The sequence below is a fragment of the Schistocerca americana genome, chromosome 1 (genome assembly GCF_021461395.2).
Source record: "Schistocerca americana isolate TAMUIC-IGC-003095 chromosome 1, iqSchAmer2.1, whole genome shotgun sequence".
NCBI lineage: Eukaryota > Metazoa > Arthropoda > Insecta > Orthoptera > Acrididae > Schistocerca > Schistocerca americana.
The window spans coordinates 1,144,374,933-1,144,447,021 of NC_060119.1; positions in this window are offsets into that span (position 1 = coordinate 1,144,374,933).

The window sequence follows — 72,089 nt, forward strand, 5'->3', positions numbered from 1 at the left end:
ACCCGTCGATTCCTTTGCCTTAAGAGCGGCTTGTTTACTTTTGTCTGCAAGGAAGTAATGCATTCAGTCACAAATCTGGTTCAGTACTTTGTAAGCTCGTTTTCTCTGCACTAAATGGCAATGCGGAACTTTAGTTAACAGTACATCACACCTAATAACCATTATAAGTAAGGAAATCGTTGAGGAGTTGTTTGTTTAACTTCCTTATTACGCAGTTAACAGTTTTTCTTATATTTCTTCTAGTGATACAGTAAGAGGATTACGTAACTTGGGATTTAATCCTCACAATTTTGAAAATATTTATTTCAATTTATTAGCAATAATATTTAAACGAATATTTATAAATATCTGGAATCACGTGGTAAATTGTTTTAGCTGTATCTTCAAGTACTGTGATATCCTAACTGTTTCATTATAAGCAGATGTGCACAGTAACACCATGTAAGTTATTGCAGAATGTATATTTGTAAGAAACGTTAACGAAAGTAAACAGTGTCGTATAATATATGCAATATTTTAATGCAGCCTAATTTTTTATGATTTTTTTTGTGGATTACGTAAGCTGTTCAGACACAATTAGACGCATTGCTCTTCTGTCAGGAAAATTCATATGGAATGAAATCTCAGGTCACGGACTCAGCCAGGTAGGAAAACCTGTGTACGGTGGTCGACCCTGTGATAGCTCTGCGTCGTGAGCATATGCCGGAATGAGCAGAGTATGCAATCATGACCTGCAAATGTAAATCATGCGTGAAGCAAATTAATGAGGAATTAATATTGGTAGCCATTATGCAGAGTAGCTTACCAAACAAACATCCATAAATACATGGACCAATTGTTTTGTCTCGGATAATCTCATTCGTGCAACGTGATTAGGCACTCTTTCGCATCATTAATTATTCATAGCTTCCAGTTCCAGAATATATCAACTGCTTACGCGTCGCCTGTTTCTGAATCTGTTCTTTCGTTAGGAACTGATATTCTGCACCCGGATTGGCGGATGCGGATTTGATTGGATTCTGAAATACCTCTAAAACAAATGCACTTTATTAATTTCACGGTTACTGAAGAGTAATATTGGCTTCAACATGCTCCAGCTCTCTCTCTCTCTCTCTCTCTCTCTCTCTCTCTCTCTCTCTCTCTCAGTATGTTCCTGTCTCTTTTCCAATCTCATCCGTTTCTTCCATCTAACTTCCGTATTGACGTTTCCAGCTGTTGTAAGTGATTTAGGTAGATGTTCATACAACATTTGCAGCTTCTATTGATCACGTATGAAGCTAAATTGAGAGTGTCACGTCTTCTTTACGACAGAGTAGCATACAATATACGATCAAAAGTCTCAGTATGGGACGATTCGACATATATGACGGCTTGTTCTCTCCTTGGGACACTTTCAGTTGAATGTCTAATAGTTTGTGGAGGAATGGCAGCCCATTCTTCCTCATGAGCCGAAATTACAGAAGGTAGATGTGTTGAACACTTGAATCTGCAGCAAAGTCGACGCACGAGCTCACCTGACAGATCTTCCATTGGGTTTGGGTCGGGAGACTGTGCATGCCAGTTCAATGTAGGGACGTTATTGTCCGCATACCACGGCCTCACATATGTCGATTTACGACAGGTTCCATTGTCACGCTTATACAGTCAATAATTTTTTCATAATGCGGGGCCACAGTCACAACATATTTCTTTAAAGTCAGTACCGCCATTACACTGTTGTTTATTTGCAGTGTTACATTTACAATTACACAATCACGATTTCGGCTTCAAAGTGCCATTATCAAGTGTTTTAAGTGCTATACAGTGCCTAAGATGGCATATTCTCGTATTTAAAATACACTATTGGACACATTGTTTAAGGGTTGATATTTCTGGTGAAGCCTACTGCTTTGTTTCATCACTGAGTATATCATCTTGAAAGCACGAAGTGGAGCATGCTGATTTCATGTGATTTTTGCAACCACTCTCCGATAGTGCTCGACGGTCCCTATCCGTCACTATAGGCGTCTACTTGACGTAGGTTTATCTGTGGGTGTCTCTTCGCGTTTCCATTTCGCAGTAATACCACCACCAGTCGACTGGGGCAGCTTTGGAATAAATGGGATGTTCCTGATGAATTTATTACTCATGTGACATCCAATTACCAGTCCACGTTCGAAGTCAGTGAGCTGTTGTCTCCGACCCATTCTGATGATACTGCTTCGCTACTGACAACATAATACTTAAGTCCTGCTTTTACACTGGCTATTCCGCCTCCTGTGACACCTGGCGGTCAATTTCGCATTACAAGTGGCCATCTGGATACAACTGATCAGATGGTGTTCTTGAATGACGAGCTGGCCTTAAGCGTGTTACTACAAGTAGGTTCAGATGTGTAATTCAGTTGCTGCATGATATCTCCCGTTTCCAGTTACGTAAGGTCTGAAGAACTACAAGGCGGAGTATTACGCAGTGGAGGCAAAGCAGCCCACACTTTAGATCGCAAAAGAACGTGGAGAGAATGTACACTCTGGTGGTTAATCAGACCATTGTGTCTCGCATTCCTCAAGAATTAGCTCGATAAAATACGAAACAGGCAACTCGGCGAATATGTCTTCACCGCGCAAAAGAGTACGACAAAAATAAGTGTAAATTCTTTATTAAACCGGTAAAAATATGACAAGAAGGGTATTATTTAACAACCCGTAACGACCACACAGCGCTAATATGTATGCAAGGGTAAGATTCAATAAAGGTTCGTCCAGAACCACCATTGTTTTGAGTAAACGTCTAGCGAAAGCGACATGCGCAAAGCAGGACTGTCCAATACAGGATACAGTGTCGACGACACAGAACTGAGAGATAATGAAAGTTATGAAGTTACATGTGTTTTTAATTGCATGGTTACCAATAATCGTATACCAGATGGACTCAGACGTATCTTTCAAACTGAGCCGGAATTAAATGAAGAACCAGGAGCCTGCCAGACACCCGCGTGAAATTCTACATTCCTGAGTTTAATTAAATATCGTAGTTGTTTGATGACTTGATGGAAGGACAGAATCGAGATGCTGAGTTAAACAGCAACCTGAGGAAGATCGACAGATATTATGGTATTCTATTAACAAAGGTCTTTTCTATTGCCGCACACACTATGACGGCAAATTGAAGATTTGTTCTCCCGAAGAACTAGTTCCAGCTGTCATTAAGTATTTTCATCGATCATCATGCGGGGACCATTCAGGCGCGTACAAAGCAGTCATGAAAATTGCGGAGCATCTAGCTTGAGACGTTTTGAAATGCGATGTAAGGAAATTTGTCATTCTTTGTCAGAACTGCAGCATGTTTAAGCCTAATCCAAACAGCGGGCGAAGTTTCTTGCATTCCAGGGAATTCTGGGCATAAGCGTTTTGTCGATTATTTGAGGCCTCTTCCCAGTGCAAAAATTTTTAATAGGCATATATTTGTTGAGGTTGACGCCTTTGCTAATTTTACATGTATCCTCTCCTGTTTTTTGACCTCTTTTTCCGCAGTTGCATATATACAAGTTGTATATGTAAATTGCCGTCTTTAGCAACTGTAATGAAAGCCATGTTCAGACCATTGCCATTTAGCTTTATTGGTCAGTTTTTGTTGTTGTTAATTCCATTCATCTTCGTCTTCCATGTGTATGTGCTGAGTATTTACATTTTCACACAGCAGTTTCACTGCACTTAACGCATTTACACTTCCATTCACTGCCCTCTCGTTATTTTGCGTGTCTGTTTACAGTTGCTAAAGACGGCAGCTATCCTATACAAATAGTTTACTCGTTTTGTTTATCTCTTTCTGAGTAAAGCAATGACACCCGAGTTACCGTCCAGCACCTGCCAAAGCCTTTCCTGTTTTTCGGCCGTCCACATTTCTCATGACCATTTAAGATATCTTTGCCACAATAATAGAGTTTCTCATATCACGACCACACGTTATTAAACACAGCCGACTTTTACCTAACGAATCCCAGCGTAATTTGAAATCCTCTCTTATTATTTTTTTTATCTTCAATCTCAGGTAAGGAGTGGCGCTTCTGTCAGCTGCTTATATTATGCTTTTAATACAGGAATTCATGAAGCACTTGGGCAACACGTAGCCGAGCGGTTCGACGCGTCATGACACGGATTTCGCGGCCACTCCCGCCGGACGTTCGAGTCCTCCCTTGGGCATCGGTGTTTGTGTTGTTCTTAGCATAAGTCAGATGAAGTTAGTTGAAGTAGTGTGTAAGTGTAGGGACCGATGACCTCAGCAGTTTGGTCACATAGGAATTCACACACATTTGAACATTTGCGCAACACCTTCTCTGTTGATGTTTACGTATCATATTAATTCGTCTGTATCTATTTTATGAGCAATAAATGACATCCTTCCTGAAAATAGTGAAGGCCACCAGAAAACTGGCAAGCTTCAGAGAGTAATATTCTTCTCACTCAACAGAGGGAGCCTGCATGATATGATGAAGGAGGTGCCCTACTTCGTTAAAAGTAAGTGATGTAGTCTTTTTGCCCATATTGTACGATGCACGGAGTACAGCGTCATCTGTTAAAGCTTTTCGAAATGTTGCGGTACTACTGTATAACTTCTGCATAAAATTATTAAACCTTTCACAATGAATATACCTTTTTTGCAATCGTCTATAGATCTTAGTTTTTGAGAAATTTAATTTTGAGATTAGGCGTTCCATCACTGGAGAACTTGCATTTTCGAACTAGACGCTGCTCTGCTGTTATTCAGTATTTTTATGAGTGAGCTTTCCCTTCTTCAGCCATGAGAATTGTTTTGTGACAGATAAGACACTGCTTCGCATGGCTCTTTCCTCAGTTTAAATATTTTGCGTTGACTTTGCAAACTGTCAGAAAATATAAATTTTCTCTCCAACCTAGGTAAATTTGAAAGGAAATATTACTATAAAACACCATAAAGGGTTTAAGACGAGTTAGCAAATTGTATCAGTCCATTTTTAGGTTATGTTAGAGTTGAACAATAGCAGGTAATAATCACAATCTGATACTAGAACAAAGAAAATTACAAACAGCATCTTACCAAAATTTAGGTGTACTGTTTAATGACAAAACGAATGATCTCATGTAAGAAAAGCACGTTCTACGCTCTCGTAGTGCTGGCGCAGCGTGGGATAACTCTCGCTGCACTTGTGTGTCTCAACACGGATAGGAAAGACTTCCGAACGTGTCAGGATGCATCGGCTGATCGACAAGATCTGCTTTACCTCACCCGATCTGCATGTAGCGTGGTTGTGACGTGTGTGTGTGTGTGTATGTGTGTGTGTGTGTGATAGCCTAGTTGTGCCGGCAAAAGGAAACAGAACACTGACATAAGAATAGCATATCGTCATCGTTATAGCGCGGAAACGCTGTAATAAATATGTCTGACAAGGCGGCACACACAATCGCTGTTTGCGCGGGTCTTGGTGCTCGGTTCCTATTTCAGCTAGGAGCGTAAGGTACGAAGTTTTCGGTTTAACACGTATCAGCGGCCATTTGCATAGACTTTCGATAACCTGTGTCATTGTAGTTATGATTCACTATACTAAGTAAGGTCTGAAAGACGAACTGGAGTTGGCACCCACGAAAATTTTGCGGATCGATTAATTACTTTGGAAAAAGATTTTAACTGAACTGAAATTAAAACTCAGCAAATGACACCATTTACATGTGCACCGTTCGGATTTTACGTGCGTTTCCTGGGAGGCTTTTAAAGCACACCACTTCTTTAATTTCGGCTTCTACGTATCGTGTACAGTTTTACACGAAGGCAGGTAAATGGATAAAGGGAAAACGAAATTTTTGGATCCAATTACCTTTATCCGTTATGTAAATACGATGGTTTAAATTCGAGCTACATTTAGGACAAAAATTCGTTCTTACTTTAACTGAATGATCGGAAACGATTTCCAGTGAATCAAACAGTAAAAAAATTCATTCTTATGATAAAATTGAGAACTTGCTTTCAAAAAATACTGCTTCATTGGAGTTTTACTGGCTAAGAACACGTGTTTTGTGAGGTGTTTTATGTGCGCCACTTCTGTGTCACAAATGCGTGCCTCTCGGTTCAAATTTTTACTACAAGGCGCACAGATACATACAGTTAATGGTTGTCAATTTGTTTTCTGAAAAGACACATCGGTTGCCTGATAAGGCGGTCTAATGTCAAAATTATGATCGAAAAAAGGTTGGGAAGTAGAACGAAAAGTGCTCCTCTCGCAGCACAATAAGGCGATTATGTCGTGGGTGGAGATAGGGATTACAGGAAAGGAACCACCCTTTCGACTTGTCTGGTAACTTCAAAGAAATTTACATAAAAATGTCTTCACATAGCTGGCCGGTGTGGCCGTGTGGTTCTGGGCGCTTCAGTCTGGAACCGCGCGACAGCTACGGTCGCAGGTTCAATCCTGCCTTGGGCATGGATGTGTGTGATGTCCTTAGGATAGTTAGGTTTAAGTAGTTCTAAGTTCTAGGGGACTGATGACCTCAGATGTCAAGTCCCATAGTGCTCAGAGCCATTTGAACCATTTTTGTCTTCACATGTTCGCGGTCTTTTAGGAGTTAACGCTACTTCCGCAGCACAGTGAGCTCTTTTACATCCAGACTTCCTGATTTCAGACACGCAGGTTGGTACGAAAAGTTGTATGTTGTTAGAGTATCCACCAAAAGTCCGATTTACTTAGTATTATGTGCTGTCATCTAGCAGAACGGGCATAAATATTAGTTAAAAGAAACACCAGAACTACGGAGCACACCGAAAGTATAACCGTGAGAATAACTGTCAGCACGTAACAGATGTTGCTTTTGTGGAGAAATTGGTAGAGCGTTAGTTCCGCGTACCGAAGATCCCTGGCTCGAACCCCAACCACGACAAATTCTTTTACTGTATTTTATGATTGAAAGTGTCATTTGGGACAACGTATTTATGACGTGTAAAAGGGCTGTTTAGAGTTTCTTTGAAAGTAGTAGACCTAATGTGTACATTTGTACTTTCATAGAATATATAATGAGAACAGAAAAATAAAGAAACAATTTGCGTCACACGGTTAGAAGTAATATTATTAATAACAATAAACAAAATAATAATATCATCAATAATTACATAACGTTCAACTAACGAAGGAAAAGCAGACTGCCAAAACAACTCCGAAAAGTCCTTTTACATCTCAATAAAATGTACTCCCACATAACAGTTTCACGAGTAGACAGTTAAAAAGAAATTGTCATCATTGAGGTTTGAATGTGGGACCTTTGGTACAGGACCCAACGCTCTACCTTCTTACCTTCTCACCCAGGGGAGATCTACAATACAATCTCTCACAGACACGCTTTTCCTGTGCTCCGTAGTTCTGGTGATACTCATAATTACTGTTTTCTCGTGTTCAACTCGACAACAGCACGCAGCACGAACTAAATCGGTGTTTTGGTTGATATTCTAACGACATACAGCATTTGGTACCGATCTGACTGTCTGACAACTGGAGGTTTGGGTGTCACACCCACCCATAGTTACGATTATGGTGAGGGATGCAAGAACAAACGGACACAAACTTATGTTCTACACCTACATTAGGAAGTATCCGAGAGCAGTGTTGCATATACGATAAGAAGTATCCCAGAGTACGGACGTATGCATATCAAATTTTAATAACAGTTTGTGTCATATCGCAGGAAATGCCATCATGTCATCCAACTTACACGACATGACATCATGTACCATATTCCTTTACTTAACACGATTCATTATATTACATAACATACCAACAAGTAAGAAAGTGCGAATATGTGAAGATGTTTTGATTAAAATGTCTATTAAGCTGCCAGATAAGTCGAAAAGCTCGTTCAACTCTTTTCATCCCTAAATCTGCCCAGGAAATATTTACTTTTTTTTGTGCTTCGATAGGAGCATTTACGTTCTGGCACACTTATGATTCATTCCTTTATTCTTATTGACATTTATTTCTTATGCTCAGGTTGCTAGCTTGGACTAAGCATTAGTCGTATGTTCGCTACTTCATCGATAAAAGGCACAACAGGAACCGGACAAAACGCCGGTCATATCGGCTAAAGGCAGGCACCTACCAGCCATATTTATGGATTATCCACATTGGGGGTGACAAAAGCCATGGGACACCTCCTAATATCGTGTGGGACATCCTTTTGCCCATTTTAGTGCAGGAACACGAAGTGGCTGAGTTGTTGAAAGTCCACTGCATAAATACGAGCCGTATTGCCTCTATAGCCGTCCATTATACCGAAAGTGTTGCCAGTGCAGGATTTTGTTCACGAACTGATTTCTCGATTATGTCACGTAAGTGTTTGATGGGGTTCATGTCAGACGATCTGGGTAGCCCAATCATTCTCTCAGATAGTCCAGAATTTTCAAACCAAGGGCGAACAATTGTGTGTCCACAGCTCGTGGTCGCGTGGTAGCGTTCTCGCTTCCCGCGCCCGGGTTCCCGGGTTCGATTCCCGGCGGGGTCAGGGATTTTCTCTGCCTCGTGATGACTGGGTGTTTTGTGATGTCCTTAGGTTAGTTAGGTTAAAGTAGTTCTAAGTTCTAGGGGACTGATGACCATAGATGTTAAGTCCCATAGTGCTCAGAGCCATTTGAACCAATCGAACAATTGTGGCCCGGTGACATAGCACACAGTCATACACAAAAATTCCATCGATATTTGGGAACATAAAGACCATGAACAGTTGCAGATGGCCTTCAGGTAGCCAAAAATAACCATTTTCAATCAATTATGGATTCAGTTTGACCAGAGGACCTAGTCCAGCCTACACCATTATGGAGTTACCACCAGCTTGCGTGGTGGCTTGTTGACAATATGGGCCCATGGCTTCGTGGGGTCTGCGCCACACTCGAACCCTACCATCTGCTCATACCAACTGAAGTCGAGAGTCACGTGACCCGGTCGCGGTTTTCCAGACGTCTGGGGCCAATCCCAGGAGAGGCGCTGCAGGCGATGCCGTGCTGCAAGCAATCTCTTCCGTCGTCTGCTGCCATAGCCCATTGACGCTAAACTTCGCACACTGTCCGGTTGAATACGTTCGTCGTACGTAGCTAATTGGTTTCTGCGGTGTTGCTTGTCTGTTAGCACTGACAACTCTAAGCAAACGACGACTCTCTCGGTCATAATGCGAAGGCCATCACCACTGCATTGTCCCTGGTGACAAGTAATGCCTGAAATGTGATATTTTCGGCACGCTCTTCACACTCTGGGTCTCGGAATATTGAATCCCCTAACGGTTTCCGTAACAGGACGTTCAATGCTTCTAGCTCCGAATACCATCCGCCTTTCAAAGTCTGTTAATTCCCATAGAGCGTCCATAATCACGTCTAAATCCTTTACCTGAGTACAAATGACAGTTCCGCCAATGCAATGCCTTTTATAGCTTGTGTACGCGGAACTACCACCATTGGTATATGCGAATATCGCTATCCCATTACTTTTGCCACCTCAGTGTATGGTGAGGGTGTCAGGACAAAGGGAGATAAATGTATGTGCTAAATGCGAATTTAGACATTCTGGGCGAATCTCGATGATGATATCGCCTCGGGTTAGCAGTCAAGGTGTTGTTCTGAGACAACGCTTCAAAAAAATGGTTCAAATGGCTCTGAGCACTATGGGACTTTAGCTGCTGTGGTCATCAGTCCCCTAGAACTTAGAACTACTTAAACCTAACTAACCTAAGGACATCACACACATCCATGCCCGAGGCAGGATTCGAACCTGCGACCGTAGCAGCCACGCGGTTCCAGACTGTAGCGCCTAGAACCGCACGGCCACTCCGGCCGGCTGACAACGCTTTAACAAGTTCCCTACTTGTCATATTCGCCTGAAGATGACAAGTAGGAAACGTGTTGAAATCTTGCCGCCGAAGGACGTCTTGACTCGACTGATAACCCCAGAAGACTTCATCATAAACTTACGTGCTTCTAGAGTGTCTGATATACCTACAATAGGAAATATCTGAGAATGGGGGTGCATCTATAATAGGAAGTATACCACAGAGACGATGCTCGCTTCCTAAACTTTAATGACGCAATGTGTCACATAGCAAGACATGACAAATACCGTGTCGGAGGCCACGATGGCATGTGTCGTGTCATACGATATGACATCATGGATCATGTTAGTTTACTTGACACGATGCATTCAGAAAGGTCGTAAGACAGATCCACAGAAGTATAGAAATGTGGTTTATTGTTGACGTCAATCTGTTGCAGAATTATGGAACATGTTTTATCCTCAACGATTATGACGTTTATGGAAAATGAACATCTTCTCTCTAAAATTAATCATGAATTCAGCAAACAGAGATCCTGCGAAACTCAGCTTGCTCTGTTCCTCCACGAGATCCACAGAGCAGTGGACAACGGCGCTCAGGTTGATGCCATTTTTCCTTGATTTCAATAAGGCATTTGACACCGTCCCGCCCTGCCGTTTACTGAAAACAATACGAGCTCAAGGAGTATTGGATTCAAGACTTTCTTTCAGATACAACTCAACACGTCGCTCTTAATGGAACTAAACCGACGTTTGTAAAGGTAATATCCGGAGCAGCACAGAGAAGTGTGCTAGGGCTGTTGCTGTTTACAATATATATATACATATATATATATATATATATATATATATATATATATATATATATATATATATATATGATCTAATAGAAAGCGTCGGATGCTCTTTAAGGCTGTTCGCAGATGATGCACTTGTCTGTACCAAAGTAGCAACGCCAGAAGATTGTAAGAATTTGCAGAACGACCTGCTGAGAATTGATGAAAGGTGCAGGCTCTGGCAGTTGACAGTGAACGTAAATAAATGTAACATATTGCGCATATATTGGAAAAGAAATCCACTACTGTACAGCTACTCTATTGATGATAAACAGCTGGAGACAGCGTCTGCCGTAAAATATCTAGGAGTAACTAGCCAGAGCGACCTTAAGCGGAATGACAGTACAAGACAGACAGTGTGAAAAGCAGACACCAGACTCAGAATCAACGAAAGAGTCTTAAGGAAATGTACCTCATCCACGATATAAGTGGCTTATAAGGCGGTTGTTCGCTCGATTCTTGAGTACTGTTCTTCTATCTGGGATCCCTATCAGGTAGGACACAGAAGAGACAGAGAAGATCCAACGAAGAGCGGCACGTTTCGTCACGGGATCGTTTAGTTGTCGAGAGAGCGTTACCGAGATGCTAAACAAACGCTGCTGGCAGACGTTACAAGAGAGGCGTTGTGCATCACGGAGAGATTTCGGGACAGCACATTTCAGCAGGAGTCGGACAACATATTACTTCCCCCCCCCCTCCCCCCACATACATCTCGTGTATTGACCACGAGGAGGAAATTCGAGAAATTAGAGCCAGTACAGAGGCTTATCGACGGTCATTTTTCCCATGCACTATTCACGAGTTGAACAGGGTTGGAGGGAGCAGATAGTGGTATCGAAAGTACCCTCCGCCACACATCATTAGGTGGCTTGCCGAGTATGATGTAGATGTAGGTTATACTAAATGACATGGTAACTAATACTAAGAGCGGTCTAAGCCGACTTGTCCCGGTCCGCGCGGCTCCCACCGTCAAAGTTTCGAGTCCTCCATCTGGCAAGGGTATGTATGTTGTCCTTAGCGTGAGTTAGTTTAGGTTAGATTAACTAGTGTGTAAGCTTAGGGACCGATGACCTCAGCATTCTGGTCCCATAAGACCTTACCACAAATTTACAAATTTGCTAATACTAATAAATAAACAATGTGCCAATACGTCAAGATGTTTTGATTTAAACGTCTTTGAAGCTGCTGGATGAGCGGAAAACTAGTTTGCTTAATTTACATCTCCAGCTCTGTCTGCGTCACCTTAGCCTTATGTTTGTGCTACGATACAAGTATTTTGTATTCTGAGCCCCTCACTGTTTGACCGTTTATTCCTCCCAATATACAGGGTGGTCCATTGATAGTGACCAGGCCAAATATCTCACGAAATAAGCATCAAAGAACGAAACGCTGTCGCTGTGGTTGGCCCCCCAGATGGCGCTGCCGTAGGTCAAACGGATATCAACTGCGTTTTTGATTAGGAACCCCCATTCTTTATTACATATTCGTGTAGTACGTAAAGAAATATGAATGTTTTACTTGGACCACTTTTTTCTCTTTGTGATACATGGCGCTGTAATAGTCACAAACGTATAAGTACCTGAACATTCCGCCAGTTCTGACGGTATTTGCTTCGTGATACAATACCCGTGTTAAAATGGACCATTTACAAATTGCGGAAAAGGTCGATATCGTGTTGATGTATGGCTATTGTGATTAAAATGCCCAACGGCCGTGCGCTATGTATGCTGCTCGGTATCCTGGACGACATCGTCCAAGTGTCAGGACCGTTCGCTGGATAGTTACGTTATTTAAGGAAACAGGAAGCGTTCAGCCAAATGCGAAACGTCAACCACGTCCTGCAACAAATGATGATGCCCAAGTAGGTGTTTGAGCTGCTGGCGCTGCTAATCCGCACCTCAATAGCAGACAAACTGCGAGAGAATCGGGAATCAGGAATCTCGCTGTTGAGATTCCTACATCAACATCGATTGCACCCGTACCATATTTCAATGCCCCAGGAAATGCATAGCGACGACTTTGAACGTCGTGTACAGTTCTGGCACTGGGTACAAGAGAAATTACGGGACAATGACAGATTTTTTGCACGCGTTCTATTTACCGACGAAGCGTCATTCACCAACAGCGGTAACGTAAACCGGCATAATATTCACTATTGGGCAACGTAAAATCCACGATGGCTGCGACAAGTGGAACATCAGCGACCTTGTCGGGTTAATGTATGGTGCGGCATTACGGGAAGAAGGATAATTGGCCCCCATTTCATCGATGGCAATCTAAATGGTGCAATGTATGCTCATTCCCTACGTTATTTTCTACCGATGTTACTACAAGATGTTTCACTGCATGACAGAATGGCGATGTACTTCCAACATTATGGATGTCCGGCACATAGCTCACGTGCGGTTGAAGCGGTATTGAATAGCATATTTCATGACAGGTGGATTGATCGTCGAAGCACCATACCATGGCGCGCACTTTCACCGGATCTGACGTCCCCGGATTTCTTTCTGTGGGGAAAGTTGAAGGATATTTGGTATCGTGATCCACCGACAACGCCTGACAACATGAGTCAGCGAATTGTCAATGCATATGCGAACATTACGGAAGGCGAACGACTCGCTGTTGAGAGGAATGTCGTTACACGTATTGCCAAATGCAGTGAGGTTGACGGACATAATTTTGAGCATTGATTGCATTAATGTGGTATTTAGAGGTAATGACGCTGCAACCGCATGCGTTCTCAGAAATGATATGTTCACATAGGTACATGTATCACATTGGAACAACCTAAATAAACTGTTCAAACTTACCTACGTTCTGTATTTTAATTTAAAAAACCTACCTGTTACCAACTGTTTCTCTAAAATTGTGAGTCATATGTTTATGACTATTACAGCGCCATGTATCACAAATCGAAAAAAGTGGTCTAACTAAAACATCCGTATTTCTTTACGTACTACACGAATATGTAATAAAAAAAGGGGGTTCCTATTTAGAAAAACGCAGTTGATATCCGTTTGACCTATGGCAGCGCCATCTGGGGGGCCAACCACAGCGCCATCTGTTTTCCCCCTTCAAGCTAGACAAGTTTCGTTCTTTGTAGTTTTTTCGTTTGACGCTTATTTCATGAGATATTTGGCCCAGTCACGATCAATGGACCACCCTGTGTGTTTCTTATGCTTAGGTCATCGGTTTGGAACGGGCCTTGGTCGTATGTTTTCTACTTCATCGCGAGAAAGCATAACAGAATTCGGACGAAGTTAAAATGCCTGGAATCTTCGGCCAATGCCGGACGCGTGACAAACGTCCTTCTCGCCCACGTCGAGGCGGACAGATGGTCGTGGTGAGTGCCAGACAGGTGGATGCTATGTGGACGTGGTCGCGGCTGGGCTGACGCGCTGCGAACGCCCACGTGCGCTCTCGCCTCCCTGTGGATGCTGCCTGTGTCGCTCCTCCAATATTGTTCCCCCTTTGTCGCAAGGCTCACAATCTCTCCTCCCTGCGCTGAGAGCCGAGAGGTGAGGGCCGGATCAGATTAAAGCCGGAAGGCTTCGCCCTCCAGAGCGCGCCCACACCTTTCATTTCGGCTCGGGGGCGTCCGGTAGCTGAGAGAACGGATCGATCTCAGTCGTTTTCCATGATCCCCTTGTTGTTCGAATGACGGGGCAATGAAAGTCTATCCTCTGGAGACAGCAATTAACGAAAAGCAATAAAGGTTTGGCTTGCTCGTGGCAAGCGATCTGTGTTCCTTCACTGGCTTTGTCTCACTGCTGAAGTTCCACTTTACTTTGGTATTGAAAGCTAAAATCTCGCCTGTGGCGGTTTCTCTACAACTCTACAATACTACAGTTTGCTTTCGGTTTTCATTTCCTACGCACAGTGTGATAGGCTTCTAAGGCCTTAGTATTAAAATAAGATCAGTACTTCTTCCTAATGTACGAGGGGCATACAATAAGGAAAACATAATTTTTTTCTGAAACCTAGTTGGTTTTATTCATTTTCACAATTCACTAAACTACACTAATGGCCTTTGAAATTGGTACAACATGAAGATGACGTGCTACAGACACAAAATTTAAACGACAGGAAGAAGATGCTGTGGTATGCAGACGATTAGCTTTTTAGAGCAATCACACAAGGTTGGCGACACCTATAGCGTACTGACATGAGGAAAGTTTCCAACCGATTTCTCATACACAAACACCAGTTGACTGGCGTTGCCTGGTGAAACGTTGTTGCGATGCCTCGTGTAAGGAGGAGAAATGCGTACCATCACGTTTCCGACTTCGATAAAGGTCGGATTGTAGCCTATCGCGATTGCGGTTTATCGTATCGCGATATTGCTGCTCGCGTTGGTCGATATCCGATGACTGTTAGCAGAGTATTGAATCGGTGGGTTCAGGAGGGTAATACGGAACGCCGAGCTGGATCCCAACGGCCCCGTATCACTAACAGTCGAGATGATAGGCATCTCATCCGTACGGCTGTAACGGATCATGCAGCCACGTCTCGATCTCTGAGTCAACAGATGGGGGCGTTTGCAAGACAACAACCATCTGCACGAACAGTTCGACGACATTTGCAGCAGCATGGACTATCAGCCCGGAGACCACGGCTGCGGTTACCCTTGATGCTGTATCACAGACAGGAGCACCTACGATGGTGTACTCAACGACGAACCTGGGTGCACGAATGGCAAAACGTCATTTTTTCGGATGAATCCACGTTCTGTTTACAACATAATGATGGTCGCATCCGTGTTTGGCGACATCGGGGTGAACACACATTGGAAGCGTGTATTCGTCAGCGCCATATTGGCGTATCACCTGGCGTGATGGTATGGGGTGCGATTGGATACACGTCTCGGTCACCTCTTGTTCGCATTGACGGTACTTTGAACAGTGGACGTTACATTTCAGATGTGTTACGACCCGTGGCTCTACCCTTCATTCGGTCCTTGCGAAACCCTACACTTCAGCAGGATAATGCACGACCGCATGTTGCAGGTCCTGTACGGCCCTTTCTGGATAGAGAAAATGTTCGACCGCTGCCCTGGCCAGCACATTCTCCAGATCTCTCACCAATTGAAAACATCTGGTCAGTGGTGGCCGAGCAACTGGCTCGTCACAATACGCCAGTCACTACTCTTGATGAACTGTCGTATCGTGTTGAAGCTGCATGGGCAGCTGTACCTGCACACGCCATCCAATCTCTGTTGGACTCAATGCCCAGACCTATCATGGCCGTTATTACGGCCAGAGGTGGTTGTTCTGGGTACTGATTTCTCAGAATCTATGCACGTAAATTGCGTGAAAATGTAATCACATGTTAGTTCTAGTATAATATATCTGTCCAATGAATACCCATTTATCATCTGCATTTCTTCTTGGTGTAGCGAATTTAATGGCCAGTAGTGTATTTCCGACTCTGTCGACTGGAAAACCCTTTCTTTTTTTCAACGTAATCTCCGCTCAATGCGTCGTCCTTACGCCATCGAACTGGGATAGCCTGTCTACTAGTTGACGTCGGAACCAAGATCGTGCTCCATCAGTAACCTCTCAATCATCCGCGTACTACTTATCGCGGAGTTATCATCCTGCATTGGGCCAAACAGATGAAGGATGGTTGGTGTGAGATCCTGGCTGTAGGATGGACGAGGAAGAACAGTCCAATGAAGTTTTGTGACCCTCTCAGGGCCGAAGATTTGTGTGAGGCTTTGCGTTGTTGTGGAGATGGAGAAGTTCGTTCATATTTTTGTGAAGACGAACACGCTGAAGTTGTTTCTGCAATTTACTATCGGAAGCTCAGTATGCTTCAGAGTTGATCGTTGCATCGTTAGGCAGGACATGAACAGAGTAACCCTTCAGAGTCCCAGAAGACGATCACCGTGACTTTACTCTTCCCCTTATGAGGGCAAGAGGTGTGGCGTCACTCCGCGGGTTGCCGATTTTTTCCCGATTCGAAGCGATGAACCCACGTTTCTTCGCCTGTGACGATCTTCGACAAAATATTGTCACGATCAGCCTCGTAGAGCACAAGCAATTCCATACAGATAGTCCTTCTTTGCTCTTTGTAGTCTTCTGTTAGGCTGCGAGGAACCCAACGGTCACTCACCTTTGAGTACCCCAGCTGTCGAATGAGAGTGTCCGCACGTTCTAAAATTGCAAGAGTCACAGCTGTGTGCGACAGGCTTGTACGTGGGAAATAGGACAGGTTTGCGGGACCTTGTTTCGATGATGAGACACTCCTTGACCAACAACTCACTACGCTTTTGTTAACTGCCAGATCTCTGTAGATGTTCTGTAAGTGCCTATGAATGTCTGCGATGCTCTGGTTTTGCACCAGAATATACTCAGTGACAGCTGCCTCCGGGGAGCGCCCCGGGGTTACCTGATGGCATTTCGAAGGTACGTATAGCGCTGCCACCTATCGGAACTTTATGAAATTGTGGGGACTGAAGCGGGACTATTTCACGACGCTCCACAAAAAATACCGCACTTTTTCATATGAAGCAGGTCGAGAAAAAACCAGGTTAAACGCTACAAGACAAATGGAATATTTTTTGCCTGAAGTTAATTTAATGGTTAGACAGCAGTCATGGAAAGACACATCATTATACGAGTATAATACGAGACGCTAAATTTCAGTTAAATATGTTACAATATGCAAATTCATAATAATATTGTCTTAAATAATATTGTATGTAATCAGTAAGTTTAAAAGAAATCGCCTGTAGTCTGAAAAAATTACATTTCTCACTTTAACAATATGAAATTCTGTAGAAGTTAATGTCCCTTTAAAAAGCTGTTTCTGAAGGATTTAAGGAGTGATATTGTGTTTTTATTCTTTTTATATTTATTCATTTCACTTGGCAGGCGTACGGCCACCAAGCCTTCTCAAATATCTAACCAGGGTGTCAACACATTTTGCATTACATTCGTTACAGTATTATCAGTTACATCTAGTATACAACATTATAAAACATTTAGTAATCATTACAGAACAGAGACACAGAAAAATAAACACAGGTCACTTTCCTTCACGTGAAGTATTGCAATAGAAACAAATAACGCCGCCGGCCGGTGTGGCCGAGCGGTTCTAGAAGCTTCAGTCTGGAACCGCGCGACCGCTACGGTCGCAGGTTCGAATCCTGCCTCCGGCATGGATGTGTGTGATGTCCATAGTTTAGTTAGGTTTAATTAGTTCTAAGTTCTAGGGGACTGATGACCTCAGATGTTAAGTCCCATAGTGCTTAGAGCCAAATTACGCCAATGTAGGTGTAACCCTTGACAGCTATCTGCAATGAATATGAGAGTAGAGGTTGACGGAGGAGAGCAAAATGGAAGTGATAAATTGCAATATTATGAAGATAAGGCGGAACAAAATGGATTTACCCGTCTGAGAAACGATAAAGAAAGAAGCGAAGGTAGAAGGACATCGGACCTTTTGCTTTACTATTTAACATAAGAGAAAGCCACCATTTACCTTTATTTTTCAGGAGAATTATTTGACTTCCATCCAACGTGCAGAATTTAGCTTCTGATCCCCGTTTTATCCACCTCCAGTGATATTCCTTATTGGTGCTACGAATCTAATCCACCTTCCTCGTGTGTAGCATCTCGTTAGCCACTATATATACTTAGGTGTTACGAATGTTACAACTTATTACATTCCAAAGTCCACCCACGAATTATTTTGTGTATAAATATTCCTTGTTGATGATGAAGTTTATGGGAAAAAAAGAAGACAACACCACTTTAAGGAACCATATCACTTAATTTGTTTTTTTTTTTTTTTTTGGATTACGATGAGCAAGTGAAGAAAGAAGAGATTACGATCTAACAAAAGATTAATTCGATGGAATACAATTCCAACTATGCTCCCATAAAGACCGGAAAATTAAGAAGGAAACCTCCACTTTGACTAACTGAAGAACTAAAACATCACATGAATCTCAGAGACGGTGAACAACGGACGTACAAACTATGCCCCACGCCTGAAAATCATATTGCTCACAAGCAGAAGCGGAACAGAGTCAGTCAATCTGTGAGAAATGCAAAACTCAGGCATGACCAAAGATTGACTGTCAACACAATCAAACCAGCTGTCCTACGAAAAACCTACGTTGTCTTGGTGTAGGCAAAGTAAACGCTGCTGTTGATCCCATTGTCCCAGCCGAAGAACTGAACCGGGTGTATTACGTTACCTACAGCCGTAACTGAACCACAAACGAAACAAAGACTCATTGATTGTTTCATTGGATAAACAACTGTAGTGAGGAAAAATTCTATCTAAAGCACATAAGTATCAGATCAGTATCTGCTAAACACTATGGCATCATAGTTCAAACTATGAAGCTTATTATTGACCTTCTATTGCCCACTATAACAGATGTCTTTAGCCACCTCTTAAGTACAACTGTTTTTCTTGAGATCTGGAAACAGTGACTGGTTAAGGCCTTAGCTAAAAAGGACGCTGCCTCAACACCCAATGATAACCGGCCTATTTGCGTTCATCCTCCACTGTGCATGACCTTAGAATTATAGTCCACGATCAGCTAACAAACTGCGAAACTAAAAACAAACTACTAGACGAATACCAGTCAGATCTGCCTTAATTAAGGTAAAAGATGACTTGAAGCTTACCATGAATGTACAAGAGGCAACTATTACGTCTGTCTTAGCTTTTAGAAAAGCCTTTGACACTGTCACCTTAGACATTTTCGTTGAAAAATTCAGCAGCCTAAGTTTCTTTCCAAGTTCAGTGCAATGGTTTCGCACATACCCGACGTCCCGCCAGCAATGCGTCATGTCCGGCACCTTAAAGTCACAGTAGAGGCAAATGGTATCAGATGTCTACCAAAGTTCCACATTAGGTTCTATACGCTTTAACTGAACATAAATAATGTTTCATTAGTTTTGTTCTACTGGAGATACTATATGTACAATGATGACCTCCAATTGTATCAAATGGTAAAACCAATAAACCTGAAGACAGCTATGGAGACTGTCAGTGCAGACCTGTGTGAGCAACAAAAATGTGGGCAGGATTCAGGATTAATTCTCAACCCATTCAAAACCCAAACGCTACTGATTAGCCATTCTAGGACCATTAGCTTGAAATGTCTGGAATCGATATGACATTTAAACCTAAATGAGGGGAATATCGACATCTCTCTTTCAGCAAACAGTGTAAGAGTAATGTAACAGATGAAAATCTAAACTGGACTGAGCACGTAACTGCAATGTGCAATAAGTCGTCACCTTTTCTCGATGCCTTACAAAAATACAAAAACCTTTTCCCTCTTTTCCTGTAAAAGGATCTTGCAGAAACACTTCCACTTCCACTTACTGATTACAGTGATATTATCTTTTCAACACCTTTTTGAGGAAAACTCAGGGATGCCCGAAACTGGTTATGAAAACCTGTGTTAGTTACACATATTCGTCTCTTTGATCACATTTCACTGTCATATACACAGTTATCCTGGTGGGCGCAGACCAGGTCAGACATTTCCACACCTTCTGTCTTCTCCACTGTCTCATCAACGAACGTTGTGCCTCATATCTCTCCTTCTTGACATTAACACTCTTATCTGAATAACATGAATAAACGCTCGTTTCCATCATAACAAAATCCTTTCTGTCCCACACCATAGTTCAGACACTCTCTCGAAGTTCTTTTCTGTAGCAGGAGCTGACTCTAGAATGGAAACGGAAATGAGCGTTTGGCTTCATTGGCCGGGAGGCCCCTTGCGGGGTAGGTCCGGCCGCCTTGGTGCAGGTCTTATTACATTCGACGCCACACTGGGCGACCTGCGCGCCGGTTGGGAATGAGATGATGATGAAGACACAATACCCAGTCTCTGAGCAGAGAAAATCCCCGACCCAGCTGGGAATCGAACCCGAGCCCGTAGGACTGCAATCCGTCACGCTGACCACTCAGCTATCGGGGCGGACACACTGGAATAACCTTCCGCATTATATTAGAGAACTAAATAACATTTGATGCTTCAAAAGACACTAACGCCATATCTACTAAAACAACAGTAAGGATATCATTGTCCCTGAACGCACTAGTTACTCTGGGACGTACCTTTTTCCAACCAGATCTTCGTCCTTTCCCAGTGTTCTTAGCCGGTGCTTTCGCCTTAAGTTTCCTTTCTCCAAAACGCGATACATCATAAAACATGTATCTCGTACACATATAAATTCTTTTTTTATCTGTAGCTATCATTTTCATCATTATTATAATTACTTTTGTCACTATTACTGGCCGCAGCTACAGCAGCAAAAGAACTCCTGGCAAGCGTACGTTTCTTTCGTTGTTTCCAAACTTTTATTGAGGGTATTTTAGTTCTGTCACTGCTACTACAAAACTGTGTGATTTTTTGTCACCAGACTCATTTCCCTTTATTGAGGTAAAGCATCATCATTGGTGGTGCTCTTCTCTTGATTTCTCGCGTACTTCGGGAAATGCTGTCTGCTAGCACATCGTTGATTTTCTGCGTTAGACACTGATAAAAATTAAGTCGAAACTATCAGTGTCTCGCGCAGAAAATCAACGATGTGCTAGCAGACGGTATTTCCCGAAGTAAGCGAGGAATCAAGAGAAAAATCATCACCAATGATGATGCTTTACCTCAATAATGCGAAACGGGTCTTGTGAAAAAATCATGCATTTTTCTAGTTCCAAAGACAGAACAAAATACCCTCAATAACTGTAAAGCAACTACGGACACTATGGCCACACAAATGAAGAATTTAATGGCATGTTTTTGTCCAACTCCTGTATGTTCTGAGCGTGGTTTCGCAGTTACTCACGTCTGACATCATTATCTGTTAACTTGCGCCTCTTCATTGTTCTTGTCGCATGCCAAAGATGTTCTTAAGTAATAGAACGCAGTACGCTGTACTCGATGATGAGTGTTCATCGGAGGGAAGTGTGGACGGTCCGCTGTTGTTTTCTATCTACATAAATGATCTTTTGGATAGGGTGAATGGCAATGTGCAGCTGTTTGCTGATGATGCTGTGGTGTACGGGAAGGTGTCTTCGTTGAGTGACTGTAGGAGGGTACAAGATGACTTGGACAGGATTTGTGACTGGTGTAAAGAATGGCAGCAAACACTAAATATAGATAAATGTAAATAAATGCAGATGAATAGGAAAAAGAATCCCGTAATGTCTGAATACTATATTAATAATGTAGCGCTTGACACAGTCACGTCGATTAAATATTTGGGCGTAACTTTGCAGAGCGATATGAAGTGGGACAAGCACGTAATGGCAGTTGTGGGGAAGGCGGATAGTCGTCTTCGGTTCATTGGTAGAATTTTGGTAAGATGTGGTTTATCTGTAAAGGAGACTGCTTGTAAAACACTAATACGATCTATTCCTGAGTACTGCTCGAGTGTTTGGGATCCCTATCAGGTCGGATTGAGGGAGGACATAGAAGCAATTCAGAGGCAGCCTGCTAGATTTGTTACTGGTAGGTTTGATCATCACTCGAGTGTTACGGAAATGCTTCAGGAACTCGTGTGGGAGTCTCTGGAGGAAAGGAGGCGTTCTTTTCGTGAATCGCTTCTGAGGAAATTTAGAGAGCCAGCATTTGAGGCTGACTGCAGTACAATTTTACTGCGGCCAACTTATATTTCGCGGAAAAACCACAAAGATAAGATAAGAGAGATTAGGGCTCGTACAAAGGCATATGGGCAGTCATTTTCCCTCGTTCTGTTTGGGAGTGGAACAGGGAGAGAAGATGCTAGTTGTGGTACGAGGTACCCTCAGCCACGCATCGTATGGTGGATTGCGGAGTAGGTATGTAGATGTAGATGTTTGTGCCATACCGGCAGTAACTTTGCTTAGAGAAAGTTACTACCCATTGTAAAGACCTGATTCTAGCGTTGATTATGATGATGATGATGTTTGGTTTGTGGGGTGCTCAACTGCGCGGTCATCAGCGCCCGTACAAAGTCCCAATCTTTACACAGCCCAATACAGCCACTTTCACGTATTATGGTGAAATGATGGGGACAACACAAACACTCAGTCCCCGGGCAAAGGAAATCACCAACCCGGCCGGGAATCGAATCAGGGACTCCGCCTGTGCCAGAGGCAGCGACGCTAGCCACTAGACCGCGAGCTGCGGGCGATTCTACCCTTGTATCTACTACATTCCTTACTGAAAAGTTTTTAAACAGTTTGTTGTAAGTTTACTTTCCAGTCCTCCAAGTAATAAGTACTGACAAGAAAGAAATAAAATAGGCCTCTGTACGAGGGCCGCCCAGTTTCGGTTAGAAAAATACGTAATTTGTTGTAGGACATGGTGGCACATTCCTGCTTCATCCTCTGTAGTTTCATGAAGTTCCGATAGGTGGTGGCGCTGTACGTCACCTTCAAAATGGCTTCTGTAACGGAGGTACGTTCCAAGCAGATCTCCGGCATTGAGTTTATTTTGGAGGAAAACCAGAGCATCGTAGAAATTCATAGGTTTGTGCAGAATGTCAGCGGAGGCATGGCAGTGAACTAAAGCACGGTGAACCTTTGGGTGAGGCATCTGTCACCGTTCCCAAATGGTCGCACATATCCGTCCGCTCTCCCATGTGCTGGCCAGACGCTCACAGCTGTGACCCCTGCAATACACTTCCATTCGACGTGATCGACAGATGACAATCGTACACCTCACTGCACAACTGAACGTTTCAGTTGGTAGTGCCGTCACACTCCTCCAACAGTTGGGGGTTCTCACAGGTATGTGCTCGCTGAGTTCTTTGCTGCCTGACACAAGACTGTAAAGAGCAATTATCTACATCTACATCTACATGATTACTGTGCAATTCACATTTAAGTGCTGCCATAGGGTTCATCGAACTACAATCATACTATCTACCATTCCACTCCCGAACAGCGCGCGGGAAAAACGAACACCTAAACCTTTCTGTTCGAGCTCTGATTTCTCTTATTTTATTTTGATGATCATTCCTACCTATGTAGGTTGGGCTCAACAAAATATTTTCGCATTCGGAAGAGAAAGTTGGTGACAGAAATTTCGTAAATAGATCTCGCTGCGACGAAAAACGTCTTTGCTTTAATGCCTTCCATCCCAACTCGCGTATCATATCTGCCACACTCTCTCCCCTGTTACGTGACAATACAAAACGAGCTGCCCTTTTTTGCACTCTTTCGATGTCCTCCGTCAATCCCACCTGGTAAGGATCCCACACCGTGCAGCAATATTCTAAAAGAGGACGAACGAGTGTAGTGTAAGCTGTCTCTTTAGTGGACTTGTTGCATCTTCTAAGTGTCCTGCCAATGAAACGCAACCTTTGCTCGCCTTCCCCACAATATTATCTATGTGGTCTTTCCAACTGAAGTTGTCCGTAATTTTAACACCCAGGTACTTAGTTGAATTGGCAGCCATGAGAATTATTTATCGAGTAATCGAATTCCAACGGATTTCTTTTGGAACTCATGTGGACCACCTCACACTTTTCGTTATTTAGCGTCAACTGCCACCTGCCACACCATACAGCAATCTTTTCTAAATCGCTTTGCAACTGATACTGGTCTTCGGATGACCTTACTAGACGGTAAATTACAGTATCATCTGCGAACAACCTAAGAGAACTGCTCAGATTGTCACCAAGATCATTTATATAGTTCAGGAACAGCAGAGGTTCCAGGACGCTTCCCTGGGGAGCACCTGATATCACTTCAGTTTTATTCGATGATTTGCCGTATATTACTACGAACTGCGACCTTCCTGACAGGAAATCACGAATCCAGTCGCACAACTGAGACGATACCCCATAGGCCTGCAGCTTGATTAGAAGTCGCTTGTGAGGAACGGTGTCAAAATCTTTCCGGAAATCTAGAAATTCGGAATCAACTTGAGATCCCCTGTCGATAGCGGCCATTACTTCGTGCGAATAAAGAACTAGCTGCGTTGCACAAGAACGATGTTTTCTGAAACCATGCTGATTACGTATCAATAGATCGTTCCCTTCGAGGTGATTCATAATGTTTGAATACAATATATGCACCAAAACCCTACTGCAAACCGACGTCAATGATATAGGTCTGTAGTTCGATGGATTACTCCTACTACCCTCCTTAAACACTGGTGCGACCTGCACAATTTTCCAATCTGTAGGTACAGATCTATCGGTGAGCGAGCGGTTGTATATGATTGATAAGTAGGGAGCTATTGTATCAGCGTAATCTGAAAGGAACCTAATCGGTATACAATTTGGTCCTGAAGACTTGCCCGTATGAAGCGATTTGAGTTGCTTCGCAACCCCTAAGGTATCTACTTCTAAGAAACCCATGCTAGCAGCTGTTCGTGTTAAAAATTCTAGAATATTCCCTTCGTCTTCCCTGGTGAAGGAATTTCGGAAAACTGCGTTCAATAACTCCGCTTTAGCGGCACAGTCGTCGGTAACAATACCATCGGCACTGCGCAGCGAAGGTATTGACTGCGTCTTGCCGCTTGTGCACTTTACATACGACCAGAATTTCTTCGGATTTTCTACCAAATTTCGAGACAATGTTTCGTTGTGGAACCTTTTAAAGGCATCTCGCATTGAAGTCCGTGCCAAATTTCGCGCGTCTGTAAATTTTAGCCAATCTTCGGGATTTCGCGTTCTTCTGAACTTCGCATGCTTTTTCCGTTGCCTCTGCAACAGCGTTCGGACCTGTTTTGTGTACCATGGGGGATCAGTTCCATCTCTTACCAATTTATGAGTTATGAATCTCCCAATTGCTGCTGCTACTATGTCTTTAAATTTGAGCCACATCTCGTCTACATTTGCATAGTCAGTTCGGAAGGAATGGAGATTGTCTCTTAGGAAGGCTTCTAGTGACACTTTATCCGCCTTTTTAAATAAAATTATTTTGCGTTTGTTTCTGGTGGATTTGGAAGAAACGGCATTGAGCCTAGCTACAACGACCTTGTGATCACTAATCCCTGTATCAGTCATGATGCTCTCTATTAGCTCTGGATTGTTTGTGGCTAAGAGGTCAAGTGTGTTTTCGCAACCATTTACAATTCGCGTGGGTCCGTGGACTAACTGCTCGAAATAATTTTCGGAGAAAGCATTTAGGACAATCTCGGGAGATGTTTTCTGCCTACCACCGGTTTTGAACAAGTATTTTTGCCAACATATCGAGGGAAGGTTGAAGTCCCCACCAACTATAACCTTATGAGTGGGGTATTTATTTGTTACGAGACTTAAATTTTCTCTGAACTGTTCAGCAACTATGTCATCGGAGTCTGGAGGTCGGTAGAAGGAGCCAATTACCAATTCTCACGGAGTATCTACTTCGACTTCACTAAAAGATAAACCACTACTGGCAGACACAAACACTCCACCACCAATTCTGCTTAATCTATCTTTCCTGAACACTGTCTGAGACTTTGTAAAAATTTCTGCAGAACTTATTTCAGGCTTTAGCCAGCTTTTTGTACCTATAACGATTTCAGCTTCTGTGCTTTCTATTAGCGCTTGAAGCTCAGGGACTTTCCCAGCACAACTACAACAATTTACAACTACAATTGCGACTGTTCCTTGATCCAAGCACGTCCTGTATTTGCCATGCACCCTTTGAGATTGCAGCCCACCCCGTACTTTCCCCAGGCCTTCTAACCTAAAAGACCGCCCAGTCCACGCCACACAGCCTCCGCTACCCGTGTAGCCGCCAGCTGACTGTAGTGAACTCCTGACCTATTCAGCGGAACCCGAAACCCCACCACCCTATGGCGCAACTCAAGGAATCTACAGACAACACGGTCGCAAAACCGTCTGAGCCCCTGATTCAGACCCTCCACCCGGCTCTGCACCAAAGGTCCGCAGTCGGTTCTGTCAACGATGCTGCAGATGGTGAGCTCTGCCTTCATCTCGTAAGCACGACCGGCAGCCTTCACCAAATCAGATAGCCGCCGGAATCCAGAGAGAATTTCCTCAGATCCTAAGCAACACACGTCATTAGTGCCGACATGTGCCACCACCTGCAGCTGGCTGCACCCTGTGCTCTTCATGGCATCCGGAAGGACCCTTTCCACATCAGGAATGACTCCACCCGGAATGCACACGGAGTGCACACTGTATTTCTTCCCCTCCTTAGCTGGCATATCCGTAAGGGGCCCCATTACACACCTAACATTGGAGCTCCCAACTACCAATAAGCCCACCCTCTGCGATTGCCCGGACCTTGAAGGCTGAGAATCATACTCTGAAACAGGGCAGGGAGCTGCATCTGGCTCAGCCAGAGACAGTACCTTAAACCTGTTTGTCAGACGCACCAGGGAGGCTTTCTGATCAGCCTCTGGGGACGTCTTTGACTGCCTGCCACGCCTTGGAACGACCTCCCAGTCAACCACAGGCGAGGGCTCAGCCCCACTGTGGGCAGCAACTGGGGCAACCACAGCGGCAGACCGATCTGGGGACAGACGGGACGAGGTTGACATCCCCATGATACCCAAGTCCGGCTCCCCTCAGTGGCGCCCATTGGCAACAGCCTCAAGCTGCATGACCGAAGTCAGCGCCGCCTGCAGCTGTGAACAAAGGGATGCCAACTCAGCCCTCATCCGAACACAGCAATCACAGTCCCTGTCCATTCTAATCTATGTTGACCAACAGTTACTGAAACACGAGTCCGTGCCTAGATAATGCAAGGGAAACACGCAAAGAATGTATGAACTAACCCGTACAAATGCCTAACGACTGCGCTACAACCTGCCTGAATTTACGATTACAATAACTAAAACTCGAAATTACACCTCCTATACGAAACTCACACGCAATTTAAGTAAGAATGTACGAAGTAAACACAGAAAAGAAGCTATATAAGGACCATCTGTGCAGAACTGCTAGCACTGCACTATGCTCATCGTGATAACATTTGTTGAAAATAGTCACAGGCCATGAAACATGGGTTCACGACCTCAAACTGGAATTAAAACGGCAATCTATGGAATGGCAACCCACATGCTCCCCACAAAAAATTTTACAAATTGTTTTGGGCACTGGCCAATACATATTTGTTTAAATTTTTTCACAATTACAATAACAAATAAATGAAATGCACTATGTAAGTAGGCTGTTTAGGTTTTTTTATTGGTAACGCCACGTAGCGCTCTATATGAAAATCACTGACTGTATGTGTGCAGTCTGAGGCTGGTCGGCATTGTTGCAATAGTCGCTATTGTAGTTTTGGGCAGTTGGCTGTTAACAGCGCGTAGCGTTGCGCAGTTAGAGGTGAGCCGCCGGCAGTGGTGGATGTGGGGAGTGAGATGGCGGAGTTTTGAGAGAGGATGATCTGGACGTGTGTCCATCAGAGACAGTAAATTTGTAAGACTGGATGTCATGAACTGCTATATATATTATGACTTTTGGACACTATTAAGGTAAATACATTGTTTGTTCTCTATCAAAATATTTCATTTGCTAACTATGCCTGTCAGTAGTTAGTGCCTTCAGTAGTTAGAATATTTTATTTAGCTGGCAGTATTGGCGCTCGCTGTATTGCAGTAGTTCGAGTAACGAAGATTTTTGTGAGGTAAGTGATTTGTGAAAGGTGTAGTTTAATGTTAGTCAGGGCCATTGTTTTGTAGGGACTATTGAAAGTCAGATTGCGTTGCGCTAAAAATATTGTGTGTCAGTTTAGTGTTGATCAGAATAAGTAAAGAGAGTAATGTCTGAGAACGTTCAGTTTTGCTCAGCTGTTTGAAAATTAAATAATGTAAGAGGTTTACTAGCACAGTAATTGATTAATTTTTCTAAGGGGACGTTACATACTTCTAGGTTCTAGGGACTGATGAGGTGAGATGCTAAGTCCCATAGTACTCAGAGATATTTGGACCATTCTTGAACTTCATTAGGCTGTTCTTCCTCATTGACCCTACAGTCTAGACCTCTCAACTTCAAACTCCGATTTGTTTGGCCAAATGGAGGATGCAGTCTGCGGGAAGCAGTACATGAAAGATAGGGAGGTGTACTGATGCAGCAAGACGTTGGCTCCGCTATAGAATGGTACCATATGGGCGTGCGGGCCTCCCATTAAGGTGGCGTGACCCTGTCACAGTGAATGGAGATTAGTTGATGTTGATGTTTGGTTTGTGGGGCGCTCAACTACGCGGTCATCAGGGTCTGTACAAAGTCCAATTCTTGCACAGTTCAATTTTTTACACAGTCCAACCTAGCCATTGTCACGAATGATGATGATGATGATGATGATGAAATGATGAGGATAACACAAACACCCACTCCCCAGGCGGAGAAAATCCGCAATCCGGCCGGGAATTGAACCCGGGACCCAGTGATCCAAAGGCAATAACGCTAGCCACTAGACTACGAGCTGCGGACGAGATTATGTTGACCAGTGGGTTTTGTAGCCAAAAGTTTGGGGAATAGTACCACGTATTGGATTCCTGTATAAAACCAACCTGCTTTCAGCAAAAAAATGTATTACTTTACTGACTGAACGACCCTCGTGCATTTATATAGTTGAAAAGAATATAAAAATGCAAAAAGAAATAATTGGTGATTATGAAACTCTGTGTTGTAGTGATATAAGCTCCACATGAAAAGGTGCATAGTCTTGTGCTGCGTACACTACTTAACGTACCGTAGTCTCCTCCATGTTGCACGTAGAGTCCGCAGGTATTCCACAGACGTATCGCCCGCTCCTGCTGATGCCCGCTGTGCTCTGCCCGCATCGAAATCGCTTCCCTCGGTACCCTCTCCACCCCCCGGGTGTCCCAGCGCCCTCCGGTGATCGTCGCAGTTTCACGGTTCGCCGGAGGGTGCCGCAGGGCAAATGATTTCCGATACCACGCCCTCCCCTCTCCCCTCTCCCTTCTGCACACCGTCCCTCTTGCCCTCCTCCCACAATCTGCGTTTCCTGTCTGTTGTAGAGTTCGCCGTCGCACCGGGTCGCGTTTTACAACGGCTGGTACCGTTCCGCTGTGTCCCTCCCCGCCTTCTCCAATTTCAACCCCCTCCCTCACCACCGCCACCAGCACCACGCACCCTCGCTTCCGATTCAATAAAACGGGCAACAGTTTTCACGCGACCGGTTGGTGGGAGGGAATGAAGTGCGGTGGGGGTGGAGGGGGCGGAAGAATTCGGTTGCGGTTTTCTGGTCCCGAGGACAAGTTTTCCAGCTGACGTAATAACACTTCCGGCCGCGTCAGGAGCGGTGCGATCAAACAACCGCAGTTCTGTGTTCTCATTTCTGGGGAAACCAAACGTGCTGCCCAGGGCAGCTGTAGCAGGAGGCTTGTTACGTACATGTGTTTCCCTCTGGTGGGCTCGACACACACAAACTGCTTTTCGTTCTGGCAGCTAGCGTTAACTCTGATGCAGACCCATAAGCATCTTGAATTACTGCAACATCTCGCTCCGATTTTATGTTGCCTAAGTGCTTTGGAAATATATTTGTTCTTCCACAACAACAGCGATTCAAAAGTAACAACGAAAACAGCATTTAAAAAAAGGTAAAGCTTTCCTCAAACTAAACGTTTGTTTGTCACGGTGTACGTATGAAACAGTATAGGATCACTTGTCGCGTTAATTCTGGGTAGAGTTTTGAGTTTTCGACGAATTCCTATTTCATCATTGTGCGGAACAATTAATGGTCGTGGTTGTTGGTACAGTAACCATTTTCAATCCGTAGACAGCATATCATCAATACGTCATGCTGTTAGAGATTGTGTTCAGTACGACGATCAGTAAATAGCCGTCTTCCCTGTTCTTTTAACAAGTTTTCTACGCCACAAGACGCCTCTCGTACCCAAGTTTCCACCTCCCTTTGTATTGGCGATCCTCTTTTCGTATGGCTCTGTCCTGCATCGCACTCCTCTCTGCATCGTTGGAACGTAGCAGGCGTCTTCATCTTTTCCTGTATCGTGAATGTCTTCAGTTCCATATTTTAGATGCCCAGTTCTACAATGTCCTTACCATTTCAGGCGTTTGATTTCAAATGTACCTACAATATCCATGGTAACTCCCATCCGCTCTCGTAGCTCTTAGTTTTTTATTTTGGCTCCTCTTGTTATTTCACAGATTCCTTTCCAAAATTCCATTTCCATTGCCATTAATTTCATCTCAGTTACTCTGGCGACTTCCCACAGTTCAGCGACCGTCTTTTCTGAAAGTACTTTTTTATGGAGTGTAGCCATGCATGGAACTGAAACATAGACGATAAACACTATAGAAGAGAATAGAAGGTTATTAAATGTGGTGTTACAGAAGAATGCTGAAGATCAGGTGTGTAGATTACGAAACTGGTCCCGTATAGAGTTGGAGAGAAAAAAGGAATTTATGGTACAACCTGATTAGAAGAAGGGATCGGTTGGTAGTACACTTTCTAAGACATCAAGGAATCACCAGTTTAGCATTGGATGGAAGTATGGAAGTGGCCGGGGGGGGGGGGGGGGATGGGAGGAGAGGTAAAAGTTATACAGGGAGACCAAGAGACAATCACAGGTGAACAGACATCAAACCAGCCTTCAGATTGAAGACGGCAACAACAACAACCACGTCATCCTTTTAAATTTTTTTGGCGTATTTTAATTCGAAATTTATTTTATTTCCTAGTTGTTCCTACCCTTGTCCGAAATGATAGTCCATCACCTATAATTAGTTATCTAAATGTCTTCCTGAATCTCCGACAATCACGTATTCAGTCTTCGTGAAGTTTATTTTTTTCATACCCAAATACTTATATTTTAGTTTAAGCATTCTTAAAACAAAATACAAGTCCTTTCCTTTCTCGGCGAAAAAGACCTGATCATCGGTGAATTTTGTGGAGAACGTAATATCATCGCCCAGTTTAGTTCCCAAGATTTTGCACTTCATCTCCAGTCTAAAGAGATCCGTTCCTAAATATTTTGAAGAGGGTGGGCACTAAACCACATCCTTGTTCAGTTCTTTGCAGGTCCCGAGTTCGAGTCTCGGTCCAGCACATAGTTTTAACTTGCCAGGAAGTTTCTTCATAATTTGATCAGTCATCATTGCTTCCCTTTTTAAATATGTTTAAGCTCAACTGTTTTCTAAACTCTACAGTGATTACCGCTCCACTAAGACAGAAATTAAATAACTTCCCGAGTTTTTCAAATAATACGTTTGGTATCTCCTTCTACAACTCCATATACACAGCTCCAGATTCTGGTACATTGCCATTACTCAATGGTTTAGCTGTCTCCTGTATCCCCGTTGCTGTTACCTCCAGGCTATCTGTGCCGTATTCGTTGCTTGCAAAAGAACGTATATTCTGAAATTCGGATCTATCTGCAGTAAAAGTTCTTCATATTATGTTTTCTATCTATTTAAGCTTATCAGCCGACAATTTATGCTGCTACCGCCATTTCTTTTTATTGCTACATTGCATAATTCTTTGGACTTTTAACTACCTATGCAGTCATTAACTTCTTTGTATTTAACTTCCCATGTAGCATTTCCTGCTCTAATCACTGCTTTCTTTGCCTCGCCTCTCGTCACACCTACTTCTGTCATCAGTCTTATTGCTCATAAGCCTTCTGCTATACGCCTTTTTATCGTTCCCCTTTGCTGCATTGCCATCACTTCACCAATCACTTTTAAATATGACAGATGTGCTCCCAGCTTCTCAGGCGCTTCCACAGGCCGATTCATGAATAGTTCTCACAACTGCGGTTACACGCTCTTTGCATTGTTGTATCATTAGTCTGATATAGCTTCCCACCCAATCTAAATTTGCACAAGAAGGCAATTTATACTGTGGTCGGTCCAGTTTCTCTCCATTCTCATTACAATTGTTTTGGCATCTCACAATTTTTTCCAACAGAAGCGAACGTGCACACCAAAAGAGTCAGATCAACGTCCCAACCCCCGGCAAACTCTTTAGTCTTACACCTCAGTACGATTACTCTCTTTCCCTGCTATATAAACCATTACAGAGTGTAACTTCCTTGTATGTTGTATCCCTGTCTTAAAGAAAAACTTTCCATATCTTAAGACTGTACAGTCCACATATTTCTACCTTCCTCTCTCCATTATCACTCACAGTATCCTCTCTAAATTTGTTTACTATCTGGTTGGACCTTGTTACCCACTCATCCTTTAAAATTAGCTAAAAGATACAGCTCTTTGATATGGCTAATGTCATCTAGGAGCATTGTTAAATTATTGAAGAAATTAGTCTCCTCAATTTATGTAGCATTATTTGTGCCTACATATGCTGCAGTGATCGCAGCTGCGACCGCCAGATTTTTGTGATGATTGGGGGGGGGGGGGTATTTCGTCTAAAGCTGAAAACTGCTACCAGACTGGGCACCACATGTACACTGAGAATGCTTTACACAAGGATGTCGTCACATAAAACTTGGATTTCTTATCATGGTAAATATCTAAAATATGACGACAAATAGGTATTACTGAATGGCAGTGTTTAATTCTTACAGCTCTTTAGTGCAATAATGACATCAATGTAAGTAAACGTTGTGATCTTCACTCGTTTTAATCAAATGTTGTTACAGGTAGCCCAATGATGGTCTTTGAAATAGGACGTAAAGTGTATAAGTGTAGATATTTCTTTTGGTGGCCAACATGTCAGGCGATAAAGTGTGGATTCACAAGTTAGCCTCTCATAAGAAGCATAGTCCACCACGTGGTATAGTTACAACCATGCAAATAACATCATGTCGTAACGTTTGAGACGTGTCTGTGGGCAGACTGTTCACCGCAAGTAAAACACAAGTAACATACTGATGTATATTAATGTACCACATTTAAAGTTATCTGCACTTATATCCGTCACACTCTCTCTCATATACATGCAGTAGAATGAAAATTTGGTCCAAGTAGGATGGGTTCTTTTTATTATCTATGCCATAGGCAAATTTCAACCCTGCGTCATATTTTAGCATGTATCTTAAGCTTCCAGCTTCATTTTACACTGTATTGCCGTGGACAAGAGTATGTCTTACTTCTGTGCGTACATGGCACAAAAACAGTACTACAAGTTTCTCAACGGATTCGTTGCCAGATACTATACTACAGCCGGAAGGGATAGACAACATTCCATCAAAATTTCTAATATCATTCGGCGAAGTGGCAACAGAATGACTATTTACGTTGGTGTGTAGAATGTATGAGTCTGGCGGCATACAATCAGACTTTCGGAAAAATATAATCCACACAGTCCCGAAGACTGCAAGAGCTGACTAGAGCGAGAATTATCGTACAATCAAGTTAACAGCTCCCGCATACAAGTTGCTGATGAGAATAATACACAGAACAATGGAAAAGAAATGGGGGGAATGTGTTAAACGACGATCAGTTCAGCTTTAGGAAAGATAAATGCGCCAGAAAGGCAATACTGACATCGCGGTTGATAATGGAAGCAAGACTAAAGAAAAATCAAGACACGTTCATAGGATTTGTCGACCCGGAAAAAGCGTTCGACGATGTCAAATGGCGTAAGATAGTCGAAAATATAATGGAAATGGAGGTAAGCTGTAGCCAAAAGGGATTAATAAAAGTGGAAGACCAAGAAAGGAGAAATGGATTAAGAAGGGTGTAAGATAAGGATGTAGTCTTTCGCCCCTATTGTTCAACCTATACATCGAAGAATCAATGACGAAAATAAAAGAAAGGTTCAGGAACGGAATTGCAATTCAAGGTGAAAGGATATCAATGATAGGATCCGCTAATGACATTGTTGTCCTGAGTGAAAGTGAAAGTGAAGAACAATTACATGGTCTGCTGAATGGAATTAACTGTCTAACGATATTAGAGAATGGTTACAGACTAAATTAAAGAAAGACGAAAATAATGAGAACTAGAAGAAACGAGAAGAGCTAGCAACTCAACATCTGGCAAAAGTGCGTTCCTAGCCAAGAGATTTCTACTAATATCAAACACAAGGCTGAATATGAGGAGGAAATTTCTGAGATTGTACGTTTGGAGCGCAGCATTTTATGGTATTGAAACATGGACCATGTGAAAACCGGAGCAGAAGAGAATCGGAGCATCTGAGATCTGGTGCTATAGACGAATGTTGAAAAAAATGGTTCAAATGGCTCTGAGCACTATGGGACTTAACATCTGAGGTCATTAGTCCCCTAGAACTTAGAACTACTTAAACCTAACTAATCTAAGGACATCACACACATCCATGCCCGAGGGAGGATTCGAACCTGCGTCCGTAGCGGTTGCGCGGTTCCAGACTGAAGCGCCTAGAACCGGAGGGCCACTCCGGCTGGCGAATGTTGAAAATTAGGTGGACTGATAAGGTAAGGAATGAGGAGATTTTGCACAGAGTCGGAATGCAAACGAATATGTGGCGAACTCTGACAAGAAGAAGGGAACGACATCTGTTAAGACATCAGGCAATAACTTTCATGGTGCTAGAGGGAGCTGTAGAGGGTAAAAATTTGAAGATGAAGACAGAGACTGGAATCCATCCCGCATGTAACTGAGGACGTAGGTTGCAAGTGCTACTATGAGACGAAGAGGTTGTCACAGGAAAGGAGTTCATGGTAGTTCCCAACAAACCAGTCAGAACACTGATGACCGGAAAAAAGAAAAAAATGTTAAACGATCGTGCATCCAAGTTGATGACCAGAATATAGTACAGAGGAATGGAAGAAACTGAAGACCTATTAGGATAAGATCAGCCTGGTATTTGGAAAGGTAAGAGCACCAGAGAGGCAGTTCAGAAAGTTGTGAATGGTTATTGGAATAAGAGTTAAGAGAAATCGAGACACGTTCAAAGAATATGTTAACCTGGTAAAAGTGTCCGACAGTAAACAATGTTGCAAGATGTTTCGAACTCATACAATGTTGCAAGATGTTCCAAATTCTGAGAAAAATAGAGGTCGGCTACAAGAAAAGAGGAATAATAGACGATATGTACAAGAACAAAAAGGAAGCAGTAAGAATGGAAGACCAAGAAAGAAGTGGGTTTGGGAAGAGGTCTTATTTTGCAAGTGTCGAATCCTGATATTTGTCATTTTCGTGTCGAAAAAACAAGTTACGGACATTGTCTGCAGTCGCGATTCACTGTCGATCCTACAAGTCCCAGAAGTTTGTAATGAGAAATTCTCAACAACCTGTCTATCACTTTACTGATATCCTACACCTGTGAGACAGCTCTCGAACTTCCTGGTGATCAACCACTTCCCTTCCGGGATCGTTTCACCTTTAATGTCATTGTACCTTTCAGCTGGAGTGGTGGCTTCGTGTTGTGAATGTGGTGTGACCTTACATCATTTGACCGTCTTTTAATCCACAGTAAAGAAATCGCGATGCGTGGCAAACGTATGATACCAGTTGCATTATCATTTTTCGTTAGACGTGTTTATCAAAATTTCGTTTTAATTGAGCTAATTATGGTGTAATATACACATATCAAAAAAGTTTTGAATCACCGCGGTTCCAAAAGTTCCGGAACCTCTACAGAAAATTGGAATAGAGATCAACATAAACATCATTTTCACCCTTTTCATTGCTTGCGAAAATCACACTCTGTATTTGTACCACCGTGCAGCGAGACCTTCAGAGGTGGTTGTCCAGATTGCTATACACACCGGTACCTCTAATACCCAGTGGCATTAATGAATGCCTGTATTTTTCGTGGCATACTATCCATAAGTTCATCAAGGCACTGTTGCTCCAGATTGTCCCACTCTCCAACAGCGACTCGAGTAGGTCCCTCAGGTTGGTAATTGGGTCACGTCGTCTATAAAGAGCCCTTTTCAATCCATCCCGGTCTTGTCCGATAAGTTCATGTCCAGAGAACATGCTGGCCACTCTAGTCGGGCGGTGTCGTCATCCTGGAGGAAGTCACTCACAAGATGCGCACGATGGGTGCGCGAATTGCCGTCCATGAGACGAATGCCTCTCCACTATGCTGCCGATATGGTTGCACTATCGATCGGAGGATGGCACTCACGTATCGTACAGCGATTACGGCGCCTTCCAGGGCCACCAGCGGCGTACGTCGGCCCCACGTAATGCCACCCCAAAACAGCAGGGAACCTACACCTTGCTGCACTCGCTGGACAGTGTGTCTAAGGCTTTTAGCCTGACCGGGTTGCCTCCAATCACGTGTTCGACCATTGTCTGGTTGAAGGCATATGCGACACTCATTGGTGAAGAGAATGTGATGCCAATCCTGAGCAGTCCAAACGGCATGCTGTTGAGCCCATCTGTACTGCGCTGCATGGTGTGGCTGCAAATATGGACCTCGCCATGGACGTCGGGAGTAAAGTTGCGCATCTTGCAGCCTATTGCACACAATTTGAGTCGTAACACGACGTCCTGTGGCACAAAAAGCATTATTTAACATGGTGGCGTTGCTGTCAGGGTTCCTCCGAATCATAATACGTAGGTAGCGGTCATCCACTGTAGTAGTAGCCCTTGGGCGGCCTGAGCGAGGCACGTCATCGACAGTTCGTCTCTCTGTATCTCCTCCATGTCCGAACAACATGCTTTGGTTCTCTCCGAGACGGCTTCACACTTCCCTTGTTGAGAGCTCTTCCGGGCACAAAGAAACAATGCGGACGCGATCGAACCGAAGTATTGGCCGTCTAGGTATGGTTGAACTACAGACAACACGAGCCGTGTACCTCCTTCCTGCAGTTCCTGGTGGAATGGCTGGAACTGATCGGCTGTTGGACCCCCTCCGTCTAGCAGGCGCTACTCATCCATGGTTGTTTACATCTATTGGCGGGTTTAGTGACATGTCTGAACACTGAAAGGGACTGTGTCTGTGATATAGTATCCACAGTCAACGTCTATCTTCAGGAGTTCTGGGAACCGGGGAAATGGGAAACTTTTTTTGATGTGCATGTATTGGTTATTACTGACAATGTCTGGTAATCAATATCGAGCCTCTGCCACGTCCATCTCACCATTCAAAACATACTGAACAGACTAGTTATTCTCAAGTCTTGAGAGTAAATGAACGAAAGCTCGAGATTTGTTTGGAAGGACCGATGAATAAAGTTTTGGTTGAAAGTGATACTGAACCAGATTACGTAACATGAAGTGATGATGATACGAATTCAAAACAGGAAGTGGATGACGATGATAGTGATGATTTTCTGAAATAGAGGAAGGGAAAGAATGGGAAAGGGGTAGGTGGAAAATCATTACTTCCAGCCACACGGGACGTTGTGATATTGCAATGGCGATAGATGAAAATTTGTTTGGGACCAGGACTTGAACCCATATGGTCCGCTCCTCTAGAACGGTTGTCTTCACCATCTTGGCTTACCAGACACACCTCTCGTCTCACGCAAATTCTCCTCTTATCGCATAGTGTATTGAAGCGTCACTCGTCCATTACACTTCCTACTCGCAAATTCTTGATTCAGAACAAGACAAGGTAATATTTTGTTGAAGATTCCTCGGCTGAGACTTAGGGGTGATGCCTTCACTAAGAATCAAGATTCTGAACAAGTATGGGACCCACATTTACTTTTACTTTTTATATAAAATAAGAGTACTCTCATCTCTTTTTACACTATATTTTAAGCTCTTGAGTTTTAGACTTTTATAAGCTCGACAGCAGTCTCTAAATCTGACAACAAATGCGTTCACAAACTTGTCTCAGTGGCTGGAAGCAAACCTTACATTTTTCACAGCACTACAAAATCGTTTTCAGGAGACACTGACAGCTCTTCCTAAGGCTTCCAAAGCTCTTTCAAATGCTAATCCTGGATACCCTATCTCTTCTAAATCTCTCCTATTTTTCTTCTAATGCATCTGACAAACCTTCTTCCTCACAGAGGCCTTCAATGTACGTTTCCCACCTATCCTCTCTCTACTCCGCATTGGGACAGTAACAGTGGGACTCACTTTGCACTCTTAATGTTACCAACGTTGCTTTTAATTACAACGAATGCTGTTTTGACTTTCCTATATGCTGAATTCGACAATCATTTCTTTTTCGATTTCTTTCCACTTTTCATGCAGCCTTTTTGTCTTCGCTTCCCTGTGCTTCCAATTTCATTCATTCCTCAGCGCCGTGTATTTGTGTATTCCTGAATTTCCTTTAACGCTTCTGAATTTCCTTCTTTCATCGATAAACGAAAGTATTTCTTCTGTTACCCATGGTTTCTTCGCAGTTACCTTTATTGTACCTATGTTTTTGTTTCCAACTTCTTTAACTGCCATTTTTAGAAATGTCCATTCCTTCAGCCTAATCTTCATCACTATTACATTGTGATCTGCATCTATATCTGCTCGTGGGTACCTCTTAAAAACCAGTATCTCATTTTGGAATCTCTGTGTGACGGTATGTCACATAAATATTGATATTTTTAGCGGCTGTAAATCGTAGATTACGTATTTTATGAATATAATTAGTGTAAAAGATATAGTTAACGTTCTGGGAACAACTGATATGCAGCGATAGCATCTTTATTTAATGTCTATGAAAATAAAAAGGAATCGAAAGAGACGCAATTGTACGGCCGAGGAGGAAGGACGTATTTTGTGGTAGACACACTGTTTTGTTTCGCTATACGGAAGCCAGCCATTGAGCGGCTACACATATTTTATGTAAGTTATTCGTATTTATTCCTAAAATAAACTTGTTATTATTATTACAAAATGAATTTCTTTGTAATCGATGTCACCTCAAATGCTCGCAGTGGCTAATTATTTTTTAATAAGCATTTTTTCAGTAATTTGCGCTGCGAGAAGCTCATTTTCCGATGCAGCCTCTGGTCGGCCATAACGCGCCGAAGTATTAATTTATTTTTCAGTGTTAACAGTAACTGTAAATGCGAGAGATTTTGTTATAAGAACCTTTTTAAATTGCAACAGATAATTAATTTACGTTAAAGTTCATGTTTTTAAAGTATACAGATTCCATTAGTTCAGTAACTTTTATCTTGGCCGCTCCACGGCAACAATCGAAATTCTCTCAAGCCTTGCTTTGCAATCAATAAATAGAAATTAACAAAATTACATTCAATTCAGCTAACGGCAACTATATTTTAGTCATCATGTTCAAAATCTAAAGTTGGTACATGAATAACTGAGGCCCTTCAAGAACCCGTTTCATATTTACTTAGGCACGTAAGTAAAAGTGATAAGAAAAGACAATATCCCTGAGAGAAAGAATCATGCTGATAAATTAAAAAATAAAAATATATAAATAATTTTTTTATATACGACGTCACGAATCCCAAAGTGACGTCACAAGTGGCGCCCAACAACGTGAGGGCCCGAAATTTTATGTACCAATATTAAGTACACAGAAATGACTGAGATATGGTAGTCCGTCTAGAAAACTATATTTAAAAGAAAATTTTTATTTATGTAATTATATGTATGTGAAATTAATGCCATATATGTAATCTATTTCCATGTACCAAAAATACAAAACTTGTACGAGTTCCAACCAGTGAAGATAAATGGACATGAAGCTGATTAGATGCGTACCATTGTCTCAACTGAAATAAAGAAAACACCAAGAAACAATAACTAATAAAGGTAAGGGTGTATATGCATGCGCTTCTGAGCTCGAAACTAAAGGAAGAAAGGATTCGGGGGCCACGCACTGTGTTTATCTTCTTGAGTTAAAATTTGGCAAAAGTGTTTATGCAATTTGTTTTAACGTCAGTGGATAGTGAAACAGATTCATTTACTACTACTGAACAAAAATCAGTGTTAGAATTTTGAGACAGTGATTAGTGTTCTGGATTTGAGGTCACACAATGAGCTGTCTGAATCAAATAAATGCTAGTGCACTTGATTGACAAAGTAATATTTTTGCAGAGGTAAAATTTTTCACAGTGCAACGGAGATATAACGAGTACGAAAGTGTATATGTTAGTTTCAGTAGTAATAGTAGTAGGTAGCTTCTTTGCTTTACTTGATTTCAGTGTTTTGTATGTGAATTGTGTAGCTAGTATATTTTGTGTGTCATTTTTGGGGGAAAATAGATTTTGTGTGTACTCGTGTCTTACCAGTCAGGATTAATACTAGTCGAAATGGTGAAGACACGCAAGGACAAAGATCTGTCAGGTTATGACACAGACGAAAATATACAAGAGTTTCCAGTGTGGAACCCACCCACAATGACAGGTTCTCAACTTCCAAAACCGGAAGCTGAGGAACCTGAAACGGACAAAATATTAGGCACTGATCAGGATCAAGCTCAATTGAGCAAAGAAATCCACTCGATTACTGGCACAAGGAAGGAGGATGCTACTGCGTCGACAGCGAATGTTGTACAAGTACCTGTACCAACGACCGATTTTCTAACGGTGCTGATGGCACAATTAGACATGATAGACAAGCAACGGGAGCAGGCATTAATTAACCAAGTTAAGGACATTTTAGCGGAAGAACGTCTCGAACGTGAGGAAAAGGAAAGACAGGAACGCCTTGAACGCGAGCGCAGGCAACAGGGGCGTGATGCTCAGTTACTGGCAAAAATGAATGAAATGTTTTAACTACGTGACAAGGCGCTAGTGTCATATTTGTCACAAGAGATCGATGTAGTAAAACAGCAATTGGCTGAATTAGTTGAACAAAACAAATACATTCCGCAAAAGGTAATGCAAATAAACGAACGCGTAGATCAATTACACATAGCGCATAGCGTCTTATAAATTCAAGTGAAAAATATCCAGGAATAATCATGTTGTGGTGCAGTTCTTCTTGTTGTCTCCGTGCTTGCTAAGAAAATGGGATGAGAAGTTCCGCCTTATGCAAGACACCTTTTTTCTTTTGTTTCACCCATACATGTTACAGCACTTTTGTGCTATCATCGGTGGGCTCTATTTTTATTTTTAACTGTAAATTTGTTGTTAACATATTAACATTTTCGTCGTTTACAACATTATGTAAAAGTTGCATTTATAACTTAATTGGCGAAAAGTTACATACCTTACATTATATTATTGTCCTCTTGTTTTGGTAGCTGTTATGCTACACAATATACAACATGTCATCTGCAAACAGCAAAACGTAATTTATTTTCTATTTGTTACGTAATTTCGAATGGAAATAAGACTGTATCACTTTTTCTTTCTGTAACTTACAGTTTTGAAGTTGTGGTACGTTTTCCTGTTGTGTTGGCGAAGTAAATGGGCTTAATTCTTTGCCTGTGTTCGTGTGGTAATGCAGTTTTTCGATTACTCAAAACATAGGCGGAGTTTTCGCTGCCATTACGTGTTGTTGTGGCTGTGTGGCGTTCATTTGTTTCGTAGCGTGTTCTGCTGGCTGAGGCGCGCGAGTTTGAATTGTATTTGGTGTTAGTTGTGTGTGGTTTATGTGGGTTTGCCTGTGTGTGATGAGTACTGGGGCAGAGAGAGAGTGTATGTGTGTGTGTGAGAGAGAGAGAGAGATAGAGAGAGAGAGAGAGAGAGAGACTGAAAGAAAGAAATAAAGAAAGAAAAGAGAGAGGATTTGTGTGTGTGTTTTTTACTTGTATAGTTCTTCTATTGTGGCGAAGAGAGTTTTGTTGCACAGTGATGTGTATTCATTGAGTACTTTCTTTCCTTCGGCTATTGATTTTTGGATGTGGTAGTTTTCTTCTATAGTTAATTTTTGGTATAAGCTGCTGCTAGTTTTTAGGATGTGAAGGTCAGTTTCAATGTTTGTTGGGTGGTGGTTGTGTGCTACTAGGTGGTCTGCAAATGTTGAGTGTGTGCTATTGCTTTTCAGTGCTCAGAACTGATCATTATATCGAGGAAACAGCCGAACACATATCAAATAATCAACATTGATGACTAAGGCACACAGAGAGTTGCTCGTTTAGAGGTCATTGATTCCCACGTCACACAATCATAACGTGCAGTGCGGAAATGTGCCGATAAATGTATGCCGAGTGGAGAAAGCTGACTGCGAGGCGGAAATGTGCCGATAAATGTATGCCGAGTGGAGAAAGCTGACTGCGAGAAAGTGCAACCGTACGCGCCAGTCAATTGTTCAGGCGCTGTCACCGCGAACGGAGAGGTAGCGCTACCGACTGTAGCGCAAGTATAGCACAAGGAATCACTATTAAAACACAGGCAGTTCCAGACGTTTAATGATGTGAAAAAGAATGTCCATCCCGTAACATTTATTAAAAGTTTCCGGAATGTACTCCCGGCATCATGGACTGAGCACCAAAAGTTTCAGTTTGTGATCTCCTTCATCACAGGCGACGCGGCACTGTGGGCGAGGGAAATCGCGGAGCAGTGTCCGTCGTTGTCTGAATTTGAAAGTAAATTTCTTGTCAGATACTGGTCCAGGTCTGTTCAGCAGCGTCTCCGGAAACAAGTGTACAACCCGGAACCATTCAATCCCCGTTCAGGAAACTTGAGAAAATATTTTGAAAGTTACCTGAACAAAACCAGATACTGGGACGAACCCATGCCTGCCAGGGACCTTCTAACAAGGGAACCTCCCCATCGCACCCCCCTCTGATTTAGTTATAAGTTGTCACAGTGGATAGGCCTCGAAAAACTGAACACAGATCAATTGAGAAAACAGGAAAAAGTTGTGTGGAACTGTGAAAAAATAAGCAAAATATACAAACTGAGTAGTTCATGTGAAGATAAGTAATATCAAGGAGACAGGACGTAGGAGCGCCGTGGTCTCGTGGTAACGTGAGCAGCTGCGGAACGCAAGGTCCTTGGTTCAAATCTTCCATCGAGTGAAAAGTTTAATTTTTTATTTTCAGTTTATGTGACAAACTCTCATGTTTTCGTCACTTTTTTGGGAGTGATTATCACATCCACAAGAAAACCTAAATCGGGCAAGGTAGAAGAATCTTTTTACCCATTCGCCAAGTGTACAAGTTAGGTGGGTCGACAACATATTCCTGTCATGTGACGCACATGCCGTCACCAGTCTCATATAGAATATATCAGATGTGTTTTCCTGTGGAGGAATCGGTTGACCTATGACCTTACGATCAAATGTTTTCGGTTCCCATTGGAGAGGCACGTCCTTTCTGTGGTGTCTGGCGGTGACACCACATTTTCGTCTACTAATCGCACGGTTTTGCGATGCGGTCCCAAAACACAGACACTGAACTTATTACAGTGAACAGAGACGTCAATGAACGAACGGACAGATAATAACTATGCAAAAATGAAGGAAGTAAAATTTTCGCTCGTGGAAAGACTTAAACCAAGGACCTCTCGTTCTGCAGCTGCTCACGCTACCACGGGACCACGGCGCTCCTGAGCTCGCACTCTCCATGATGTTGTCTATGTGGCCCATGGACTACTCAGTTTGTATATTTTGCTTATTTTTTCACAGTTCCACACAACTTCTTCCTGTTTTCTCAATTGATCTGTGTTCAGTTTATCAAGGCCTATCCACTGTGCCAACTTATAACTATATCTGAGGGGGGTGCGATGGGGAGGTTCCCTTGTAAGAATTTTGAAGGGTAAACTGACTATAACGATAAGAGAGAAACTCGTACACGTCCTTGACACGGACTTGGAGCTGTTTATGGCAACCGTAGACTCCCTCGATTTAATACACGATGATACCAGGCAGGGAGAACAGGGGTGTACAAACAACGGACAAGTGAACGGTAAAGGAAAAAACTAATCCGTTAATAGCCATCGTAAGAACGGATATTCAAAGAGTGACGCATATTTGCAATGGGAAAACTTAACTAAGAAAAGAAACACCATGAATAGTGTGCCCACTGTGGATGGTCACTGGCACAGCACTGGATACAGTACGTACCAGCAGGGCCAGTCAAACTCGTCTTCACCAAAAAGAGGTGGAGAAAACTACAATCGAAAGAGACGAGGCGAAGGGGGAGGAAACTCCAACTTCGCCAAAAAAAACGAGAACTAACAATGAGCATTGGCAACGGGCAGGGCCAGCAACCTGGCAGGCACATCAAAACATGCCGTCAGCTCATGTGCCTGTTAATCACATCCATGTCATCCCGATGCCACCGCCTCCACCTCAGCCTCCGAACAATCAGTCACACGTGTACGCACCGCAGTGCACGTCACCAATTATGACTGATAATGTTCGAATAACCGATATGTCTGATCACGTGTCGCCAGGGTGCGATAGGCCGTCAAACTCTGGCCGACTTCTGTAGGCCCTTCCCAGATGGTCGGCAAGATGAAAGAGGGGGGGCAGGCAGAATGTGGGGGTGAATATGCTCCGCTACTATGACGGATGCGAGATGAAAGATGAACTAACTGTTGATCCGCGACCTGCGGACCAACAAGAAATAGAACATGTGCAGGCTGCCTTTGTGACAAAGATAAATGGGGTCGAAGTAATAATAATCTTGGATACAGGGTCGAGTGCTTCTTGTATTGATGAGCAGTTATTCAAGTGCGTGGATCGTGTGAAAAAGTTGCCGAGCCTGCCAGCAGAAAATTGTAGGATAGTAGGTGCCCTACGGGGCAGGGTGCAGCTAATAAAGAATCAGGTGCAGGCAGACATTGCCCTGGAGAACGAAGCCATACCGTGCTCATTCCTGGTGGTCAAAAATCTCACATTACCTTGCATCCTGGGCCTTGACGCGCTTAGGGAATTGAAGGCAAAAATTGACCTTCCCCGAGCCAGATGCACCTTAACCTCTCTAAACCAACAAATTGATCTGGCATTAATGAGGACTCCGGACGCGTATGTGAACTACTGCCGGAACGTCCGGGTAACTGTACAGGATCCTGACGCGTTGAATCACAACTGTGTTGTGAATTAAGACAGCAGAGAACCGGAACCCGGTTGGGAACGGGAAAATGATGTTATTAAGCAACATATTGCATCAAATGTAGCCGAATCTTCGTACATCAGCCTGTCACAGCAATCTGATTTGAGCCAAGTGATGAACCAATTTGTACAAGTGTTTTCAGAAAACCGTGGATAATAAAAGAGTATGAGTTCGACATGCAAGTAAAACCTCACCAAACTTTCTGCCGTGCCTCCTATTCAATACCATGGTCGAAAAGACAAACCGTGGGGAGAGAAATTCAGAGAATGCTGCGGTGGCAAATAATAGAACCGTCAACATCACCATATAGTAGCCCGCTGTTGGCGGTTACAAAAACAGACGGCAGCGTTGGGCTGGTGCTGGACGCGCGGGATATTAATAATATAATAATACCTGATCGGACCCGGTCGGAAAATATAGACGAACAAATTCAGAAATTTCAAGGTGTTAAGTACTTAACAAGCCTGGATTTAAAAAGTTCATACCGGCAGGTGCCGTTACCGTCAAATTCAAGAAAATATACCGCGTTTATATTCGCCAGTAGAAGCTATCAATTTCGATTTCTACAGTTTGGACAAAATACAAGTGCGGGCGTGTTCATTGCAGCTCTGGACTCCGTGTTAGGATTTGACCTTCTTGAAAGGGTAACGGTGTATGTCGATGACATTCTCATCGCCACAGAAACCTGGTCTGAGCACATCGAGATTTTGTACCGTGTGCTGGCAAGATTTGCAGCCGTCGGGGTTACTGCCAACCTCGAAAAGTCAAAATCTGGCCGGCAAGAAATAAAGTTCTTAGGACATATTGTTTCTCCGGTGGGGATTCTACCTAACCCAAAGAAGCTGAAACTGCAAGAGAGCCCACTACCAAATTAAAGCGGCATTAATGAATGCAGAAATCCTACACCACCCTGACGTGTCACGAGATTTCTGTCTAGCAACAGACGCATGTTTTTGCGGGCTGGGATGTTGTTTATTCCAAGTAGACAACAATGGCCAGCAAACATAAGTAAAGCCGAGTGTTAAATTCATGTGAACGGTCCTATTCTGCAACGGAATTAGAGGCGCTTGCAGTAATTTGGGCCTTGAAGAAATTTCACTACTATGTATATGGCAAAAGAGTCATAATCTTTTGCGACCACCAGGCGCTCAGCTATGTGCCTACGTGCCGTTTGTTGCACAACCGACTCACGAGGTGGATTTTAGCTCTACAGGACTATGATTTCCAAATCAGACATGTGAAAGGGTCGGACAATGTTGTGGCAGACGCGTTGTCTAGATTACCCCGAGCATTACCAGAATTTGCAGGGCTTGTAGAACATTCTACATAATTCAAAATCTTGGTACTGCGAGATTGGTTCAAATGGTTCAAATGGCTCTGAGCACTATGAATCTTAACACCAGTGGGCATCAGTCCCCTAGAACTTAGAACTACTTAAACCTAACTAACCTAAGGACATCACACACATCCATGCCCGAGGCAGGATTCGAACCTGCGACCGTAGCAGTCGCGCGGTTCCGGACTGCGCGCCTAGAACCGCGAGACCACCGCGGCCGGCTACTGCGAGATTCCATCCGGCGGAATAAATATGTGCGTATGTGTCGAGAGATCGCACACATGCAGCATGATGATCCGTTGTGGCGTAGAATAATGGATTCTCTAAGCAATGATCCGTATGGGGAACTTGCCAATTTGTATATGACACAAAATTATATTTTGTACCACCGAAGGGCTGAAACATCTGGAAACTAGTGTGTGTGTATACCAACACAGTCAGTAGAGAATTTTAATATGGTACACACACGATTCTTGGGGACACTTTGGCGGAAAGAAATGCGCAGACTTATTGTCTAGGTACTGCTACTTCTCAAACTTACATCGTAGGGTGAAGGCTCTAGTGAGAACTAGCCTTATTTGTCAAAAGACAAAACCGCGCACTCGTAGCGCGAGACACGAGCTACACCCAAGAGTTCCGACAGCACCAGCACAGATTGTTGCTCTTGATGTGACAGGACCCTTGCCGATAGCAAGAGGCGGGTTGAAGTATGTTGTAGCAGCATTGGACTTTTTTTCAAAACATTTGAAGTTGTTTCCTACAAAAATGTCTAACACAAAAGCAATAGTGAGGAAAATGGTATTAGATTACATACCGAACGTCGGAAAGCCGATGACCTTATTAACTGACAATGCTACTTATTTTAAAAGTCACGACTAGAAAGTGTTTGTTTGGGAACATAACATCAAGCATGTTTGTGTGTCATTGTATAACCCGAGCGCGAACCCTGTCGAACGTTGCTTCCGCGAGTTCAACAGGTTTGTTCGCACATATGCGGCAAATCATCAAACGAAGTGGATTGAGTTAGTACCTCAATTCGAGAAAATACATAATAATATACCCCATGAATCCACTGGGTGCACACCAAATGAACTCATGACACGGGATTCACCCGACGAGGAGTGGTTAAACCCTTTGCCACGAATTCCACGACTTGTAAACAGGGAGCAAAAGCTACAGCAAGCCCTCCTCGCAATGCAACACAATGCAACCATTAGGAAGAAGAGGTACGATCGCATATTGAATAAACCCTACACGTACAACAGAGGAGACTTGGTGATGCTCAAGAGTCATCCAGAGTCATCGAGTATCAAAAAAGTCAACAGAAAGTGGCAACTCTTGTGTACAGGACCACATAGGATTTTAGAGATACCACATGACGGGTGTTACCTGTTGGCACACCCGGACACAGGAAAGAGAAGAGGCTTGTTCCCGCACAAGGACATAACACCGTTTATATCCAGGGATACTTAAGTGTTTAAGTCTATAATGTGTAGTGTGTAAAAGTAGATGTAAGTTGTATGCCTAGTTAGTAAGATTTATTTAATCTTTATTTGATTTTATACTTGTGCTTGTTATATATATATATATATATATATATATATATATATTCCCGGAAATGGAAAAAAGAACACATTGACACCGGTGTGTCAGACCCACCATACTTGCTCCATACACTGCGAGAGGGCTGTACAAGCAATGATCACACGCACGGCACAGCGGACACACCAGGAACCGCGGTGTTGGCCGTCGAATGGCGCTAGCTGCGCAGCATTTGTGCACCGCCGCCGTCAGTGTCAGCCAGTTTGCCGTGGCATACGGAGCTCCATCGCAGTCTTTAACACTGGTAGCATGCCGCGACAGCGTGGACGTGAACGGTATGTGCAGTTGGCGGACTTTGAGCGAGGGCGTATAGTGGGCATGCGGGAGGCCGGGTGGACGTACCGCCGAATTGCTCAACACGTGGGGCGTGAGGTCTCCACAGTACATCGATGTTGTCGCCAGTGGTCGGTGGAAGGTGCACGTGCCCGTCGACCTGGGACCGGACCGCAGCGACGCACGGATGCACGCCAAGACCGTAGGATCCTACGCAGTGCCGTAGGGGACCGCACCGCCACTTCCCAGCAAATTAGGGACACTGTTGCTCCTGGGGTATCGGCGAGGACCATTCGCAACCGTCTCCATGAAGCTGGGCTACGGTCCCGCACACCGTTAGGCCGTCTTCCGCTCACGCCCCAACATCGTGCAGCCCGCCTCCAGTGGTGTCGCGACAGGCGTGAATGGAGGGACGAATGGAGACGTGTCGTCTTCAGCGATGAGAGTCGCTTCTGCCTTGGTGCCAATGATGGTCGTATGCGTGTTTGGCGCCTTGCAGGTGAGCGCCACAATCAGGACTGCATACGACCGAGGCACACAGGGCCAACACCCGGCATCATGGTGTGGGGAGCGATCTCCTACACTGGCCGTACACCACTGGTGATCGTCGAGGGGACACTGAATAGTGCACGGTACATCCAAACCGTCATCGAACCCATCGTTCTACCATTCCTAGACCGGCAAGGGAACTTGCTGTTCCAGCAGGACAATGCACGTCCGCATGTATCCCGTGCCACCCAACGTGCTCTGGAAGGTGTAAGTCAACTACCCTGGCCAGCAAGATCTCCGGATCTGTCCCCCATTGAGCATGTTTGGGACTGGATGAAGCGTCGTCTCACGCGGTCTGCACGTCCAGCACGAACGCTGGTCCAACTGAGGCGCCAGGTGGAAATGGCATGGCAAGCCGTTCCACAGGACTACATCCAGCATCTCTACGATCGTCTCCATGGGAGAATAGCAGCCTGCATTGCTGCGAAAGGTGGATATACACTGTACTAGTGCCGACACTGTGCATGCTCTGTTGCCTGTGTCTATGTGCCTGTGGTTCTGCCAGTGTGATCATGTGATGTATCTGACCCCAGGAATGTGTCAATAAAGTTTCCCCTTCCTGGGACAATGAATTCACGGTGTTCTTATTTCAATTTCCAGGAGTATATATATATATATACACTCCTGGAAATGGAAAAAAGAACACATTGACACCGGTGTGTCAGACCCACCATACTTGCTCCGGACACTGCGAGAGGGCTGTACAAGCAATGATCACACGCACGGCACAGCGGATACACCAGGAACCGCGTTGTTGGCCGTCGAATGGCGCTAGCTGCGCAGCATTTGTGCACCGCTGCCGTCAGTGTCAGCCAGTTTGCCGTGGCATACGGAGCTCCATCGCAGTCTTTAACACTGGTAGCATGCCGCGACAGCGTGGACGTGAACCGTATGTGCAGTTGACGGACTTTGAGCGAGGGCGTATAGTGGGCATGCGGGAGGCCGGGTGGACGTACCGCCGAATTGCTCAACACGTGGGGCGTGAGGTCTCCACAGTACATCGATGTTGTCGCCAGTGGTCGGCGGAAGGTGCACGTGCCCGTCGACCTGGGACCGGACCGCAGCGACGCACGGATGCACGCCAAGACCGTAGGATCCTACGCAGTGCCGTAGGGGACCGCACCGCCACTTCCCAGCAAATTAGGGACACTCTTGCTCGTGGGGTATCGGCGAGGACCATTCGCAACCGTCTCCATGAAGCTGGGCTACGGTCCCGCACACCGTTAGGCCGTCTTCCGCTCACGCCCCAACATCGTGCAGCCCGCCTCCAGTGGTGTCGCGACAGGCGTGAATGGAGGGACGAATGGAGACGTGTCGTCTTCAGCGATGAGAGTCGCTTCTGCCTTGGTGCCAATGATGGTCGTATGCGTGTTTGGCGCCGTGCAGGTGAGCGCCACAATCAGGACTGCATACGACCGAGGCACACAGGGCCAACACCCGGCATCATGGTGTGGGGAGCGATCTCCTACACTGGCCGTACACACTGGTGATCGTCGAGGGGACACTGAATAGTGCACGGTACATCCAAACCGCCATCGAACCCATCGTTCTACCATTCCTAGACCGGCAAGGGAACTTGCTGTTCCAACAGGACAATGCACGTCCGCATGTATCCCGTGCCACCCAACGTGCTCTAGAAGGTGTAAGTCAACTACCCTGTCCAGCAAGATCTCCGGATCTGTCCCCCATTGAGCATGTTTGGGACTGCATGAAGCGTCGTCTCACGCGGTCTGCACGTCCAGCACGAACGCTGGTCCAACTGAGGCGCCAGGTGGAAATGGCATGGCAAGCCGTTCCACAGGACTACATCCAGCATCTCTACGATCGTCTCCATGGGAGAATAGCAGCCTGCATTGCTGCGAAAGGTGGATATACACTGTACTAGTGCCGACATTGTGCATGCTCTGTTGCCTGTGTCTATGTGCCTGTGGTTCTGTCAGTGTGATCATGTGATGTATCTGACCCCAGGAATGTGTCAATAAAGTTTCCCCTTCCTGGGACAATGAATTCACGGTGTTCTTATTTCAATTTCCAGGAGTGTATATATATATATATATATATATATATATATATATATATATATATATATATTAGTTGCTAACTGTATGTATGAAAGAGTTGTGACAGAAGGAAAATTCTGCACTTAAACAAGTGCCGTGACAGAAAGGAGATTAGCAAATGTATCTGCGTAAGGACGATCTGCACAGGATAAACCTTGAAAAGGGAAGAAGCATTGTGCATGGTCGTCGGACACGCAAATTAACAGCGAATCGCTGTACAAACGCCAGAATTCGCCTAATAAAAATTTCAAATAGAATAATATCTCTTAACTTCCACACTGATTCCAGCTTGAAGGCGCTTGCAGGTACACCCGCGCGTAAGCAAGGCAGCTGCAAATGCAACAATGACAAAAGTTTGTGAATCAGTGTTGAATGAATAAATAATACACATGCTATAAAACGTACTGAACTCACGGGTCCAGTATGACCAACTGGTCAACACTTTAAATCAGAGGTGACAGCTAGGTCAATCACTGAATACTAAGTGATAAACGGACCTAGAAGGAACTCTAATTGTACCATATATATATATATATATATATATATATATATATATATATATATAATATTAACATGTAAAATGGAAAGCAAATTTATTATGTAATTCTAGTAAAATGCTATAAACCATGTTCCAATTTAAAAGTGACTATGCGAACTGAACCACGAATTGGAACGACACAAAAGTGAGAACAGTTAACTATGCAAGAACATGACATGTGTGACTGTGTTTAACAGTGGAAGACTGTTCTGAAAGTGTAGTGAGCAAAAGAATAAAAATTAATAGCTCAAATGGTGTGCCATTCCCAGAAAACAATTTAGATGCGAAACATGATAGACATTCACAGTGTGGATAAATGTTTCGGCAAAGAAGTGGGACTTCTGATAAACGCAGCCATAGCAGTGGACTGTGAAAATACGCTGTAGGTAGCGTACAGCGAACTGTGGTTTCCCGACCGGCAGATGCACGCTAGAAGCGACGCAGGCCAAGTGATATGAAGCGAAAAGTGCCACCGTGACGTACTCAACTGAACACTCACCATAGCGACAGTGCGTACTGCGATCAAGTGAACACTTGGCTTAAAACTACAGTTATGCTAAATCAGTGTAAAATATTTATGTGATGTACCGTCACATGGGCCCCCTATTGAGGGTGTACGTAATAAAGTCCACTGTTTATGTACAGACTCACTACGGTTTTATATTTAGTTCAGTTTTGTGGACGGCCAAAAGTTTATGTTTGGCCCATCTATTTCAATTCGTCTTTCTTTTTTATTATGAATAGGAACAATCCTGTATCTTGCAGCCCGAGGCACTTTGACTTACGCTCCCCCATTCGGGTTACAGGCGTAAGGGAAGATAACGGGCAAAAAAAAAAAAAAAAAAAAAAAAAAAAAAAAAAAAAAAAAAAAAAACCGCCCGCAGCCTTCGGATTGTTATTACGGTTAATTTTGATTTACATTGAATGTGTAACATGTGCACACCAATTAGCAGACAAATATATACGTATACATTTACATTACAAAAAATCATCACTAAAACATGAAATTACATAACGTCCTACAGTCTTTTTTTTTGTACAGATCGTTATTTTAGTCTTTGTGTTTTTGACTGTTACAATTTTACATGGTATATCAATTCATCGTCGACTACAACATTTTCGGATCTGTATATCAATTCATCGTCGACTACAACATTTTTGGATCTGTTCGAAGTAAACGTTGCCAACGTCGGTTTGTTGCTGGTCGGGCGGTGCATGGCTGCTGGCGTAGACGGTAGCGAGTGTAATCGCTTGTTGCAGCCGGCGCCGGTTCGTTGGCCCAAGCAGTGACGTAGGCGCGAACAGCTGCCGGTCGGTGGGCGTGGCGCGGCGTCCGCTGCCCAGACAGGACAACCGCCGATCGCTCGCCGCGTCGCGCAACATATAAACATTTCACCGAGTATCAGTTCATCAGCATAATAAAGTAAATATACCTGCTGTAAGTGTTGGAAGAAAATTCATTAGTTTCCCAAACACTCCACAGTCACTCGTGTTCACTGTTTACGGAATGCATTGTAAGAATGTACGAACGAACGAGTTCCAGGTCTTTAAATAAGTTCTGGTCTACATTTTATATCCTCTCTACTTCGGCCATCATCAGTTATTTTGCTCCCCAAATAGCAATACTCATTTACTAATTTCAGCATATCATTTCCTAATCTAATTCCCGCAGCATCACCCGATTCAATTCGACTACATTCCATTATTCTCGTTTTGCTTTTTTTAATGTTCATCTTATATCCTCCTTTCAAGACACTGTCCAGTCCGTTCAGCTGCTCTTTCAGGTCCTTTGCTGTCTCTGACAGAATTTCAGTGTCATCGTCGAAGCTCAAAGTTTTTATTTCTTCTCCGTGGATTTTAATTCCTAGTCCGAATTTTTCTTTTGTTTCCTTTACTGCTTGCTCAATATACAGATTGAATAACATTGTGAAGAGCCTAAAAACCTGTCTCACTCCCTTCACAACCACTGCTTCCCTTTCATGTCCCTCGACTCTTATAACTGCCCTCTGTGTTTATACAAATTGTAAATAGCCTTTCGCTCCCTGTATTTTACCCATGCCACCTTCAGAGTTTGAAAGAGAGTATTCCAGTCAACATTGTCAAAAGCTTTCTCTAAGTCTATAAATGCTAGAATCGTAGGCTTGTCTTACCTTAATCTATTTTCTAAGATAAGTCGTAGTGTCCGTATTGCCTCACGTGTTACAACATTTCAACGGAATCCAAACTGATTTTCCCCGAGGTCGGCTTCTAACAGTTTTTCCATTCGTCTGTAATGAATTTGTGTTAGTAGTTTGCAGCAGTGGTTTATTAAACTGATAGTTCGGTAATTTTCACATCTGTGAACACCTACTTTCTTTGGGATTGGAATTATTATATTCTTCATGAAGTCTGAGGGTATTTCGCCTGTCTCATACATCTTGGTCACCAGATAGTAATGTTTTGTCAGGACTGGCTCTCCCAAACCTGTCAGTAGTTCTAATGAAATGTTGTCTACTCCCGGGGCCTTGTTTCGACTTAGGTCTTTCAGGGCTCTATTAAACTCTTCACGCAGTATCATATCTCCCATTTCATCTTCATCTACATTCTCTTCCATTTCTATAATATTATCCTTAAGAACATCGTCATTGTATAGACTACATACTCCTTCCACCTTTCTGCTTTCCATTCTTTGCTTAGAACTGGGTTTACATCTGAGCTCTTGATACTCGTGCAAGTGCTTCTCTTTTCTCCAAAGGTCTCTTTAATTTTCCTTTAGGCAATATCTATCTTACCACTAGTGAGATAAGCCTCTACATCCTTACATTTGCTCTCTAGCCATCCCTGCTTAGCCATTTTGCACCTCCTGTCGATCTCATTTTTGAGACGTTTGTATTCCTTTTTGCCTGCTTTATTTACTACATTTCTATATTTTCTCCTTTCATCAGTTAAATTCAATATCTCTCACCAGCGGCAAGGTCCATGGTTATACTTATTCATGATAATAATTAATTAGACAGTAGAAGTGCTTATTTGTTCTTTGACCTGCAGGATAGCGTTTGGTGTGTTAACATTTCATATTGGGCTCTGCGTGCAATATCGTGCACAAGTAGCCCCCGGTTACGTGTAAGCTCTGCCGGTGGCTGCCGTCGCCTAGTGGCGGCGGCCAGATTAATTACGGAGCACGTTTCGGCCGGTGTCGCCGTGTTCGCCCTCGGGACAGAACACGCCGGCCGGCCAGGTAGCGGCTCCGCCCATGCAAATTGGCGCCTCCCGGGCCGTGCCGCCATCTTTTATTCATGGGGCAGGTGCGGCTAAGTGGGCCGCGCGCGTCGCCTTGTCGCGACGGGAGCGCAAACTGTCCGCAGGCTCTGCAGCGGCCTCGTCCTTTGTGTCACCACGCGTGTGGAGGTGCGCGCGCCGGCGGCTGCCCTGCACGCCACTGTGTTGACGGTGCTTGTGATGCGGGCAGCCTAAACATGCGGCGTTGTAGAAGCAAAATAGCGCCAGGTCGGCGTTTTCGACTGCTCGACAGCGACACGTTCCCCGCGAGGACAGAGGTACTGTTGTTGCTATATATTCGTATGTGGACATTTCACACTAGTCTACTTCTAAAGCAAATAACAAAAAGAAAAAACATTAACTATAATGTTTTTAATTTTTTATGTTTATTATTATACCTTGTACGAGGGTAGTTCAACCCGCCAGGGTAGCCTAGAACGCTATCGCACTCCTTCCTGGACTCGGGTAGGTGCGCTGGCCCCGGATCGAATCCGCCCGGCGGATTAACGACGAGGACCAATGTGCCGGCCACCCTGGATGTGGTTTTTAGGCGGTTTTCCACATCCCGCTAGGTGAATACCGGGCTGATCCCCATGTTCCGCCTCTGTTACAGGGCTCGCAGGCATCTGAACCCATTTGCACTATTCCATGGGTTAAACACAGACAGTTGAGGTACACTAATTCCTTCCGTCCCGGGGAGGGGGGGTACGGGGTGGCGGCAGGAAGGGCATCGGCCACCCCTTAAACATTAACATGCCAAATCCGATTAACGATGGCTGACCCTGTATAACTGCGGGACAAGGCTCAAGCGATAGTACGAGGGGAGTTCAGTAGGTAAAGCGACACATTTTCTTTCTCAAAAAAAATTTGCTGTGAAAAATTCCAGATACAGCACCTAGAGTATCATGAAATGCTGATAGGTGCCGGCACTATTCGTAGCTTTCTAAATAGCGTCCGTAACGGAGGTGCGTTCCAAACAGAAAGCTGTTACTGAGTTTCTTTTGGCGGTCACAGGCGGTTGCAGAATGCCTATGGAGACCTGGTAGTGAACAAAAGCACAGTGAGTCGTTGGGTGCGGCGTCTGTCATCGTTGCAACAAGGTCATGTAAAACTGCCGATCTACTGTGTGCCGGGCGGCCGCACACTCCTGCAACAGTGAAACGTGCGGACACTCTCACTGGAGGTGCTTGACGGATAACAATGAGACACCTCAGTGTTCAGCTGGGCATTCGTCCACTAGTTGGGGCACTAGAAGGTAAGTACCCACTGGGTTCCTACACCTAACAGAGGGTAATAAAGAGCAACAAAGGAATATCTGTGAGGAATTGCTTGCTCGTTATGAGGCTGGTTTTGTCAATTTTTGTCAAACGTCGTCACAGCCGATGAAACATGGGTGCATCACTTTGAATCGGAAACAAAATGGTAATCCTTGGAGAGGTGCCATACCAAAGAAAAAACTGAAAGCCGCACACTCTGCTGGTAAAGTCATGGCGACGGTCTCCTGGTGCTCTGAAGAGTTTATTCTCTCTAATGTCCCCTCTCATGGTGCAACGATCAGCTTGTAAGTGTACTGTGCTATCCTCAGGAAATCGAAAAAACAACTTCAGTGTGTTCTTCGCCACAGAAAAGCAAACGAACTTCTCCTTCTTCATGACAACATAATGCCACAAACTAGTCTGCGCGGCCTAGGGGAGCTCACAAAACTTCATTGGACTGCTCTTTCTCATCCAGCCTACAGCCTGGATCTCCCAGTTTCCGACTTATCAGTTTGGCCCAATGTAAGATGCATTCCGTGGAAGCAGTAAGTCGATGATGGGGGGGGGGGGGTTATTGACGCAGAAAGACGTCGGCTCCGACGTCGACTAGTTGAGTGGCACCAAGCAGGCATACAAGCTCTCCTAGTATGGTGGCGTAAGGCCGTCGCATGGAACGGCGATTGTTTTGATAAACAGTGTTGTGGGGAAGAATATGGTCTATCGTAACTCTGAATAAAAGCAAACTGTTTTCAGAAAGAAATGTGTTGCATTACTTATTGAACGCCCCTCAAAGGTTACATTGAAGAAGAAGAATTCAAAGTGGAAAAGTGGTTTTAACCTTTCTAATTCTAATAGAGGCTATCTTGCCACATATTTAACGCTAATTACTTTACAGAACAATGTTTTATATTTATGTGTAAAGGCTATTTCGACAGGTGAATGCTGAAGTCTTGCTGCTTATTCGAACTCATTATCTTCTTTTGAGTTCCTGTATTTTTACAATCCGATGGTTCATTCCATCAAACTGGAGCTTATCAGCTACAGTACTGAAATGCGTTGTTCCTCCAGGTCTTTCTGGTGGCATTGCATACCTCCTCGAATACACCTGCACGACTTATCGTCGAAAATTTTAAATGACAGATTGTATTTCCATCTTCGCGGTAGAGTATCAAGGCATTGTATTTAGTGAAATATAACAGCCAACTGCACAGGAGTCCAGCACCATTTCCTATTACAGAGGACGACGGTTCAAACCAGGACCGGCTATCCTGATTTAGTTTTTCCGTGATTTCCCTAACACTCCAGGCAAATGTCGGGATGATTCCTTTGAAGGGACACGGCCGTCTTCCTTTCCCATCCTTTCTTGATCCGATGGGACCGATGACCTCCATCTTTGGTCCCCTCCACCAACTCAGTCAACCAACCGGTTACGGATATATGTACTATACCGTTTCACGTTTTCATCCTGACCATCAGTTCCACCTATGTTCCTGTATTCTGTCAGGATGGAGGGTCGAAGAGCTTCGACCCATTTTCCTCATTGTTGGGTATATTTTTTAACGTTACTTACTGGTTTCTCGTAAATTCTATTTGATTCCGCAGAAACAAAGAAATGTTCATGTCATTTGTACAGAAACAGACTGTACAGGGTTAGTTGTAATACACTCCTGGAAATGGAAAAAAGAACACATTGACACCGGTGTGTCAGACCCACCATACTTGCTCCGGACACTACGAGAGGGCTGTACAAGCAATGATCACACGCACGGCACAGCGGACACACCAGGAACCGCGGTGTTGGCCGTCGAATGGCGCTAGCTGCGCAGCATTTGTGCACCGCCGCCGTCAGTGTCAGCCAGTTTGCCGTGGCATACGGAGCTCCATCGCAGTCTTTAACACTGGTAGCATGCCGCGACAGCGTGGACGTGAACCGTATGTGCAGTTGACGGACTTTGAGCGAGGGCGTATAGTGGGCATGCGGGAGGCCGGGTGGACGTACCGCCGAATTGCTCAACACGTGGGGCGTGAGGTCTCCACAGTACATCGATGTTGTCGCCAGTGGTCGGCGGAAGGTGCACGTGCCCGTCGACCTGGGACCGGACCGCAGCGACGCACGGATGCACGCCAAGACCGTAGGATCCTACGCAGTGCCGTAGGGGACCGCACCGCCACTTCCCAGCAAATTAGGGACACTGTTGCTCCTGGGGTATCGGCGAGGACCATTCGCAACAGTCTCCATGAAGCTGGGCTACGGTCCCGCACACCGTTAGGCCGTCTTCCGCTCACGCCCCAACATCGTGCAGCCCGCCTCCAGTGGTGCCGCGACAGGCGTGAATGGAGGGACGAATGGAGACGTGTCGTCTTCAGCGATGAGAGTCGCTTCTGCCTTGGTGCCAATGATGGTCGTATGCGTGTTTGGCGCCGTGCAGGTGAGCGCCACAATCAGGACTGCATACGACCGAGGCACACAGGGCCAACACCCGGCATCATGGTGTGGGGAGCGATCTCCTACACTGGCCGCACACCACTGGTGATCGTCGAGGGGACACTGAATAGTGCACGGTACATCCAAACCGTCATCGAACCCATCGTTCTACCATTCCTAGACCGGCAAGGGAACTTGCTGTTCCAACAGGACAATGCACGTCCGCATGTATCCCGTGCCACCCAACGTGCTCTAGAAGGTGTAAGTCAACTACCCTGGCCAGCAAGATCTCCGGATCTGTCCCCCATTGAGCATGTTTGGGACTGGATGAAGCGTCGTCTCACGCGGTCTGCACGTCCAGCACGAACGCTGGTCCAACTGAGGCCCCAGGTGGAAATGGCATGGCACGCCGTTCCACAGGACTACATCCAGCATCTCTACGATCGTCTCCATGGGAGAATAGCAGCCTGCATTGCTGCGAAGGGTGGATATACACTGTACTAGTGCCGACATTGTGCATGCTCTGTTGCCTGTGTCTATGTGCCTGTGGTTCTGTCAGTGTGATCATGTGATGCATCTGACCCCAGGAATGTGTCAATAAAGTTTCCCCTTCCTGGGACAATGAATTCACGGTGTTCTTATTTCAATTTCCAGGAGTGTAGAAGTGCGATTTAAACAAAGAAAAGAATGCTCTGGCAACGCTGTAACTACGCAGATCATGGTCAAGAACAAGTGGCATGAACTCTGCGCTTAGGTAGATCTGTCCCATTATCTCAGTGAGAGGAGGAAAAGCAGTGGGGCACGGATATACGTACTCGTAGATACCCCAGTAGCGTTCGCGCGAAACATATTTTTTTTCAGTTAGAGCATCAGATTTTATCTAGTTTACACCTCCACAAAGCGGTAGCTTCTGTGTTTCTTTCTGTTACTGTTATCTTCTTTTAACATTAAGACAGAACAAGAACTTAGTAGATCTTAGTAGAATGACCACTTTGTATCGTCCGTGATATAAATAAAGCCAATAAAAAACAATAGTAGATACAGTGACATTGCATCCAAAGAAACACGACAGGTAAGCTATGCTTGTTTGCAGCTTACGCTATACGCGATAATTTCACTCTGTACGTTTGACGTCGAGGCTTATCTTCACACAGCCTGTTCGCACACGTACGGGAAACGTTCACTTTAGAGAAGTTTAAAGCGACCACCTTGTATTTCCAAACACTTCTCCACTTGCTGTCTCATACTTTGCTGGACCCTACACAACACACCTGGATCCACTACTGTCGAAGCGGAATGCACGAGAGCTGTTAGGTCTGTACATCCGTGGATGGAGTATATAAACTTTTGCGTATAAGTGTCCAAGTGTGCCCACAAATAAAAATCTAGCTGATTGGGGTCCGGGGAACGTGGAGACCAGATCACTGGAACCTCCACGACCAGTCCATTTCCCGGAAACACTTCATTTAAATAGTTACGAACATTCATTGCATTGTGTGGCCGTGCACCACCATGCTGAAACGATAGTCGTCGCCGAACACCAAGTGAAACGTTTCCTATCAAGCCAGAGAAAGTATTGCAAAGAAACGTATGCTACAGGGGCGCGTCCACCACTCCGAGTAACAGGTAAGGTCCTAAAGGACTCCTCCCACGATTGCAGCCCACAGGCTAGTGCCTAGGTTTGTAAGACAGCCATGTTCACGGGTGACACGTGACTGTTTTGGAGGTTGAAAATAGTTTCACGAGTGAAGCTAGATTCTTCAGTCCATGTCATGTTATTTATAAAATGTTCGTTATCTTCCCCATGGTCAAAAGCCATTCACAAAAGTGTACTCGCCAAATGCTGTCTTTTGGCCGCTGGTATGGAGTTACCGTGTAATGATATGGGTGCATTTACTCATCGGGCAACATTTCGAAAATCAGTCTCTGAGGTATCTGGAACTGCCTTTCAGTATGACGGGTATTTCGCCGAGGTGACTGGTGAACGATTTCAAGCATCATGGTCTCTGTTTGTCGAGTACGTCTAGTTCTTGGATGACCTCTGTCCATTACTTATGGTCGAGGATTACCGGTTTCTCGAAGGCGTTGTTCCAGGTTACGAGAAACATTCTTCTCAGGCTGGCACCGTGGAGGAAACCGTACAGCATACTGGCAGCAGCAGCTTGGTTGTCAGATGCACCCAGCACCAAAATAGTATCGACGCATTCATAGATTGTGTACTCCATCTGGAAGCCGTCCTAAATGAATTGACAGGACCAGTTGTGGTTGTGCACTGCACGGCTAGTAGACACACGCATGCAGTTTAATGGATCTCACAGTCATGTGACCGTCTATTCTCATGTGAAAAAATGATATCTTGCGTATGAACGGACGCCTGTAAAATAAGAAAGAAATCTGCCGAGGATTCGATTCACAGGTCCCTGGTGGATATGGGTTTTATGTTCCAGCAGTCTACTAAGTAGTACTAAGTAGGCTACAATGGTTGGCACAGCAGTGCGGAGTGATACACGTTTTTCTGTAAGTTAAGGTGTGCCACATGATGTGCCAGTGTTGCCAAGTCATCGTTTCATACACGTGTTTATATAATGTGCCCGATTTTACAACACAAACTTTTGTCTTGAATCTGGATGAGGAATCGCATGCCGAACTCAAGTGCGTCATTTTTTCATCACCTTGTGTATACAATGTGTATACAGAGCAAGCCATTCCAGTCCGCAATGGGAAATAACTCATTAGAGATGAGATTCAGCGTAATCTCTTAGATGAGAGTTGTGGATGGCAAGAAGTTCGCTCTTTGCTACTAATGTATGTGACTTTGAACGTTACTTTCAAGACAACTTTGCGTTTGTGTGTTTTCTTTTTTTTTTCTTTGTTGGTGCGGGTGCGGGGTGAGGGGTGGGGGCGGTGTGACCCAACTAAAGCGTGGCTTTCCAGACAATTTTATGTTTGGGGGTGCGGGTTGGGGGGTGGGGGGTGGGGGGTGGGGGTGGGGTGACCCAACTAAAGCATGGCTTTCCAGACAATTTTATGTTAAACAGGATTTTTTTCCATGATTTTAAGTATGAAATTCTTTCTGAACAAAGAAAACAAATTCCTGTGGACTGTGTTTAGTTCGAGAAGACAATGATGAGCTGCCGGCATTACTTTGTAACACAATGTGGATAAAAGGCTGATTTACTTACTAGTTTTTCATCAAATGGAGTAACTATTAACTAGAACTATATGGTCGATTTGCTGCAGATCGTCGCACAGTCTGTTCTGGTGATCTTGGATAGCGCCGCTGGCAGAGCGGACGAGATGGCGGTCGTGTGGGACAGCAGCGCTCAATCCTCGTGGGAGAGACGTGTCGCCCACGTCTTCGTTCTGGGACACCGTTCTTCTTTCACTACCAATGTGAGTGACCAGTTTGTCAAAACTGCGACTCTAGCATTATTTGGTTGAGTCACATAGCTACACTTCAAACGAAATTGTGGATATGATTACGATTTTACGAGAGTGCTGAGGTGTTTACGTCGCACGCGGCCACACTTTATGCTAGACGTTTTCCCAAAGGACGGCACCCAAGTAACGTCACTTTTCGCAATCTCACCTCAATAGAGCCCGGGATGGACGGTTAAGTCGTAGACGTCGTCATCACGAATATGGGGAAATGACAATGGCTTTGTATCCGTTCTTGCAATGGTCCAGCAAGTCCACATGCTATTTCACGCCAAATTTAAACGGAATTAGGATTATAGAATTAAAACGAAATGATCGTATGGCATTGTCGGCCGGGAGGCCCCACCCGGCGAAGTTCGGCCGCTGAGTGCAAGTTTTATTTCAGTCGACGTCACATTGGGCGACTCGCATGCCGGTGATCAGGATGAAATAACGATGAGGAGAACACAACGCCCAGCCCGGCCGGGAATCGAACCTGGGCCCGCTGCATGGTAGGCAAGCACGTAACCACTTAGCTAAGCAGGTGGACACGATTATAGAAGTCAATGGTTCAGACTGTTAAAATCATGCGAAGTTCATGCTTACCATATCAGACTGAACCAAGAACTAACGCCTCGGAAGTTCGAAGAAGCCTTGTATGAAGACACGTTCACATTAGTAATGTTTTGAGATGAAGCCACACTTACAGATATTGGTGAATTAAAAAGGCACATTTGTCATTACCGGTCTTATGCCCATCCACAGTGGTACAGAACTGTTGACAGCCAACGTTGTTGGAGACTTAAGGTTTGGTGTCGATAAGGCTATATTGTCATTATTGGTCGGATAGCCATCCACAGCCGGCCGGGGTGGCCTAGCGGTTCTAGGCACTACAGTGTGGAACCGCGCGACCGCTACGGTAGTAGGTTCGAATCCTGCCTGTGGCATGGATGTGTGTGATGTTCTTAGGTTATTTAGGTTTAAGCAGTTCTAAGTTCTAGGGGACTGATGACCTCAGAAAAGTCCCATAGTGCTCAGAGCCATTTGAACCATTTTGAGCCCATCCACAGACGCGCGGTCTAAGGCTTATTGTCACTGCCCGTGCGGCTCGCCCCGTCGGAGGTTCGAGTCCTCCCTCGGGCATGGCTGTGTGTGTTGTCCTTAGCGTTAGTTCAAGTTACTTTAAGTAGTGCGTAAGCTTAGGGACCGATGACCTCGGCAGTTCGGTCCCGCTTGCGCGCACACACGCACACACACACACCACACTAATGTTAGAATACACCCTCAACGATGATGGAAAGATGGTTTTCCTCACATTCCCAGTGTCCACAAAACCTTGTCATTTAAGAATAATTACAGCAACAATAAACAACGTAAAATATGGTATAAAAAGTATTGAAGCTCATTAGCGCGTAGCGTCACTTTTATCTAATACTGAATATTTAGCATGGGTCCCTGTGATAGAAGTAAAATTCCATAAACCGAAATAAATGACATGAGATTCTTGGTTTAGTAAGTAACTATTGACAGTTTTTGAAGCAGGATGAAAAATTATTTTACTGGTTATAGTTACTCTAAATTCATGCTGTGATGAGCTTAAGGCTGTATAAATGATGTTTAAATTCCCTTTCCAATTGCCCTAATTAAAGTAAAAAGGCTCACAACTACTAACACAAGATGAAATAACAAATATAAAACAGTCCATAAACGAGCACAAGAAGATATAAAAGTTCACTGCTGGCTTATAAAATCACGAAACTACCAGTCTTGAGTCTTGCCAGGCATACCTTTAATGTAATGTTTAGCGCTAATGGCTTAAGGTAATCTTTGCAGTGACCGGAAGTCACAGAATTTTAGTTATTGCATCGAAGTAGTGAACTTAGGTAATTGTTTTATTTTCATTAGCAGGTATGTGTCTGCAGTCCTGGTACAAACAACTGGTGAAAAGAAAAATCATTTGGACCCGTATTGAATTTTATAACCTCTGCTATTGGGATATTTCATTAATTTAAAAATAAAGAGTAAATATTGCATTTAGTAGTGGAAACTGCCAAGTTCTCAAAGCATCTGTGTGTGTGTCTTCCGACAACTATTACGAAGGGTATCTCCCAGCTTTGATGTTTAACTAATTTGAAGATTCTGTTCGCAAAATTTCTATTAATTTGGGGCGTGGCACACGGAGGAAGCGTCACAAAACTTACACTCCTTGAAGCATCCTCGATAGGGCTGTGAACACCAGCATTCCCCTCGTTCCTTACAAATGGATTTCATACGCAGTAACTACTTAATAAGTGTGTTTCCATTAAGGCCGCGAGGGATTAGCCAAGCGGTCTCAGGCGCTGCAGACGTGGAGTGTGCGGCTGATCCCGGCGGAGGTTCGAGTCCTCCCTCGGGCATGGATGTGTGTGTTTGTCCTTAGGGTAATATAAGTTAAGTAGTGTGTAAGCTTAGGGACTGATGACCTTAGCAGTTAAGTCCTATAACATTTCACACACATTTGAACATTTTTTGTTTTCATTAATTTCAGCTAACGTCGAAGAACCACCGCATCGATATCGTGGAGGCTACCAGTAAATGAGGTATATACCGAGTGACATTGTAAGATACAAGCTCAGTACACCTGATAATGAGCATAGGTAAAAATTGTCCGCAGGGAACGTAAACTGGATTGTCCCTGTAAATCTGGACTTGAATGTCGTAGAAAGGTACCTGATGATGCAGCGTAATAATTTAGAAGTATATTACATTTCATGTTGTTACATCAACAAGTATAACTGAAGAACAAGCTGATATTTTTATCTACAGTGAGATGTGGAATGAACTGAAAAGCGTCCTACGAGTATGTAACAAATTTCTCTAGTATAGTGAAAGAGGGCATAGGCACAAAATGCTCGCTCTACTCCCAGATCATTTAAACAACGGACCTCACATATATAAAATAGCTAATTTTAGAAGCATATCAATGAACTGTAGTTCAGAAGATATTACATCATATTAAAATTCCATGCCGGATACTGAAGTTTCACTATATAAACAGTGAAAACATACAAAACCGTAAACATCTTTACTTTCATTATATTGTGAGGGGTGTCACACAAAAATTTCGAAAAAGTTGAAATTTTGTGTAAAGTTTCTTGTAAGTGAGAAAGTACCGTAGAGCTCAAAAATTGGATGAGTGGACAGCGCACCGGCTTGTTATGGACCGGGGGGGAGGGGGGGGGGGAGGTGGAGTGGAAATGGAGGGGGGAGGAGGCGGGTTCGATTCCCAGCGAAGTTAGAAATTTTCTCCGCTCGGGGACTGGGTGTTTGTGTCGTTTTCATCAGCCTCATTTTATCCTCATCGATGCACAAGTCACGGAAGTGGAGTAACCTCAAAAGAATTGCACCAGGCGATCGAATCTACCTGTCGGAAGGCCCTCGCCACACGACATTTCACTTTTCTGAGTAATTTACGCCTCATGAGTTCCACAGTTTATAATTATAACAAATGGCTAACTGTATAACTCTAGAAATACTTACCCATTATCGATAATATACTCCACCAACTGAGGGGAGGGGGGAAGGGGGGGGGGAGAGGTTTGGCGTGCATGGGTACTATACGACCAGAAAAAAAAGAAATTTTTAGAATTGTATTTCTATTTCATTAAAAACGTACTTACTAATGGTTTACTGGTGTGTAACCAGGTCCCAGAACTTGTCTTACCAACAACAAAGCGTATTCAATAATATATACTATCAGATGAGTTGAGGTTTGTACTTTATGCCTTGTAAACGTAAAAACGTAAAATCAGTCCACAGACCCTGGCAGACCCCGCGGTACCGATCGGCCGTCGTGTCATCCTCAGCCCACAGGCGTCACCGGATGTGGATATGGAGCGGCATGTAGTCAGTACACCGCTCTCCCGGCTGTATGTCAGCTTCCGAGACCGGAGCCGCTACTTCTCAATCAAGTAGCCCCTCAGTTTGCCTCACAAGGGCTGAGTGCACCCCGCGTGCCAACAGTGCTCACTATGCCGAATGGTGAGCCGTCCAAGTGCCTAGCCCAGCCCGACAGCGCTTAACTTCGGTGATTTGACGGGAACCGGTGTGACCAATGCGGCAAGGCCGTTGGCCGTGCTTTAAGGCTACTCCGCAAAATTTAAATAATAACAGTTTCGTTGACTGTTGTTGATTTCTTTTAACAACATTCTATTTAAAGAGGTATTGATATGTAGGTAGGGGCCTTCTGAAGCCTTCTGAAAGTGCTGAATATCACATTCGTTGTGGAAAGTCACATCCGCCACTTACATTTTTGGAATAAATATAACTGAAAAAACTACAAAAATTATAGGATCTTGTAAGAGAATTAATTAAAAATAACGTTTTCTTTCAAAATTTTGAAATATGAAGTACAATATTTACCCAAGGTTGGCATAAAGTATCCCTTCCCTCCCCCCCCCCCCCTCCCCCCGCTACTGCTAGGTTTAACTTGATATTATGTATTTTAATGAGTACATTATTATAGTACTTTAAATTTTTAAGTTCTATCTATAGCCACATCAAATACTGAAAATGGAATTTTCGTAACCCCTGGAAGTCTTTAGGTAAGCTATCTGTATTGGTGTGAGTGAAGAGGTGACAGTTTTCGCCCTGCAGTGATATAGATTCTGAAATTAATTATTCTGGAATATGACGTGGATCGTATCATCCAATCAGGATGCCAAATTTAGTTAAGAGCCTTAGTCTTCCAAGCGAAACTAGTGGAATCAAATTCGAAGAGGAAACATTGTCACGAGGGACATGCATCACATAGAAGTTAATCCAATATGCTTCACTTCGCACAGCAGATCGGAAATATCGACGTACAAGTAGAATTTCCTAGTAAAGCTAGTGCGGCACTGTGTTTGTAAACGGATTACGACCCCCTAGTTTAGTGGTGGCGGGGATACCGCTCTCGGAAGCACATTTTACGTACTGCTCGGAATGAAACGTACAGTGGTTACTTTTCGGGTGGGTGTAGAGGGTAGGTGGCGCTGGCTGTTATTATTATTATCGATAATTAGATCGCGCAGCCACAGCGTAAACGTGAACGAGCGGACCAGCTACGAAGCCGCGATGCGTAAGCACGCAGAATCCGTTGGAAACCTGACAGGACGTTCGTGCTGCTCCACTGTGTACCGAGCACCGCACTGTGCCGTAACGAAACCGAAAGTAATTTGGCGCGACACTGATTATGCAGCGGACTGGCTGACGTAACGACATTGCCAGCCGGCTGGCGTGCGGAATAGCCGTATTACAAGCAGGGGTAGCGGCGCAGCCCTCGCTGGCGCGGCAGCGCGGCTACAGGATAACAGCGTTAGCCTCCCGCACAGCACCCGGGGCTGGCAGGTGAGTTAGCCCGCCTGGGCTACCGAACACGGAAGCAGGGGAACACCTGTGCGCCAAGAGCCCCACTGTGTCTTCCCGTCATTACACCCAGATGACAAAAGTCGTGGGATAGCGATGTGGACATATACAGATAGCGGTGGTATCGCATACACCAGATATAAAAGGGCAGTGTATTGGTAAAGCCGTTCCCCCCAAATGCTATCAGTCTCTCCAGATCCTAGAGCGCCATGCACTCCGTCTCACCTTCCGTATACACCTCCCATCCACCACTCGGATCCTCTATGACCTGATTCCTTTCCCCCATCTGCTCCTTTTCCTCAAACATAACCACATCGTCTAAACCTCCCACAGACTTTATCCCTCTCATCCCCTGGTTGCTCCTCTCCTCTCCCATCCTCGCCCCCTGCCACGTCTTCGCAGTTGTGTCCCCCCTACCCTCCACCTCAACACCCTTCATCTCCTTTCCCAAGGTGGCTTCCATCAACTCCCAGATGATGCCCTCTCTCTCTCCATTTATAACTCCTATCTGTTCCGATCATCACTTGCCCCTCCCTCCCACTGTCCTTTTCCCAGGCTCCCTCTATCCCCCACTTCCATCCTGTTTTTTCCCCAACTACCCTCTCTGACTCCCTTCTCCCCCAAGTCCTTTTGCTTTCCCCTCCACTGCCTTCCCCATTCCTTCTCGCGTCCACCTGCCCCCCTCCATCGGCTCCCCATTTTTTTCCTTTTTCTCGCCTCCCCCCCTTTTTCCCTCATCCGTCGGGCTCCTCCCCCCGCCCGCATCTGCCACCGTGTCGCCTCTACAGTGCTGGTGCTGTTTGAAGTAAATGATCAGTGTTGTACATCCCCTGTCAGTGTTGCAAACAGCCACCATACTATCACTAGTTGTGTTTTTTTATCTCATGTGAATAGAAACTAGACTGTCGCCATGTTATTTTTAATTGTGCCTGTCTACTTACTGTGTATCTTCATCCGCATCGTCAACGCCATGTTTTTATATTTCAGATTCCTCAACTTTCCACTATTTTACAGTTTTTACGATATCACAGTTTCAAGACTTGTGTAAGATGTCAGGCAAATCCAACACCTTCCATGAAAACCCTGACATGATAAGCAAATCCAGTAGTATGTCACATAGCTCCGAATAAACCGTGACATTAAATTAACCAATGTAATACGAGTAACGAGTGAGCAAATGGAATACCACAGACTAACACAAGAATGCCTAAATGCATGTCATACCTTCCCACCGTGAGACAGACGCGGTTCCGAGGTGAGAAACGAGAACAGAAGCTGCGAGCAGAACCGTGTTTAGCTAGAAGGCCCTACGATAAGGGACGGACACCCACGTTTCCAGCTAACCGCTAGGACCACCCCCCAGCCCATGTTAAAAGCTAGAGCCCTCCAGAAGAACAGTATAGATCTTACGATAATACAAAAAGGGCCACACCAGCTGCAAGTTTTAGCGTGAGACTTTTTCGCGTCTCTGTTACGTTGCAAACTTTAAAAACATTGCCCCACCACGAAAGTATAACGTTTCTCATTGGATGGACAGAATTTTTGTACGCGGAGCTTAAGGTTAACATTGAGACCCTGATTGGTCAGATGAAAACACAGCCCGATAGTTTTTTTTAAACCAACTTCGGTAAATGGTAGTAAGGAGAAGTTAGAAAAGAGTTGCTTCCGAGACGGCGAGATGTGAGGAGCTGCGCCGCCCTGACGCTGCCTAAACACCGACAAGGTAATGAACGCACGCGATGCCGCATTTTTGAGCGCATAAGGCTTCACTCAGAACTGCAGAAGTCTCATCTGTTACATCCCCGTTTTGCGTAATACTAGTGTCGATCGTCAATTATTTTTTAAACCATTTATTTCATTATTGGTCACATTATTTAAGTTACATGAGATTTTCGTTAATTTGTAGTATATTTCAGCTGTAGTAAATTTCATATGTTATTTGACTTATTTACTACACTCCTGGAAATGGAAAAAAGAACACATTGACACCGGTGTGTCAGACCCACCATACTTGCTCCGGACACTGCGAGAGGGCTGTACAAGCAATGATCACACGCACGGCACAGCGGACACACCAGGAACCGCGGTGTTGGCCGTCGAATGGCGCTAGCTGCGCAGCATTTGTGCACCGCCGCCGTCAGTGTCAGCCAGTTTGCCGTGGCATACGGAGCTCCATCGCAGTCTTTAACACTGGTAGCATGCCGCGACAGCGTGGACGTGAACCGTATGTGCAGTTGACGGACTTTGAGCGAGGGCGTATAGTGGGCATGCGGGAGGCCGGGTGGACGTACCGTCGAATTGCTCAACACGTGGGGCGTGAGGTCTCCACAGTACATCGATGTTGTCGCCAGTGGTCGGCGGAAGGTGCACGTGCCCGTCGACCTGGGACCGGACCGCAGCGACGCACGGATGCACGCCAAGACCGTAGGATCCTACGCAGTGCCGTAGGGGACCGCACCGGCACTTCCCAGCAAAATAGGGACATTGTTGATCCTGGGGTATCGGCGAGGACCATTCGCAACCGTCTCCATGAAGCTGGGCTACGGTCCCGCACACCGTTAGGCCGTCTTCCGCTCACGCCCCAACATCGTGCAGCCCGCCTCCAGTGGTGTCGCGACAGGCGTGAGTGGAGGGACGAATGGAGACGTGTCGTCTTCAGCGATGAGAGTCGCTTCTGCCTTGGTGCCAATGATGGCCGTATGTGTGTTTGGCGCCGTGTAGGTGAGCGCCACAATCAGGACTGCATACGACCGAGGCACACAGGGCCAACACCCGGCATCATGGTGTGGGGAGCGATCTCCTACACTGGCCGTACACCACTGGTGATCGTCGAGGGGACACTGTATAGTGCACGGTACATCCAAACCGTCTACCATTCCTAGACCGGCAAGGGAACTTGCTGTTCCAACAGGACAATGCACGTCCGCATGTATCCCGTGCCACCCAACGTGCTCTAGAAGGTGTAAGTCAACTACCCTGGCCAGCAAGATCTCCGGATCTGTCCCCCATTGAGCATGTTTGGGACTGGATGAAGCGTCGTCTCACGCGGTCTGCACGTCCAGCACGAACGCTGGTCCAACTGAGGCGCCAGGTGGAAATGGCATGGCAAGCCGTTCCACAGGACTACATCCAGCATCTCTACGATCGTCTCCATGGGAGAATAGCAGCCTGCATTGCTGCGAAAGGTGGATATACACTGTACTAGTGCCGACATTGTGCATGCTCTGTTGCCTGTGTCTATGTGCCTGTGGTTCTGTCAGTGTGATCATGTGATGTATCTGACCCCAGGAATGTGTCAATAAAGTTTCCCCTTCCTGGGACAATAAATTCACGATGTTCTTATTTCAATTTCCAGGAGTGTATTTCCAGTTAGATTTTCAAGGACGAGGGACAGGCTTGGAAAGCCCAGGTCAAAGCTCGATAAATAATTATGCGAATGATGTTATTCACAACAGTACCAGACCACAAGGGTAATGTGCAATTATACGTCCGGATGTCCTCTCGATATCATACGTTGCGGGATAGTAATTTTCATACGAATATGGAAAACATATTGAATCTTCACGCAAATACTTCATGCAAATTCACGTGGTTTTTTCATTATATTACCTCTTAAATATCGTATAAATTAAATAATATGACCACCGATGGAAAAAAATAGATTAAAAACTGAGGTTGAGTTTGAGTCGAACCATCACCTCCTACAAGTTCATTGCACGAACCTTGAACGCTAATCACTTGCTGACAATGAACTTTTATGTCCGACTCCTACGCACAGGTACATAGTCACATAGTACGAGCATAAAACTTCTCTTGCGGTTTTCTCGGAATTTACAGAGTAGTGTACCTTACTGTTTGTGCATTATGTTGTTTTAATGACCTACAGAAGACGTACAAAGTTTGAAGTAAATCTGAGATACTAACGTTATGGCCTACCCTTGTCGGATGATTCATTCCAAAAGGTTCCTCACGTGGTTATGGATGCACGACCGGAATTAATAGACTTTGAACGCGTATTGATAGCTGAAGCAGGACATAAGCGACACTCCATTTCAGAAATCGTTGCGGAATTCGATATTTCGAGATACATAGCTTTAAGAGTGTGCCGAGAATACCAAATCTCTGCGTTCCCTCCCACCACGGACAATGCAGTGGCAGAAGGTGTTCACTTAACGACCGAGAGCAGCGGCGTTTTCGTAAAGTTGTTGGTGCTAACAGACAAGCCACACCGCCCGAAATAACAGCAGAAATCAATGTAGGACGTAAGACGAAAGTATCAGTAAGGAAAGCGAGGTGAAATTTGTCCTTAATGGGCTATGACAGCAGGCGACCGACGCAAATGCCCACGCTAAAAGCACGACATCGCCCTGCAGGGCCTCTCCTGGGCTCATGACCGTATTGGTTGGAACCTAGAAGACTGGAAAAGCGTGGCCTAGTCAACAAGGCACTACGTGAGCTGGTGGTGGCTCCTATAATGGTGTGGACCATGTTACACTCAGTTGACCGGTTGCTCGGGTCCAACAGAACCTCTTGACGATCATCAACAGTCATTCATGGACCTTATATTCCCAAAAAACCATGGAATTTCTATAGATGACAATGGGCTTTGTCACCGGGCCACAGTTGTACATGATTGTTTTGAAGAACATTCCGG